At 38.5% G+C, this 72,089-nt stretch overlaps 2 protein-coding genes across 2 annotated transcripts; both read right to left on the bottom strand.

Moving 5' to 3' along the window:
* Nucleotides 1–12,053: 12,053 nt before the first annotated feature.
* LOC113524033 (NACHT, LRR and PYD domains-containing protein 4E-like) lies at nucleotides 12,054–39,522 on the bottom strand. Its single transcript, XM_053236582.1, has 17 exons — nucleotides 39,217–39,522; nucleotides 38,634–38,756; nucleotides 36,195–36,249; nucleotides 35,823–36,027; nucleotides 33,775–35,534; nucleotides 26,049–26,330; nucleotides 24,651–25,037; nucleotides 23,836–24,014; nucleotides 23,578–23,744; nucleotides 23,380–23,525; nucleotides 22,447–23,199; nucleotides 19,945–20,138; nucleotides 18,093–18,266; nucleotides 16,804–16,977; nucleotides 13,755–13,928; nucleotides 12,481–12,654; nucleotides 12,054–12,252 (listed from the first exon to the last, which is right to left on the bottom strand). The coding sequence occupies exons 1-17, from the start codon at nucleotides 39,267–39,269 to the stop codon at nucleotides 12,072–12,074; spliced, it is 5,181 nt and encodes a 1,726-aa protein (XP_053092557.1). The 5' UTR covers nucleotides 39,270–39,522; the 3' UTR covers nucleotides 12,054–12,071.
* A 20,931-nt stretch (nucleotides 39,523–60,453) lies between these two features.
* Nucleotides 60,454–66,351, bottom strand: LOC128318880 (NLR family CARD domain-containing protein 3-like). Its single transcript, XM_053237002.1, has 4 exons — nucleotides 66,093–66,351; nucleotides 63,285–65,628; nucleotides 62,910–63,114; nucleotides 60,454–62,621 (listed from the first exon to the last, which is right to left on the bottom strand). The coding sequence occupies exons 3-4, from the start codon at nucleotides 62,944–62,946 to the stop codon at nucleotides 60,844–60,846; spliced, it is 1,815 nt and encodes a 604-aa protein (XP_053092977.1). The 5' UTR covers nucleotides 62,947–63,114; nucleotides 63,285–65,628; nucleotides 66,093–66,351; the 3' UTR covers nucleotides 60,454–60,843.
* Between the last annotated feature and the right edge of the window lie 5,738 nt (nucleotides 66,352–72,089).

Genomic DNA, 72,089 nt, shown 5'->3' with positions numbered 1-72,089 from the left:
TGACAAAAAATGTCAGGATTTGTTACATGACTTCTATAACTACATGGCCACAGATCAGTGTGTTATTTACACCTTTCAGCCTTTTGAAATAGTTTTAAATCTCGATGAAACAATGTTCATTACAAATACTCTTCATTATTCTCTGAGAGGTAAAAAAGTTGTTTAAAGTTATTTCCAGTTGTAAAAACAAATAATTAAGACTGAATACAATCTACCAACATACCTATAGAAATGACAAATAGTATTAGTATTAGACTAATATTTGCCTGCCTTACACTACTGTCTAAATATTTTGGGATATTTGGTGTAGATTCATGAAATATAATCTCAGTTATATCCATTTCATTCTCAGTTGCCTGGAAGAATACATACTGGCCTCTTTCCAATCTCTAACTGTCCAGTTTGGGGGAGTCTGTGCCCACTGTAGCCTCAGATTCCCCTTCTTGGCTGACAGGAGTGGAACCTGATGTGGTCTTCTCTTGCTGTTGCCCATCCGCCTTCAAGGTTTGACTTGTTAAAAATGTAAGCATTGATACAGCTGTTGTAAACATGCCTAACTGTATCTTACAGATTGTACATCTTATGATGAAGCAGCAGACACTGTAGAGAGATTTACTGGTTTGAATGCTGGGGAAACTGCCTCCACGAGGCAAGCAGAGAGTAACTGTACATCTTTCAAAATTAAACTGAGTCAAATAAATGAAGTTAGCAACAACATATTTAGCTACCATAATGCTAGCATGATTACATGATTACTTAGTTTTGCTTAAATTCTGCTAAAACACAGACAGAAAGCAATACAATCCAATCATGACAAATAATATTAAATTCTAGTTTTATGCCAGAATTGTGCTTTAAAAAAACACATTAGCAAACAAGGAACAGAAGTTTGACAAAAAAAAAAGGGGAAAATGGATTAAATTACGACTATTAATCAATCATCTGTGGAGAATAAAATTCACTGTCATGTTACAACCTGAATGAATCCATGTTGAGCAGAAACACACTAAAAATAGATAAAAATGTGGAGCTAAAAATAAGCTATAAACAGCTACAACACATGGATGTGTATTTGTGTAATCAGTGTGATGAAGTGGTGATATTTCTGTGTGGATTGTAAAATATGTTATTAAAGCCTGAAGTAACTTGTAGCTGAGTGGATAAAAGGATGTGATCAGTCACGGTTATTGTTATGGAACTTCTACATCTGAATATGAATGATTCAGCTCTCAAACTGCTGGAAATGTGGGACGGGTTCTAACGCTTCATCAAAACTGCTTTATCCTGGAAAAGAGGTTTGAGGTGAGACTCCTGTCATACGCCAGTCCTGGTGATGAAATATGACTTAGTGCTGAAAGACAGAGAAGAGCATCAGTGTAAACAAACATCATCAGCATGAACACCAACACACACACACACACACACACAAACATAATAAAACTGACTATATTGTATACTACACAGTGAATATTATTCAATATCATACAGTACAGTAAAGAGACAGTAAGTCAGTAACTCACTGTAGTGTCTCCAGTTTACAGTGTGGATCCTTCAGTAGATCAGAGAGCAGCTTCACTCCTGATTCTCCTGGATTATTATAGTAAAGATTCAGTTCTGTCAGGTGTGATGAGGAGTTTGACCTCAGAGCTGAAGCCAGAGCAGCACAACCTTCATCTGTAATACTGCAGTAACGCATCCTGCAAGAAAGAAAACCTTCTCACACTTAACACACTCAGTTTTAGCATTGAAAACATGAACTACACAAAATCTTTATATACAGTACATTTACTCTCCATCTCACACACAACAGTGAAAATATATCAGGTCAGTATGTAACCCCATTAAAATATAGTGTGTACATGTTCATGCATATACAGTTTTGTTAAAAATGTAGTTCATATACGCACTTGGAAACACACTCGTACACATAACGCAGTTTATAAGTAAGGTTTAGTTCATGAAAGTTGGTGGGGATAAAAACTTTTGTTTCATTCATTTTAAGATAACTTCATTGCGTTGTTTAAAAAGAGAGTGGAAAAGTACAAACCTGGTGAGAGTGGATAAAAGGGGGGTTGCCTAGCAACGTGCATGATTCTGATTGGTTATTTGGATAGGGGTTAATCAGCGAGGAGAACGGGAAAAGGAGGAAGTTTTCTCTCCGTGAAAAAACTAGGATTTGTGAATAACTAATGAACTGTGACTAAGTTAAAACTTGTTAAAACAATAATCTAAGCGTGAGAACTTACTAGTTACGAACTGATTAGAAGGAGGGAGCTGCTGTTTCTACATGAAGTTTGCACACAGTGTATTACCTAGCTGACTAGCCTAGTTACACACAGCTACACACTATTGGCTGCTGTTCGCCTGTTTTCCCCTGGGAGTCGCTGAGGAGAACCAGATGGCACTCTGAGCTACCGGGTAACGCTCAGGGTTCCTCTGGCACCGCTGGATAAACGCCTGTGGACGAGTAACACGGAGCGATGCAGGTGCTAACTTCAGAAACGTCGAGCACGTAAAAGCCCAGAAAGCCGTAAAGACCAGGTACCTTTGCAGTCAGTAGAGTCATTGCTCTTCTTAGAGTGAAGAGGCCATTTCAGTCTGGGCCACACCGCACCCCAGCCACCTCACAGCCCTGCAGCTTTTGTTTTGTTTATGTATTTTCAATTTGCCAGTCTGAGTGAGAGCATGGGCTAAGGATAGCACGCTTGAGTAAATAATTAACTGTTAGCCGGTTTTAAACCAACATTTTGGTTGCTTGGTTTGTTATTAAGTTAATATGATTCGGGATTACTGTATGAGAAAGTAAATATTTTATACAGTGGAGTTATTTTAATTTAGTTTGTCTTCATTTAGCAAGCAAACATTTTGGTTGCTGAATATTCAGTGAATTTGTTGTATGTTATATACTGGCACAAGTATAGATAGCAAAACGAGGCATTTACTTCTACCAGTAAGTTTCCCTCACTGACACTGAAATACAGTAAGCTACAAGTAGGAGTCCAAGAGATCATATTCCTTCATCTACCATAATTTAGGAAACAACAAAGTGAGTTACGAACCCGAAGCTCTGCTCTCGCAGCAACAGGGAGAAAAAAGGGCTACAACTACAATTAAAATTACCACAGATGAAAACTGGATGTTGTTGCATTTATTAAATCTCTCTCTCTCTCTCGCTCTCGCTCTCGCTCTGTGTGTGTGATATCAGATTCTGATAGTGTGTCCAGTGGATCTTTCTGGGATTTAACAAACACAAAAGCTAAAGTAAATCTGATCAAATATTATTAGGTGGCTGTTGTTGTCAACAGTAAATAACAGTTTCTTGATTTGGGAAACACGTTGTTGTTTTGAAACACAGTTAGCTTTTTTACTCAGTCACATTAGAGAGAAGATAGAAAACTTTCCAGAAAGTTCGACAGGACATCTGGTTCAGGAATAAGTTGAATGAAGTTATGTAATTAAAATAAATATGTAAGGAAGGAAGTAAATAAATAAATGTGTTGTAATTTGTGAATGAAAAATGTTTTCTTTTGCAGCAGCCCTGATTTTTTTCACTGTTTTTCAGGGCATAGTGATAGAGTTCACATGAAAAACCCTCTGGTACAGACCACGCCCACTTCCTGTTTAAATCCGAATACAAAAACAGTTTGAGCACTAAACAGATACAGATAATAGTATTGTGTTACACCTCTAGCAGAGACACAAGATCCTCTGGTACAGACCACGCCCACTTGTATCTCTCTCTCTCTCACACACACACACACACACACACACACAATTTCTGTATGCAATATTCAGTGCTAAAGTGATGCTCTTAGACTAGTATATCTAGTTTAGTGTGTGTGTATGTGTGTGTATATGTGTGTACCTCAGTTTCTCCAGTGTACAGTGTGGATGCTCCAGTCCAGCAGAGAGCAGCTTCACTCCTGAATCCTGCAGTTTATTGTAACTCAGGTCCAGTTCTCTCAGACTGGAGGAGTTTGAGCTGAGAACTGAGGACAGAACTCTACAGCTTTCCTCTGTCAGATTACACTCACGCAGCCTGGAAGACAAATGATGAAATGTTTGATTTATTTATCTGAATGTGAAATGAGATGTTTCCATCAGTTGGGAAATAAACCGTCTACCTGAACACAAGATTCTAATGTGACTAACAGCATAGGCACTATTTTCACCAGCACACTAGACACTGTTGCCGCCATTCGATTAAAAAAGGTCAGAGATAAAACACCTGCACCATGGTACAATAGTCATACTCACGCCCTCAAGAGAGCAACCCGTAACCTCGAGCGAAAGTGTAGAAAAACTCAATTAGAAGTTTTTAGAATTGCGTATAAAGACAGTATGTCTAGCTCTAGACAGGCTCTAAAAGCTGCTAGAGCCGAGCATCTGAGCAAACTGATAGCAATAAACCAAAACAATCCCAGATTCTTATTTAGCACAGTGGCTAGACTAACAAAACATCAGATATCTGAAGAGAGTATTCCATTACAGTTTAGTAGTTAGGACTTTATGAATTTCTTCACAGAAAAAATTGATAGTATCAGGAACAAAATACTGGATGTTCAACCTTTGAGAACATCCTGTGATCTAGTCCAGCCTAAAGCTCCACATTTAGTGCTAAAATGCTTTACAGGTATAGGACAGGAAGAGCTTTATAAACTTATCAGCACGGCTAATTCAACAACTTGTTTGTTAGATCCAATCCCAACTAGATTGCTGAAAAAAGTGATACATACAGCTGGAGAGCCTCTTCTCAACATTATTAATTCCTTGTTATATTTAGGTCACGTCCCAAAACCTCTCAGCTTAGCAGTTATTAAGCCTCTTCTTAAGAAACCTAAACTAGACCCTAATGAATTATCAAATTACAGACCAATTTCAATCCTTCCGTTTATATCTAAAATATTAGAAAAGGTTGTGTCTGCTCAATTATGCTCCTTCTTACAGGAAAACAATATCCTCGAAGAATTTTAGTCAGGTTTCAGGCCCCATTGTAGCACAGAAACTGCACTAGTAAAAATCACAAATGACTTGTTTTTAGCTTCGGACCAAGGCTGCATCTCAATATTAGTCTTACTTGATCTTAGTGCTGCATTCGACACTATAGATCATAACATTCTCGTAGATCGCTTACATCACACAGGTATTCAGGGACAGGCATTAAAATGGTTTAGATCCTACCCGTCTGTTCGATACCATTTTGTCGATTTAAATGGAGAACTATCCAGTGTAATGCCAGTGAAATATGGGGTTCCACAAGGATCAGTTTTAGGACCTCTGCTGTTCTCAGTTTACATGCTTCCCTTGGGTAACATCATTAGAAGACATGGGATTAGTTTCCATTGTTATGCTGACGATTCCCAGTTATACATCTCATCAAAACCAGATGAAACAAATAAATTGTCTAGATTAACCGAGTGTGTTAAAGATATAAAATCTGGATGACTGATAATTTTCTATTACTAAATCCTGATAAGAGAGAAATATTACCTATTGGTCCAAAAACCAGTACACAAAAGCTCTTACAATTCAACTTGCATTTAGAAGGATGTTCTATTACTACTAGCTCAATAGTGAAAGACCTGGGCGTAATATTAGACAGCAGCTTGTCTTTTGAAAATCATATTTCTAATAAAACAGCCTTCTTCCACCTTAGAAACATTGCCAAGCTTAGGAACATTTTATCTGTATCTGATGCAGAAAAGCTAGTTGCATTCGTGACCTCCAGACTGGACTATTGTAATGCACTGGTTGTCCTGCATCTTCAGTAAACAAGCTACAGTTAGTCCAGAATGCAGCTGCCAGAGTTCTTACTAGGTCAAGAAAAGATGATCACATAACCCTAATATTATCATCCCTGCACTGGCTACCTGTTAAGTTTAGAATTGATTATAAACTAGCACTACTTACGTACAAGGCTCTAAATGGATTAGCTCCCACGTATCTAGCCAGTTTTCTAACACGTCACAATCCACCACGCTCCTTAATATCTCAATACTCTGGACTTCTGGTAGTTCCCAGAATATCAAAGTCTACAAAAGGGGGTAGAGCATTTTCGTATTTAGCTCCTAAACTTTGGAATAGCCTTCCTGACAGTGTTCGGGGCTCAAACACAGTCTCCCAGTTCAAACGTAGATTAAAGACATATATCTTTAGCCAGGCATACACTTAACACTTAACACACACCATAACCTTGTACTTCAGTACATCTGATTAATTGCAAATTATGACTTAGGGCTTACTAATATTATGAACAGCAGCTATGCTAATTCCTTTCCACCTGTTTCCCTTCTTCTACACATCCCGAGGCACATAGAGATTGTGCCAGCTCCAGTAGACAGAGGCCAACCCTATGAGGATCCTGAGGCATCCAGAGATGGACCTGCTCCAGCCGGTTTCTCCCTCGTGAGGATTTGGGTGTTCAAAGCAACGCTGCCAACCCTATGTGGACTTTGAGGAAGACAACAACCTCCACATTAATATATACATAAATGCAGAAAGGACATTGTTCATATCACACTCTCCCAGTGTCACCCAAATGAGGATGGGTTCCATTTTGAGTCTGGTTCCTCTCAAGGTTTCTTCATCATATCATCTAAGGGAGTTTTTCCTTGCCACAGTTGCCTCAGTCGCCTCAGGCTTGCTCACTAGGGATAGTTTTGTCTAACATCTAGGACTGTTTGCATGTTTTTGTTTCTATTTGCATGCTTTTTGTTTCTTATGTTCTGTAAAGCTGCTTTGAGACAATGTTCATTGTTAAAAGCGCTATACAAATAAAATTGAATTGAATTGAATTAGAGGGTCATCTGGATTATCAAAATGAATATTGAAGTCTCCAACAATTAATGCTTTGTCTAAAGAAACAACCAGGTTAGAGATGAAATCCGCAAATTCATATAGGAATTCCGAATACTGCCCTGGGGTCTGTAAATAATAATTAGTGGAATCACCTGGGTAGACTTATTTTTAGTGGCTACGTATGTTATGTTAGTATAAAGAACTTCAAATGCGTTGAATTTATGACTAGTTTTTTGTGTGACGGCTAGATTATCATTATAAATGACTGCGATGCCTCCTCCTCTGCCAGTTAGATGGGGCTGATGTATGTAACTAACCCGGGAGGACTAGCTTTACTTAATGCTACAAACTCGTTTGTTTTAATCCACGTTTATGTTAAACACAGTACATCAAACTCCTGATCAGTAATGGTTTCATTAACAATAAGCGCTTTAGACACAAAAGATCTAATATTCAATAGTCCTAGCTTCAGTTCAACGGTACTGGCTATGCATTCGGTTTGATTTAATTTTATGTTAATTAGGTTACTAAAACAAACTGTCTGAGTACCTCATGCACTGTCTGACCACCTCATGCACTGGTCAGAAGTCTCCTGCCTCTGCTCTACACACACTTTGCACCCAAGGAGGCTGCTGCAGCATGTAGCAAACATAGACTCTACCATGAGACCTGAATAAAACAAATGACGGACACAATGCCAGCAAAGTACACAAAATCAAGATAAACATGTTTTTATAACAAGAACACATACTTGACATGGCCACAGGTAAGTAAGTACATATATACAACCATATGAAAAGATTCTCGGATGTACAGCCACCTGAGAAACTCATATTTAAAGCTACTTGCAGTGGAAATGAAAAGTCTACACACCCCTGTTAAAATGGCAGGTTTTTGTGGTGTAACAAAATGAAACCAAGATAAATCATATCAGAACTTTTTTCCACCATCAATGTGAAATTACATTTCTGGTGTTTCTGGTGTGATGTGTGTGTGTGTGTGTGTGAGCTGGATTGGTGCAGGTGGTGATAAAAGACTTTTCCTACAGGAGGAGATTGAGTTGGTATCTAGCTTCTCTGCCACTGATAAGCCTCGACCCTGTAGGCTGCCTGTGTGTCCTGTTCATGTGCTCAGGCCTGTGGGAACACGCCAGTGTGACCATGTAGTTATGCTCAGTACATTTTAATTAAGTTTTTTTTTTTTTTTTTTTTTTTTTTTTTTTTTTTTGATACTGCAGTGTTAAATAAAGATATCATTTGTATGTGTATCCATGTCTTTGTGTCCGTTTACTGAAAGATGAACTTGTGTGCCCCTTTCTGGGTGATGGGGTTCATTTCCCTGTATAAGAGGGTGGTGTAGTCACACTGCACGACTAACAGCATTGTCTACATGCCTGAAAAGAAAAGAAAAAGAAAAGACTCCAAAACGCTCCTATATGCCACTTCACCTAAAAGAGTCGTTTGGAAGAATCGACTCCTCCTTCATGAACAGCACATCTCCAGAGTCTACACTGGGATTGGCATTTATAACCTTAACACGCTGGCTTTGCTTCTTTAGTGGTTTCTATTTTTATTAAAATGTATTTCATCCTAATTTTCTGCTCTTCAACTTGTGAAAAACACGTAAAGTACAAAGTATTGAACTACTGATTGATTTGTTCTTTCGTATTCAAATTTTTCTTTCAAATCTCCATATAGGTGTTTAGAAACAGGACTATTTGTCTCGCTCTTCCTCTCTTCTTGCTCCATGTCTTTATGGCACTTATCCAGACTGCATTTCTCTGTACAGCGGCCTGTTTTTACAGAATGCAACCTTAATTTCTAGCTCTACTGCATTCAGTCCTCCTTTTTCTTTTCATCTGAATAAAACTATCCTCGTTGGGACTTCTCTGTTGTTTCCCCAGATAAAATGTACACACATTTTGTTCAACGGATTTGACTTTTATCGTCTGATGGAAAAACAGTGGCTAAGAATAGTCATTTGGATAAAACGAAGGGCTTTATTATTTGAATTCTGCTTTTCTAGTTGAAAGCTTTCCATAAGCAGACTTTATTTCTTTGTTAGACGCAGTTCTTGCTCCTTGTAGTCTTTGGTGGGTTTGAATTTTCTGCAAAAGAGGACTGATTGCAAGGACATAAAGGACAGAGCTTAAAGGATAACCTTGTTTAACACCTCTATGGATCTCAAATTCATCACTCAGCTGACCATTAAAATTTATCTGGACCTTTGATTTGGCCTAGAATAACTTTATAATCACAATGAAGCCTTCAAGAATAGTGAAATGCCTCATCACACACCAGAAGTCTTCTCCTGAAATGAAGTCCAAAGCTTTCTTCTGAACCAGAGCAACAATAAAGACTTCTCTGTCAGAAACATTTGGACTCAGATCTCTTCCACATCCTAGGTTGTCCCACCCTCCTTTTCTAGCGCAAGTTTGCTTTATTTCCAGCATTTTATCCACCGTTTCATTCAGACGATTTGCAATGACGTTGGCAAGGATTTTATAGTCCATATTCACAAAAACTTATTTGCCTCCAGTTGTCCAGATCATATTCATCATCTTTCTTATAGATGAGAGAGATAATCCAGTGCTAAAAAGACTTATTAAATGGAGCTGATTGTATTCTTTCATTATATAAAGAGACTAGCAGATCTGCTATTTCATTAATACACACTTTATACAAGTCGACAGGTAGACCATCGGGCCCTGGGCTTTTCCCATCATTCATCTGTGACACTGCACTTATTATTTCCTTCAATTCATTCTATCTAATTGGGTTAGCTATAGTAGTTTAATATTAGAATTTAGTGTGGGACAAGTCTGTAAAAAACTCGCCATTTACTCCTCATCTGTGCTGGTTTATGATAATCAATATTGGCACTTTTTCAATATTAAATATCTTTTATCTTTCTCATTTCTCTACAGTCTTGCCTAAATGATCTTTAATACCTTTAATATACTTCATTTCTTTACGGCTTTTTAATAGTTTCATGACTTTTTGAATATTTGCTACCTGCTCTGTATCTAGTCCTACCTGTAATTGGACACTTAATACAATTTCATCATTTCTTTATTTTCATTTATCTTTGATTTCACTTTATGGAACTTGTCTTCCTCATCTGAGCTCCTTTTCTGTTTGGTTTGAAGCTCAGTATACTGTGAAACAAGACTGTTCTAAGACTGCTCATTTTTTAAGCTTCAATGAGATAGAATTTCTCAGCTGTTTCCCCCCTCTCCTGTCTCTATAATAAATAAATGTGAATAACTGACCTAAAAAAACTGCACTGGAAAGAAAATAATAAATAAAAAATAGAATAAAGTATAAATATAATAAAATCTATCCAAAAAAGAAAAAGCAGTCGAGTCTCTTTATATGTAAACATTTACAGTTCCAAAATTAAATTTCTTTTCCAAACTCCAATTCCAATCTTTTCTGTTTGTTACAGGATCCGATATCCGATGTGTTTTCTCCGATATCTGATCCATCATTTTGTTTTTGCTGGTATCGGCCCGGTACTGATACTGGGTATGGGATCAGTGCTGTCTCTACTTCAAACCCTGTTTTTCACTCTCTGTAATGAAATATTAGTATTGAGTTGTACAACGCAGTCATACACTCATCTTCTAAATGTATTTCTAATCTGTGGTGTGCTCAGTGTGTGTGGAGTTTACACACCTGTCAGTTTTAACACACAGAAGAAATCTCTCTCACCTGAATCTGCGAGTCTGAATGATGAAGCTCCCAAAGTAGAAATGAACAAACCTTCAGCAGTCCTAATTAAAAAATCTGTACCGTCTCTGAGACATCACCATCATCACCATGACTACTGCAAAATTCTACACTTCTAATTATTTACATTTATTTCAAATTACTTGTATTAAATTTAGGAAATTAAATTTAATTTCTAATGTAAAGGAAATATTAAACTTTACATGATAACTATCACAATTTACCTCATCACTACAGAAACACAGTAAATAACTAAACTTATCCATGTTAATAGGCAGAAATGAGGCTTGATGTCCCACAGTAAACACTATGGAGTCTCATGAGAGTAAATAAATTAAAAACACTCAGCTCTTTCACTTGTTTTATCACCTGAGATTCCTTACACTCATATACATGTTTACTGTAATTAGCTGGTGTGAGATTACAGAATAATGAATCCTGGCATGTTGTGAACTGATCACCAGAGAAGAACATTATTAATCTCTTAACGTCATCATAATGATTATTAGCAGGAAGGAAGGCAGAGTTTTATTTCACGCTTCTGTTCTTCATGAGACTCTCTGTGATGAAAAATCAGTACAATCTGATATCATAACATTTCAGCTGCTTCTACATTCTTCAGCTTCAGGTGTTCATTGTAGTCATGTGTACAGGAAGTGATGTCATGCTCAGTGATGTGAGCTTACATTTTGGAACCAAGACACATATTTTCATGTAGACTCAGATAATGTGTATGTTTTTGTACTGAAATGAGGTACCAGTGCTGGAAGTATTCTGTACTTTTCACCAGAAAATGTCTAGTTACTGTTCATCAAAAACTGTTCAAGTCTGGGACAAGAACCCTGCTGGTCTGGACCCAAGGAACAGGTCAGATAGAAGTGAGGTCAATTTATCACTATAATAACAAATCAAGCAATCACCGGTTACCATGGTTACCATTAAAAACAGAGGTTTGAAAATATTTTTAAAGAAAAAAAAATAAATAAATATCACAACTGTGAAAAATTCATCTGTGCAGAAACAAATGTTAGATAAAAATGTGGAGCTAAAATGAGCTATAAACAGCTACAACACATGGATGTGTATTTGTGTAATCAGTGTGATGATGTGATGATATCTCTGTGTTGTGTGTAGATGCTGAAGGATTTGACTTTGGATTGTAAAATATGTTATTAAAGCCTGAAGTAACTTGTAGCTGAGTGGATAAAAGGATGTGATCAGTCACGGTTATTGTTATGGAACTTCTACATCTGAATATGAATGATTCAGCTCCCAAACTGCTGGAAATGTGGGACGGGTTCTAACGCTTCACCAAAACTGCTTTATCCTGGAAAAGAGGTTTGAGGTGAGACTCCTGTCATACGCCAGTCCTGGTGAGTTAATACAACTCAATGCTATAAGACAGAGAAGAGCATCAGTGTAAACAAACATCAGAATAAACACCAACACACACACAAAAAATAAAACTGACAATATTATATAGAACACAGTGAATATTATTCAGTATCATACAGTACAGTAAAGAGGCAGTAAGTCAGTAACTCACTGTAGTGTCTCCAGTTTACAGTGTGGATCCTTCAGTAGATCAGAGAGCAGCTTCACTCCTGATTCTCCTGGATTATTATATTTCAGATTCAGTTCTTTCAGGTGTGATGAGGAGTTTGATCTCAGAGCTGAAGCCAGAGCAGCACAACCTTCATCTGTAATACTGCAGCCCCACATCCTGCAAGAAAGAAAACCTTCTCACACTTAACACACTCAGTTTTAGCATTGAAAACATGAACTACACAAAATCTTTATATACAGTACATTTACTCTCCATCTCACACACACAACAATGAAAATATATCAGATCACTACAATTACAATTACCACAGATAAAAAACTGGATAATGATACATTTATTGAAAATCTGCTGTGTTTGTGTGTGTGTGTGTGTGTGTGTGTGTACCTCAGTGTCTCCAGTGTACAGTGTGGATTCTCCAGTCCAGCAGAGAGAAGCTTCACTCCTGAATCCTGCAGTTTATTGTGACTCAGGTCCAGTTCTCTCAGACTGGAGGAGTTTGAGCTGAGAACTGAGGACAGAACTCTACAGCTTTCCTCTGTCAGATTACACTTCCACAGCCTTGAAGAGAAATGATGAAATATCAGAACAATGATCTCAAACACACAAACACATCCATAATACGGCTAAAGTTTAACATGTAACAGAAATGTCAGTGTGTTTCTCTCACACACACAAATCAGAGGACAGGACGCCACATCAGCACATTTACAGGAGCAGGGACGTCTTTTTGCACTCCACAATCTCTCAGCTACAATTTATTATAAGACCATTAGGTCATGTACATACACACACGTGAGAGCGAGAAGCCTACAAACAATACACTCTGATCTGTGTTCAAGTTTCTACAACCAGCACTGCAGACATAGATCATTTTATTACATAAAATAAAGAATTATAGAACTGTACACTACCAGTTAATAACATGCCAGTACTAGTCGTAATTTACAGTGAGGTCAATAAGGCAATTTCTCTGATGTTATCTGTCCTCATGGAGCCGCTACCATGTCCAGCTTTATAACAGATTCTGATAGCGTGTCCAGTGAACTTTTCTGATCTTTCTGGAATGTAACAAACACAAAAGCTAAAGTAAATCTGATCAAATATTATTAGGTGGCTGTTGTTGTCAATGGTAATTAACAGTTTCTTGATTTGGGAAAGACACTGTTGTTTTGAAACATAGTTAGGTTTTTTACTCAGTCACATTAGATAGTAGATAGAAAGCTTTCCAGAAAGTTCCACAGGACGTCTGGTTCAGGAGTTTAATAAATTGATATAATTAATAATAATAATAATAAAAAAAAAAAACCTCTGGTACAAACCACGCCCACTTCCTGTTAAAATCTGAATATAAAAACAGTTACGAATATTTTGAGCACTAAACAGATACAGATAATAGCATTGTGTATCATAGAGCATAAGATCTAAACAGCTATAATTACACTCCATAAGTACAGTTTTATTTATTCATGATATAGAATTAATCTAGAAAGTAAATCTGATTCTCGCAAACACATTTCAGTTTCTTACAAACATTTAAATCATATTCTAAAAATTATAGCTACATAAAAAACTCACAATCATTTCTGTATGTAATATTTTCTGACAAAGTGATAATCTGACTTCTGTGTGTGTGTGTGTGTGTGTGTGTGTGTGTATACCTCAGTATCTCCAGTGTACAGTGTGGATTCTCCAGTCCAGCAGAGAGCAGCTTCACTCCTGAATCCTGCAGTTTATTGTTACTCAGGTCCAGTTCTCTCAGACTGGAGGAGTTTGAGCTGAGAACTGAGGACAGAACTCTACAGCTTTCCTCTGTCAGATTACACTCACGCAGCCTGAAAGAGAAATGATGAAATGTTTGATTTATTTATCTGATTGTGAAATGAGGTGTTTCCATCAGTTGGGAAATAAACTGTCTACCTGAACACAGGGTTCTAAAGTCAGGATAAAAATATAAAATGAACAGCCTGTGTATAAACTTGGACTGCTCTTGGACAGATCCATGTGTCTCAGCTCATATGAGACGATGTATTTAACTTTCTGAAACAAGATAATAACAGAGAGGCCACTCTGAACAAACACGTCTCTTTATTTCTAGCAGAGAGTTTTTCATACAGTGTGTTCAGCAGCTCTGGGGAAAGTTCTGCTGGAGAACATTTACACATTTACACACTGTCCTTTACTGCTTCATTACAGTGTGTTCAGTGTGTAGATCAGTGTACATTGTGAACACATTCATTTTCCATTACAAACATTTTCTGGAATATTTTTGCTCCCACAGAACAGTAGAAACAGGTCTATAAAATAGTAACAGCTCCATGAGGACAGATAACATATATTTCATTTGGTGTTCCATAAAGATCTATTTTAGTACACTTGCTTTTCTCCCTCTACATGTTAACTCTTGGTAGACTCGAAAGCATGAAATCAGTTTTCATAGTTATGTAGATGACACACAAATTTATATATCAGTGTCACTGAGTAATCAAGGTCCAATTAACAAACTGATTATATTCTTGAATGAAATATCTGACTGCATGTTACAGAACTTTCTACAGTTAAATCAGGATAAAATGGAGATATTAATTGTAGGAGATAAAAAAAGAATACTTATTGAAAAATGAGCTGGTTATAGGTTAGAAATCTGGGTGTAATAGTCGACTCTGATCTCAGCTTTGTTCCTCATGTAAAGGGTTAATGAAGGGTACATTAAATTTTTAATGGAAAAGAGACACCCCCCCCCCCCCCCCCCCCCCCCCCCCAATTTTAAAATAGGAACATTACCAATGGAGTTATTTATGCACATGTGCATGTGTGTATTAGAACACCGCCACATCAGTAGATGGTGCTTGAGCGCTCCTGTGAAGCACAATAGAGACTAGTTTTCTCCCGGGCGTGATCTCAGAAGTACATTGACGCGCCAAGGGAACGATACTCATTTTGTCTGTCTCTTTATTGTTTCACAGGTAAAGTAATATATACTTTAAACATTTTTCTGTTGATTAACGTGACTTTGTTGACGTGATTGAAAGTGATCACGAAGTGTGTTAAGTGACTGTGCGCGATTCTAATATGTTTTGGAGAAACTAATTTTGCTGAATGCTAAATTGAGGCTGAATTTACTTGAGGTCATAGGTGTAAATGATTAACGCTGCCTTAAGTGCATTTGAGAGTGTACCGTATAATGTTAGTGTATGGCAAAATGTCTGTAATTTTAAACACATTGGCAATGAGTTGTTTGCTATTTAGTGGTACAGCTAACCGTGCACCTGTTGTATTAGCTGTTCAATAGCCATATTGAATGCTATGCATGCACATGCTCAGTGTGTGACACGATGCAAATTACACTGTAAACGTTCTAAATGCAACAGTGGTTGATGTATTTCTCTTGATATGTGTGTTTGTGACACATTTGTGTTTGGTTCTTTTGAGTAACGTGAGACACTTGTTAAGTGAACTAGGAACTTTGGTTTACTCTTTAAGTTTTGTATATGGAATTTGTTGGCGCACATATTCTGCTCTATATGCGTGATAATGTTTTATTATGTGAAATAAGTAAGGTAAATGGATGCATATGTGTATGTGTATGTTGTGTGTATGTATTATCCATATCACGTTATCCCATGTATAGATGTCATGTAACATGAGAAGTGCTCATGGTTACTAATAGGTTCGATCTCAGAAGTAAATTGATGCGCCAAGGGAACGACACTCATTTTGTCTGTCTCTATTGTTTCACAGTTTCACAGGTACACAGTGCTTAACAGGCTGTGTGTCCTTAGTTGCCGACCCAGATATCCCCTAGGTCTGAGGCCGGTAACACTCACATCAATAATATCTCTAAGGTTCGCATAGGTATTATTTGAGAAACATTACAAAATTTTGTCCATTTTTACCTAAAGAAGATGCAGAAAAACTCATCCATGTATTTATTCTAAGTAGATTAGATTAGTGTAATGCTCTCTTTTATGGACTTCCCAAAAACACTATTTATTGATTCCAGTTAGTACAAAATGCAGCTGCTCAGCTTCTAACACAAACTAAAGAGAGACCATATTACTCCTATTGTGCAGGAACTGCACTGGTTACCTGTGATATCCAGAATCGAGTTTAAAGAGCTCTTATTAGTTTTTAAAACTCTTATTTGCATTGCACTTTTGTAATTAGCATAATGCGTGATGGATTTCACCCAAATCATTTTTTAACATCAAGAAATGCTGGCTTCCTTAAGGTGAATTTTAATAAGAAGAAGCTCGGTGAAACTGCTTCACTAAATATATTTAAAAAGGAGCTTACACACATTTATTTACCTTGCCTTTTAATTAGTCTTCTTGATTTTATACATAAAACTGATGTTTGATCTCTTAATGGTCTTTTTAATTCTTTATTTTTAGTTTGATTACATATATTTATTTCTTAATTACATTTTTGGTTTTAATATTCTATTTTTAGGTTGTTTTGCGTTATTATTATTTTATTTTTTTTTTTATCATTTTATTATATCTTTTCTATTGTGAAGCACTTTGTGCTGCTTTTTATGTATGAAAGGTTCTATATGATGTTGTTATGAATGTCAAATCCTAACAATAATAATAATAATAATAATAATAATAATAATAATAATAATAATTATTATTATTATTATTATTATTAGGATTTGACATTCATTAACATACTTAACGTGTGTGTTTGTGTGTTTGATGATCTTACTCCAGTTTCTCCAGTGTACAGTGTGGATTCTCCAGTCCAGCAGAGAGCAGCTTCACTCCTGAATCCTGCAGTTTATTTCTACTCAGGTCTAGTTCTCTCAGACTGGAGGAGTTTGAGCTGAGAACTGAGGACAGAACTCTACAGCTTTCCTCTGTCAGATTACACTCACGCAGCCTGGAAGAGAAATGATGAAATATCAGAACACTGATCTCAAACACACAAACACAGCCATAATACAGCTAAAGTTTAAGATGTAACAGAAATGTCAGAGTGTTTCTCTCACACACAGAAATCAGAGGACAGGACACCACATCAGCACATTTACAAGAGCAGGGACGTCTTTCTGCACTCCACAATCTCTCAGCTACAGTTTATTATAAGACCATTAGGTCATGTACATAACACACACATGTGAGAGTGAGCAGACTACAAACAATACACTCTGATCTGTGTTCAAGTTTCTACAACCAACACTGCAGATATAGTGCATTTTATTACAGAAAATAAAGAATTATAGAACTGTACACCACCATTTAATAACATGCCAGTACTAGTGGTACTTTACAGTGAGGTCAATAAGTCAATTTCTCTGAAGGTATCTGTCCTCATGGAGCCGGTACCATCTCCAGCTTTATAACAGATTCTGATAGCGTGTCCAGTGAACTTTTCTGATCTTTCTGGAATGTAACAAACACAAAAGCTAAAGTAAATCTGATCAAATGTTATTAGGTGGCTGTTGTTGTCAACGGTAAATAACAGCTTCTTGATTTGGGAAAGACGATGTTGTTTTAAAACATAGTTAGATCTTTTACTCAGTCACATTAAATAGAAGATAGAAAGCTTTCCAGAAAATTCCACAGGACGTCTGGTTCAGGAGTTGAATAAATTTATATAATAATAAAAATAAATAAAAAAAAAACTCTGGTGCAGACCATGCCCAATTCCTGTTTAAATCCTAATACAAACACAGTTATGAATATTTTGAACACTAAATATGAATATTTTGAGCACTAGATACAGATAATAGCATTGTGTATAACACCTCTGGCAGAGACTTAAGATTTAAACTGTAATAATTACAATTCATAAGTACAGTTGTTATTTATTCATGATATAAAATTAATCTAGAAAGTAAATCTGATTCTCACAAACACATTTCAGTTTCTTAGAAACATATTCTAAAATTTACAGCTACATTAAAAACACACAATCATTTCTGTATGTAATATTTTCTGGTAAAGTGATAATCTGTCCTCTTTGTGTATGTATGCGTGTGTGTGTGTGTGTACCTCAGTATCTCCAGTGCACAGTGTGGATTCTCCAGTTCAGCAGAGAGCAGCTTCACTCCTGAATCCTGCAGTTTGTTGTAACTCAGGTCCAGTTCTCTCAGACTGGAGGAGTTTGAGCTGAGAACTGAGGAGAGAACTCTACAGCTTTCCTCTGTCAGATTACACTCACGCAGCCTGAAAGAGAAATGATGAAATGTTTGATTTATTTATCTGATTGTGAAATGAGGTGTTTCCATCAGTTGGGAAATAAACTGTCTACCTGAACACAAGGTTCTAATGTCAGGATAAAAATATAAAATGAACAGCCTGTGTATAAACTTGGACTGCTCTTGGACAGATCCATGTGTCTCAGCTCATATGAGACGATGTATTTAACTTTCTGAAACAAGATAATAACAGAGAGGCCACTCTGAACAAACACGTCTCTTTATTTCTAGCAGAGAGTTTTTCATACAGTGTGTTCAGCAGCTCTGGGGAAAGTTCTGCTGGAGAACATTTACACATTTACACACTATCCTTTACTGCTTCATTACAGTGTGTTCAGTGTGTAGATCAGTGTACATTGTGCACACATTTACTTTCCATTACAAACATTTTCTGGAATATTTTTGCTCCCACAGAACAATAGAAACAAGTCTAGAAAATAGTAACAGCTCCATGAGGACAGATAACATATATTTCATTTGGTGTTCCATAAAGATCTATTTTAGTACACTTGCTTTTCTCCCTCTACATGTTAACTCTTGGTAGACTCGAAAGCATGAAATCAGTTTTCATAGTTATGTAGATGACACACAAATTTATATATCAGTGTCACTGAGTAATCAAGATCCAATTAACAAACTGATTATATTCTTGAATGAAATATCTGACTGCATGTTAGAGAACTTTCTACAGTTAAATCAGGATAAAATGGAGATATTAACTGTAGAAGATAAAAAAGAATACTTATTGAAAAATGAGCTGGTTATAGGTTAGAAATCTGGGTGTAATAGTCGACTCTGATCTCAGCTTTGTTCCTCACATCAATAATATCTCTAAGGTTCGCATTGTATTATTTGAGAAACATTACAAAATTTTGTCCATTTTTACCTAAAGAAGATGCAGAAAAACTCATCCATGTATTTATTCTAAGTAGATTAGATTACTGTAATGCTCTCTTTTATGGACTTCCCAAAAACACTATTTATTGATTCCAGTTAGTACAAAATGCAGCTGCTCAGCTTCTAACACAAACTAAAGAGAGACCATATTACTCCTATTGTGCAGGAACTGCACTGGTTACCTGTGACATCCAGAATCGATTTTAAAGTACTCTTATTAGTTTAAACTCTTATTTGCATTGCACTTTTGTATTTAGCAGAATGCCTGATGGATTTCACCCAAATCATTTTTTTAACATCAACAAATGCTGGCTTCCTTAAGGTGAATTTTAATAAGAAGAAGCTCGGTGAAACTGCTTCACTAAATATATTTAAAAAGGAGCTTACACACATTTATTTACCTTGCCTTTTAATTAGTCTTCTTGATTTTATACATAAAACTGACTTTTGATCTCTTAATGGTCTTTTTAATACTTTATTTTCTGTTTGATTACATATATTTATTTCTTAATGACTTTGAAGGTTTTAATATTTTATTTTTAGGTTGTTTTGCGTTATTATTGTTTTATTGTTTTCATTTTATTATATTTTTCCCATTGTGAAGCACTTTGAGCTGCATTTTATGTATGAAAGGTGCTATATGATATTATTATTAGTATTATTATTATTATTATTATTATTATTATTATTATTATGATTTGACATTCATTAATATACTTAATGTGTGTGTGTGTGTTTGATGATCTTACCCCAGTTTCTCCAGTGTACAGTGTGGATTCTCCAGTCCAGCAGAGAGCAGCTTCACTCCTGAATTCTGCAGTTTATTTCTACTCAGGTCCAGTTCTCTCAGATGGGAGGAGTTTGAGCTGAGAACTGAGGACAGAACTCTACAGCTTTCCTCTGTCAGATTACACTCACACAGCCTGGAAGAGAAATAATGAAATATCAGAACACTGATCTCAAACACACAAACACAGCCATAATACAGCTAAAGTTTAACATGTAACAGAAATGTCAGTGTGTTTCTCTCACACACAGAAATCAGAGGACAGGACATCACATCAGCACAGTTACAGGAGCGGGGACGTCTTTCTGCACTCCACAATCTCTCAGCTACAATTTATTATAAGACCATTAGGTCATGTACATAACACACACATGTGAGAGCGAGCAGCCTACAAACAATACACTCTGATCTGTGTTCAAGTTTCTACAACCAACACTGCAGATATAGTGCATTTTATTACAGAAAATAAAGAATTATAGAACTGTACCCTACCAGTTAATAACATGCAGGGCAGCTCATATGAGTGTAATAGCAGGGCTAAGCCCTCTGTCTTTCAAAGATACGAATGAAACAAAAAACAAATGAAAACAAAAAAAGAAGAGGATTGTTTTGAATTTTTTTTTGTGATCAAATTTTTATTATTTATTCATTCACTCTGAATAAGCACATCAACATCACAATAACATAACAGCTCGTGTCAGTGTACTAGCAGGGCTACGTCCTCTGATTTTCAAAGATAAGAAAAAAAAATCCAAGTCATCTTATTTGCAGTTAACAAATATTTTAAAGAGGATTGGTTTGGACTTTTTGTGATCAAATTTTTATTTGTTTATTCATTCGCTCTGAACAAGCACATCAACATCATAAAACCAGGAAATACAGGGCAGTATACAAGAATGACAGAAACGTGGCCACATTAAGACAGGAAAAATCAACTACTTGTATGAAGACTGACATAATCTGCTACACACAAAAACAACAAACACACACAAGCTCTGAGTCTACTGTTTGGAAAATAAAGAGATACAAGTCATACAGATTTTATAGGAGAATTTCCAGGGCATCAGGTGCCTTACGCCAGTGAGTAATGTTAAAGTGACCGTAGCCCCTGCCGTGTGGCCCTGATGAAAGCCAACGCTCTCTATCCCCCCTCACGCGTCATCGTGAAAACCTATTCCATCCCAGCAAACTCTAGGATATGTAACCAGGAGAATCTATCACTCCTAAATACGTGGTTTTAGGTATGGTGCACCACGAAGCGTTCACGGGGAGAAGAGACCTGTCCCCATTTAACTTTGTACATAACGACGTAGAATACCTGGCTCTCTGTCAGGATGGTAGACAGATCCCCGCCAAGGCTTTCCAGCCCCAATTCAACAACAGACAATCCGTCAGAGAGTTTTACAACATGTTCATGGCTACTGGGAGACATCTGAAAGACTTACCTCTGAGTATTACCCTCAGCAAATTTAAAGAAGGATACGCCCTGTTCGCTTTTAATCTCAACCCAGCCAACGACAATGATGCGTTGTCAGTCGTATCGAGCGGTAATTTGAGACTGGAGATGAGATTCAGAGTGCCTTTAGCAAATACCACTACTCTTATCGTCTATGCTTGTTACAATTCTATTCTAGAGATTGACTCTAAAAGACAGGTGTTGGTGGATTATTACTAAACATGGATAATTTTCAGTCTTTTGCAGCATCTTCCAAGGAACGTATTTCGTGGCGTGTGGGCTTCCGACCACCTACCCTCTCTGAATCTGTCCTTTAGACCTCCCGCCTACTTCGTGGTCAACACGCACTCTGCCCCCCCGCAATAATCGCTTTTATTTTTAACCCACATTTTTTCACAAAGTCATACACCATAAGATCGTTTTTTATCAAGTCCTCCTCATTGTACAAAGACAATACTTGGTCAAAAGATAAGCCTCTGGCTCGGTGGTAAAGATAATAGACGCAGTGATGACCGCATACGGTAGACATAGACTGTTGTAACTGAGGGCTGTGGTACTTGATGTTTTCAGAGCGTTTTTACAAAAACTGCAGGATGGTCGAAGGGTAATGCGCAAAGTCCGGGGGAAATCCGTAAGAGTCAAAAAATGTGGCTTCACCCTCCTTTTCCAGGGTTAATGCTAGCCAATGCTATCCGGGCATGTGGGCAGGGTGCGTGTTGACCACGAAGTAGGCGGGAGGTCTAAAGGAAGGATTCAGAGAGGGTAGTTGGTCGGAAGCCCACACTTGAATTGGGGCTGGAAAGCCTTGGCGGGGATCTGTCTACCATCCTGACAGAGAGCCAGGTATTCTACGTCGTTATGTACAAAGTTAAATGGGGACAGGTCTCTTCTCCCCATGAACGCTTCGTGGTGCACCATACCTAAAACCACGTACTCAGGAGTGGTTCAGAGAAATAGATTCTCCTGGTTACATATCCTAGAGTTTGCTGGGATGGAACAGGTTTTCACGATGACGCGTGAGAGGGGATATAGCGCGTTGGCTTTCATCAGGGCCGCCGCGTGCCCTAACCGCACGGCATGGGCTATGGTCACTTTTTTCACAAAGAGAGACGCTCCCAGCACGTTCAGTCGGAATCCCGAGTCGCGCACTCCCACGAGACAGAAAGCGTCGCCGGCGCGTGTCAGTTTGATCGTCATGTTGACTGAGTTCAGCAAAAGTCTCTCGCAGAAAAATATGTCCCCGTGGAGAGGGCCGAGCAGGTGCACTTCTCTAGAATTAGCGCTGAATTCGGCTCTCTTGTTTAATCCTCTGTTAGGACCGTTGGCGACCGCTACAGAGTCCATGGCTCCTGCAGTGTCTTTGTAAAAAAGACCGGCGGTGAATTGACTCCTGAGGGTATCCGGTGAAAAGTTGAGCAGAGTCTCGATCATGGCACGGTAGGGATGTGTGGCGCTTGATTGCGAGATTAGACGATCCCCCAGAATGACGTCGCATTGACTGAATATCGTATTCAGAGGGTAATTGATGAGCCCTACCGCGGCCTCGTCGGCCAGGTCCGTACTATCGGCATTGGTATGCAGCATGGTGTCATTCAGATTGAGATACTTTTCCCCATCTCCGGGGATGAAAAACTCGATGGGCCCCGTGTCCGTGATGGCAGACACGAGGGAGATTTCGGTGTATATTATATCTTTGATCGAAAGCTGTGTCATAGGTGCAGAAAATAGATCCAGCTCGCGCAGCGTGCACTCGAGGGATTTCTGATGCAAGAGCGCCATGTTTTTTTGTTTGAATTTCCCCTACGTCGGTTAAAATATATCGGAGCTCTGGGAGGGTTTCCTCTTCGGGCGACCGCTTCTGCCGACTGTTTTCTTCTTCTCACCCCTCCAACGTTTATTAGAACTCGACGAGAGGCGCTCCCCCGGAGGTCGTCTCCTCACCCTTCGCGACAAAACCACGATGCCCCCTGACCCCTCTTGTTTTTTCCGATCGTCGAAGCTCGACATTTTCCCCACGACTCTACCGACCGCATCCGTAGCGATACGGGTGGCGGACATTTTAAGATGGGATTTGGCAATGTCAAACCCTTTTTTCAGCAGGGGAGAAATGAAACAGTTTTGAGAATATCGAGCCGATACCGCGGCCATACATTACAGGGGCTCCGTAAAATCCTCCTAAATCGCCTCCGGCCTGATTTTCGTAGTAACGGACGAATCTGTGAGGGTCTTCCATTGCTAGTACCCGAGCCATTTTATTTTTTAATTCGTTCTCCGACGCCCTCGAACGTAACTTCGTCCTCTCTGGCCTGAGATTGAATGACAGTCGCGTTAAAGGATGGATTTTATATAGATTCATACACCGTATGTTTTCGGTCTAAAGTGAAGCGTCACGATGACCTTCCCGTAAGTGAATTCTCTTGGTTCTGATCCGTTTTTATCTCGACCTTTATGTTCTCGATGTGCCACTCGCTCACGGGTAAATAATACGGCAGATCGAAGCGTAAGGTTACTACGTCCCCATACACGCCGCGCACGTCGACCACCCTCATCAGCGGGGCATAAGCGTCGCCTATCAACTGAGGGCGAACCGCATCGCAGTAACAGAATATGTGATAAAATCCCGCTCGTAGATCAGCGGGGTAATCGGCCAGCTTCCTGTCGAATTCTATCCATTCTCCCGGTCTCACACCCATAATGTAAGGAAATCGAATTTCCTCAGATAATTGTTGCAGGACAGGTAAATGTTGGAGTTGATTTTTCTAAACGAAGCCTCCATCTCCATTTTGAACTGTCCCAGGTTAGTGAAAACCCCCGTCGGGAATTTGTGATGACGCACCTTGCTCTTTGTCTCCGGGGTTTCTGGTTTAAACTTATATTCATAGTATGCTCATTCTTCGGGTACAGTATACCACGTATGAGGATAGGAAATCTCTGTCAAGACGACCTCCCATTCCCCTTCCAGATCGATATGCTGGGCCAGATCCACGCGGTAACTGGAGATTTTGTTATCTTTAAAAATATCGAGGCTGGCGTTGGATGGCAGGGTGATGTAAAAACCCTCGTGCTTCGGCCCATACATGACTGGGAAATGATGAACCCTCACGGACGTCGTCCGTTTTTTATACATTTTTTAAATCACTCTCTCTGATCCAGCTGTTGAATTTCTCAGGCCAGTTTTTCCACCGTACAAAGACCTGATTTTTGCCCCTGACCGTACGCCTCTTCAGAATCTCCTCCACGTGGTAGACTTTGCCCCCGTCCGTTTTTACTTTTTGCAACTCGGCCTCGTAGAAGGTGCTTCGGACCGGTTCTCCGTTGTAATCTTTCAGTCTGTACACCGGAGGGTCGCGAGGGAGGCGTTCGGCCACCGAAAAAAGCTTGTCTGTAAAACTCTGTTCGTATTTTTTATCAAACACCCCTCTTAATTTCGATATCCTGACGAGATCCCCCGTCTCAAAACCCATCTTCAATCTAGCCTTCCGGACTGGCGGCTTACCATACAGGTTCTGAAACACTCGATCGAAGTTCTCCAAGGTCACCTGAGCCGGCGCCATTTTAATGCTGCTGTGATAACTGTTATTGTAGCTTTTCACCAAGTCCTGCAGCACGTCGAGGTATCGCAAGGTGTTTTTAGCTGTGAAATATCTCCACATTCGACCTTTTAAAGTACGATTAAATCTTTCGACCATCGAGGCTTTGAGTTCGCTGTATTTGGAAAAATGCATTTCATCAAACCTTCAAAAGCCTTGTTAAAAAATTCTTTTCCGGCGTCGGTCTGTAACTTTACAGGTGTCTGGCTTTCGGAGAAAACGGATTCTAGAGCCTTTACCACCTCCGTGGATGTTTTTCTTTTGAGAGTTCTGACGTAAGCTTTCTTGGAAAATACATCTATGACCGTTAATAAATAATTGTACCCGTCGTTATAATCTGATAAAGCAATAATGTTGTAAGCTTGGGCAGCTTATTTTCATGTCTTCGGGTATTGTTAATAAAGACATAAGAACTGATGGCTCTGCGTTACTACAACTTTTTATTCAATTTTTTATTATACACACAGAGAAAGGCGTGAGTCTTTATTCAGACTTTTTATTCAACTTTTTTTTATACACACACACACACACACACACACAAACGTTATTAATGTTTTATCATAAACAAAGTTTGAACCAAGATTGAATGGCCCAGAGTACCACATAGTAGCTGCATAAACACACTGAATAACTGAATATATAATAGTATAGAATAAAATCAAACACACTCGTTCAAAACCTATATACAAATACGTGTCAGCAATAAAATCAAATATATATAATAGCTAGCAGCACAGCAAAAAAAACACACTGAATAATCAAATATATAATAGTATAGAATAAAATATAAGAGGTAGCTGCAAAAAACACACTGAATAAATGCATATATGATGGCATGGAATAAAATCAGGTTAACGGGAATATTGGCAGTCCATGACCAGCTTTATGAAACGCTCTATTCTCTCCTCGTCAGGTTTGATTTCATCGTACATTCGGTAGATGCGCTCGTAGATCGATCCTCCTGATCTATACCCCAGCAAAAGAATCTCTGTTGCCGGCCTAATTACGTCGCCCTCGCACGTCTCGTAAAATCCGTAGCTCTCCATATATGTCCTGAACGTCCATCCCCACAGGATCCTCGCCAGTGTGCTCCGAGACGACGGTCTCCTCGCGACCTGAGACGACAGGTTCCTCGGAGCGAGGGAGTGAAAGCTGTTGCGAGAACTCAGGGGTCGGGGGAGGGGTCGGCGGCAAAGGAACGGCGTAACTCTCCTCCGGAGATGAAGGATGGTCGGACATTCTGTCTTCTTCTTCTTCTTCTTCTTCTATCCCCCTCAACACGATCCGGGTAGGCCTGATTCTCTTGAGCACGTGTTCACAGCAGTTTTCCATATTTCTCTTTCTCTCTCTCTCTTTCGCTCTTCTCCTCTCTCGGTCGTGTCTTCTTTTATACCATAAAACGAAGTAGAGGCCCTGTAGAACCAGCACCCTGTGCCTGAGGCTCTAGTCATCCAGATAGCCATAAACCTGACTTTTCGCTCTGAAACCTCCGGGGTGCTGGGAAAAGTCTCCGGGAGAGAGGCCCTCCCGTTCCCTCTCCATTTTCCTTCATCCTTGTCAAAATTCTCAAGGACAACCTTCTTTAACACACCCCAGTCGTTAGAGGATAATGAGGCTAGACACGTCGAGACCCCCGGTCTCTCTTCACACTTCACCTGATATAGCTGCAATTCCCCGGTTTCGTATCTAAAAACATAACCCCATCGTCCACCCTGTCCGCAGAAATTCAGAGGCCATTCCTCGCTCAACGGACCCGCCAGTGGTGCTTGAGTGCGGAGAAGATACACACTGGTTTTCCACGGGCCGTCTTTGTCAGAATCTTGAAAAATCAAAATAATAGTCTCACTGATAATAGAACACCCGTGATGGGCCATTAATCCTCTTTTCGCATATAACAGGGATACTGTTTATATTTCAAAAATAAATAAATGAAATATTAATAAAAGATCCGAAATCGCACAACCGCCTGAAATCCGACCTCGTGTGCTGGACCCCAGACCGGGGGGGTGAGGGGGGTGAGAGAGAAAGGGGGTTGAAGCGCGTGAACGGACCCCCGCACGGAACACAGATGCGCTTGAACGGACCCACAAAAATTAGGGAGGGGGATCGGGGCAGGACATCTGGAAAAAAGAAGAATCTCATCGGTTGAAAGGGGGGCAGGACTTTCCGCCACGGTGCGCTCTGATTGGATAAAAAGGGGAGGGACTTCGTGACGTGGCGCACTCTGATTGGACGATAGAACTGTCAAAATGCAGTTTGATGAAAGGGGGTTAGTACTCTTTTTTGTCAAGTATTCTTGGAGTTCGTAGCCATAGTCTCTTAAAAGTGCTGAGCCATTATAGGACTGTGAGGAAAATTGGTTGGATGGGTTAAAACAACAATTTAGTGGGCTTGGGCTCGGAACAAATTATCTAAGCGGCCATCATATTCAGCTGGTCAAGTGACTCCCCCTTTTTGGATGTTTTTTAAACCGAGTGCAACAGCACTTATTGTCATTTTAAGACCATTTTATGCCACTGATATAATGATAATATAATAGCATAATAATGCAAGTACACCCCTTCAAAGAGCAATGAACTTTTCATTCTTAAGAATATACAGACACTGGAATTGGAATGCCAAAAAATGTCGCTAAATAAATGAAACATAAATAAAATAAAACCATACAGCCAAAATAATAAATAGAATGAACTGTAATATAATATTGTGAATTCTTTATGCTTTAGTTATTCACTGTCTGTGTTTCGGTGTGCTACCTAGCGCCTTACTTAAGCTCAAGTTCACTTGTGCATTCGTGTCATTTTGTGCACAAGCAAGTTGTAATATTACGTTTATGTTGTGTATATGTCTGATTAATCTCATATGTGTATAGAATGTATTTGGGTGAGTTAATTAACCCGCTAGTTAAGCGCTTCAGTTTACAGGTGTTCATTCACTGTTCAGCTCATGCAGTTTAAGTGGCTCAATCCCTAACATTATTCACCATGACTGGATTATTTGAAACACTAGAACTATTTTTTCTAGATTTTTTTCTTCAAGAAACATTGTTAGTGAATTGTTAATATTTTGAGCATCATTTTTTCAACAGTATGTTTTAATTAAAATTGGTGCTAGTACTTGCTTAAATTCAAATGCACACAGGTTTTGCATTTGAGTGTGGATTTTTATCTTAAATTTGACAAATATTTTAAATAAAATAAGTAAAATTTTAATTTGACAGCCCTAGAGGAGACGAGAGGACAGAAGCAGTGAATGGCTAAAATGTTGGCAACATTCATTCTTATGTAAAAAAAAAACACGTAAACAAAATGGGCAATATCGAGATCAGCAAAAATCGAAGTCATGTTCATATATCGTACAATAAGTTGAATACGTAATTATCGTGACAGGCCTACCAGCGGTCATAAGAAAAACAAACAGATTGGTATGAAGGGTGAAGTCTAACGAGCCCAGTGCTGTAGATTCAGGGTGATGCAAGGTGATTACACAGAGTGAAATGTAATTTGGGCTATAATCTTTTATGTCAGATTACAAAAATATCTCAGTCTAGTATGTGTGTGTGTCTGTGTGTGTATACCTCAGTATCTCCAGTGTACAGTGTGGATTCTCCAGTCCAGCAGAGAGCAGCTTCACTCCTGAATCCTGCAGTTTATTGTCACTCAGGTTCAGTTCTCTCAGACTGGAGGAGTTTGAGCTGAGAACTGAGGACAGAACTCTACAGCTTTCCTCTGTCAGATTACACTTCCACAGACTGGAAGAGAAACAATGAAATATCAGAACACTGATCTCAAACACACAAACACAGCCATAATACAGCTAAAGTTGAACATGTAACAGAAATGTCAGTGTGTTTCTCTCACACACACAAATCAGAGGACAGGACACCACATCAGCACATTTACAGGAGCAGGGACGTCTTTCTGCACTCCACAATCTCTCAGCTACAATTTATTATAAGACCATTAGGTCATGTACATACACACATGTGAGAGCGAACAGCCTACAAACAATACACTCTGATCTGTGTTCTACAAGCAAGTTTCTACAAGCAACACTGCAGATATAGTGCATTTTATTACAGAAAATAAATAATTATAGAACTGTACATTACCAGTTAATAACATGCCAATACTAGTCAGTGAGTTATATGTTGAATTTCACAGAGACAGTAAAAGAGACAGTTGGTGTGTGTTGTTCTTTGTACTCATACAGTTACAAATCTTTCACCTTGAGACCTCCAATTTTATTTCTTTATTAATTTTTTTTTAGAATTTTTTGTGTATTATCATTTCAGGCGTTACTTGAATGACAATTACATTGTGTTTGGGCATCCCGGGCTCCCTACACAGCATCTCATAATGAGTTCACCCATCCCCAGTACCCCAGGGGGGCAATCCCACCACGAGCCACAAGGCTAGGCCAAAAGATTTGCTTAATGAGCCTTAAGGCATCAATCAACTTGCGTACTTAAACAGGGAAAAAAAAATTTGAGCGATAGGCTAATAATAATTAAATATCATGGTAACAATGTTAACAATGGTAGGCACAACAGCAGCCTCCGTAACAATAATAATAATATTGATATCATCAATAATAATTAAGGAGGTGAACAAACACATGAAAAAATAAAGTTAAAGGAGAAAGAAGAAGAAAAGTAATTATAATAAATAAAGTAACTAAAAAATATTTTTTAGACAATAAAAAAAGTAAATAATAAGGGAGGTATGTGGCATCAGTCTGTATTTACTTTATGTTTGAAATGGTTTAGGAATGGTTTCCAGTTTTATTCGAAGGGCAGCATACAGTTTTTTTTTTTAGCTCATGATAGCCGAAAGTTTTTGTATGACTGACAACCAAAATTTTTGGACTGGTTGACATGCCTAATTTGCATGTAAATAATTATCTGTGACACCCATGGTACATTGTGAGCAGATGTCAGTATCTACTAATCCCATTTTGTATTTTTTATATTGTGTAATATATATTCTATGAATGATTTTGTATTGGATGAGCTGTAAGTTAGTGTTTGTTATCATCGTGAATGTATTTTTACACGTCTGTCCAGATAGTGAATGTGGGAGAGGTAGAAAGATCACGGTTCGATTTAACTTTAGGGACATATATGGTGCTATCTGTTTTGACTAGTAGGTTGTATAATTTAGAAATTATTTTTTTCTGAGCTTTAAATTGGATTATGTCATCTAATATCTTGGGGGGATTAAATGTATTATCTGTTATGTCGATTTTACTTCTAATAATTGATTTAATTTGTATATATTGAAAAAAACTGCTGGTTCCCAAATTTGTATTTCTGGGGTAAATCTTTGAATGACAGGAAGTGATTATTGTGGAAGAGATGATGATGATGATGATGATGATGATGTGTACTTCCTTTCTGTTCCCATGTGTGTCTTTATTTTGACAAATGGGGTATATTTACATGGTGTTAGAGTAGAATTGGTGATTCTCAAAGCTTTCCACCAGGCTGTCAGAGTTGTAGAGATAACTATGTTTTTAAAACAGGTGTGGTTCTTGAGCGAAGTGTTGAGAAATGACAAATCTGCAAGTGTGAGTTTTTTACAGTATGTTTGTTCCAGTTGTGTCTATGAGATGTTGTTATTGCTTTGATGAATCCATTTGACTAAATATTGCAGTTGATTTGATAGATAATAATACAAAAAAATTGGTTCTTCTAAACCTCCATGAGATTTATTTTTTTGGAATATAGAATATTTAATTTTTGCTGTTTTATTCCTCCTGTAAAAATGGGAGACTGAAGAATTAAGCGATTGAAACCATTTTTCTGTAGGCATAACAGGGAGCATTGAGAAGAGAATTCATCTGAGGGAGAATTTTCATGTTGATAGTTGCTATTTGTCCTATTAATGAAAGAGGAAGATTCAGCCAGTGTCTAAGGTAATCAGCTATTGTTTTAAGCAGTGGAGTGAAGTTAAGCGAGAACAGCTCTGACAGCCTGGAGGAGATGTTAATGCCTAAATACTTAATATTTCCAACACAAAGTGGAAGAAATGAATCCTGAGCTGCAGAATTCCAAGCCTCACTGGAGAGCGGAAGTATGGTAGTGTATCTGTCTGATAATTCTTTAATCTTCTGTTCCAGCTGAGTTTCTAATTCCAATTGTTTTTTTTCTTCTTATATGATGAATATGATATTATTCCCCTGATTACTACTTTTGCTGTTTCCCATAATACTGATGCTGTAGTCTATGGGGAGTCGTTCACTTCCATAAAGGATGTCCACCCTCTTCGTATTAATGTAATAAATTCTGCATCTTTGAGTAGTGAAATATTGAGGCACCATTTAAGAGAAGGTTTTGTGTACAGTTCTGTTCTCTTCCTTTGCTTTTTACAAGTTCTTTCTGTTTAAATTGTTCAAATTTGGCAACAATGGGTCTGGGTCCTTTGTGGATTCTTGTACCGAGGCAGTGGACTCGATGGAATGTTATATTATCCATAACGTCCGGTGGGAGTTTTAGCTGTGTTTTCATGAAGTCTTTAACCAGTGTCTCTGGGTCATCGAATGAATTTTCTGGTACACCTGTAAAGATCAAATAATCCTGCATGGTTCATGTTTGTAAGTCCAACACAGTTTCCTTCATTAGTTTATTTTCTTTTTTTACCTTTCCAATTTGTTCAGTTAATGATTCGACAGTTGATTGTAGTTCAGTGTAGCTTTGTCTATGGTAGCAATGTGGTTACGTGCATACACCGATCAGCCATAACATTATGACCACCTGCCTAATATTGTGTTGGTCCCCCTTTTGCTGCCAAAACAACCCTGACCCGTCGAAGCATGGACTCCACTAGATCCCTGAAGGTGTGGTCACTTGCTGCCTAATATATCTCAACCCTTGACAGGTGCTATTGTAACGAGATAATCAATATTATTCACTTCACCTGTCAGTGGTCATAATGTTATGGCTGATCGGTGTATTCCAACCTTGCGTGGAGTTCTTTGAGTTCTTCGTTTACGGATGTCAGTAAGTTGAGTTTCTCATTATTACCTGCCAGGAGTCTTACCTCTTTTTTTATTTGTGGTGTGTCAGCTTTGGAATCCATATTGTGCTGTTTGTAGTAGTAGTAGTCGATAAATGCTTCCAAGATCGTTAAGTCTGCCACTGTACAAAATCCTTTATCTATATTCAAACTGCTCAGGGCTTGTTGTTATGCAATTGCGTTTAGATTTACTTTTTTTGGCCCTTTTTTAATTTCTAGATTAATAGGGGTAAGTCCATTCAGGTGTTACCAGCAGGGCTGGTTGTATTTTCACATCTGGGGTCTTGCATTACTCACAGCACCTTGTGCTCTCCCCCCTCTGATTTTACACAGACACTGATTCAGGTGTTTGGTGTGGACCCGAGTACAGGTGGAGTGTTCGCATACAGATCCATACTAAAGAAAAAGCTTAATCTGTCCAAACCAAACAAGGTAGGTGTGAAAGTGTACTTATTTTCTCTCACGTGTGTCCATCAGTGCAGATAGGGCTGTGCGATTGTCATGTAAAGATGGCTCAGACAGATGCAAATACAGTTAGGCAGTGTTTAATGGAGAGAACAGCAAACAAATCCAAAACACAGGACAATACTCAGATCCAGTGACAGGCAGAGGTCAGGCAATCAGCAAACAGTATATCAGAGGTAAGACAACAGGCACAAACAGAAGACAGGCACAAAATCAGCAACATAATAATAAGGCAGGGAAAAAGGCTTGGTATAGTCACAAACAGTAGGGACTGGATCATATACTTCTCAATTAGTGAAAGTTCTGAAAGTCTTTAAATACTGTGAGTGAGTAATGAGATAATTGAGTTCAGGTGTGTGTGACCAGAACGATGGTGATTGTGAATGTAGCGAAGTGTGTGTTTTCTGGAAAATGGAGTCCGTGGAGGCCATTTTTGTTGGCCACAATGCAGAATGGGAAGTGGAGTTTACTGTCTGGGTTGATCTGACAGCAATATGGTGATACATATCATAAGACGAGAAAAAAGAATAATGAATAATGTCTATTGATAGAGGTCTATAGATTTCTATGTCCTCTATATTGCCAATGTCACAAAAGCTACTTTTTAGCAGCTGATTTACATCATTAAGGTCAGAACTAGGAGCTAGTAGTGGTGTGCTGTGACAAAAACAAGCATGGAGGAGTGTGACAGAGCGAAACTCCCCACAACACTCCGACACAGAACAGGCATCAGCACAAAAAGGAGGTGCTACTGTCAACTGGACTCCTGAAACTTGAAGTTGAATAGAATGATTTAATATGTACTTTTTAGATATTGCATTCATATTGTTTCAATTTTTACAGTGTTATGTTTTTCTTATTCTGATTTGTGAAAGTTCGGTTCAATGTCATTTTGAAATCAAAGGAGAAAAGAAAAAGTGCCTATGATCTATTCAAAAACTGAATTCATTCATCACTGCTTTTTGTGAATTCTGTGTTTAGTTCACAGAATTCACAAAAAGCAGTTTGTGAATAGATCATTTTTACAACAATTTTAGAGAAAACAAAATATTTTGTGATAAGATTTTTTTCCATATCACCCAGCCCTAAGCGCAGACATAACACGATAGTGTAAAAAGTGAAACAATTTTCTGTAAAAGTACCAGAGGTTTAAAATTGATTAGAGTGACTATTAGCAAGCATTAATCCAAACAGTGCAGTTCAGTGTTACACTAAAATAACAAACCATGCAGTAATACATTTATGAATAAAAATACTCACTCAGCTTTTCTGGAGGCTTTGACCACTGGCAGCAGCCTCAGAAGACATTCCTCTGATGGGTCATATTTTCTCAAATCAAACTCCTCCAGCTGTTGTTCTGAGGTCAGTAACACAAACACCAGAGCTGACCACTGAGCAGGAGAGAGACTGGTTCCACGGAAACAATTGTAACCTCCTCTGTTCAGGTAAGTTTGTATTTCCTGCACTAGAGAATGATCATTCAGTTCATTCAGACAGTGGAACAGATTGATGGATTTCTCTGGAGATGGATTCTTCCTGATCTTCTCCTTGATGTACTTGACTGTTTCCTGGTTGCTATCAGAGCTGCTTCTTGTCTGTGGCATTAAACCTTGTAAGAGAGTCTGATTGGACTCCAGGGAGAGACCCAGAAGGAAGCGGAGGAACAGGTCCAGGTGTCCATTCTCACTCTGTAAGGCCTTGTCCACTGCACTCCTGAGGAAATCAGACATGTTTGACTTTCTGAAAAGATCAGACAGATCAGTGATTTGTTGTTCTGTTACATTTCTGCTGATGAAGGAGAGAAATGCATATAAAGCAGCCAGAAACTCCTGAACACTCAGATGTACAAAGCTGAACACCTTCCCCAGGTGAAGCCCAAACTCCTCTCTGAAGATTTGGGTACACACTCCTGAGTACACTGACACTTCTCTGACATCAATGCCACACTCTCTCAGGTCTTCCTCATAGAAGATCAAGTTTCCTTTCTCCAGCTGGTGGAAAGCCAGTTTTCCCAGTGCCAGGATACTCTCTCTGGTCTGCTGAGGATCAGGGTCACATTTCTGATGGTACTTTTGCTCCTTGTGTTTGATCTGGAAGATAAGGAAGTGTGTGAACATTTGAGTCAGAGTCTTGGGGATCTCTCCACTCTCTGCTTCACCCAACATTCTCTCTAGAACAGTGGCTGAAATCCAGCAGAAGACTGGGATGTGGCACATGATGTAGAGGCTTCTTGAAGACTTCATGTGTGTGATGATTTTATTGGCCAGGCTCTGATCATTGATCCTCTTACTGAAGTACTCCTCTTTCTGAGGATCACTGAACCCTCGTACCTCTGTTACCTGGTCTACACACTCAGGAGGGATCTGATTGGCTGCTCCTGGTCGAGAGGTTATCCAGAGGAGAGCAGAGGGAAGCAGATTCCCCTTGATGAGGTTTGTCAGCAGCACATCCACTGAGGCTGACTCTGTCACATCACACAATCTTTCATTGCTCTGGAAATTTAGAGGAAGTCGACACTCATCCAGACCATCAAAGATCAACACCACTTTGTAGGAGTCTATTAATTGCAGTTTTCTCATTTCTGGGAAAAAGTGATGAAGAAGATTCATCAGACTGAGATTTTGCTGCTTCATCAAATTTAGCTCTCTAAAGGGAAATGGAAACATGAAGAAGACGTCCTGATTTGCTTTTCCTTCAGCCCAGTCCAGAATGAACTTCTGCACAGAGACTGTTTTTCCAATTCCAGCAACTCCTTTAGTCAGCACAGTTCTGATGGACTTGTCTTTAATGAGGTCATTACATTTGATGGGTGTCTCCTGTGTTGCTGGTCTCCTGGACGCTGTCTCAATCCGTCTCACCTCATGTTCATTGTTGACTTCTCCACTCCAACCCTTTGTTATGTAGAGCTCTGTGTAGATCTCATTCAGAAGTGCTGAGCTTCCATGCTGTGAGATTCCTTCATTAATTCTTTTACACTTCTCTCTCAGGTTGGATTTCAACTTTGCCTGATACACAGAGGCGAGTTCTAATAAATAAAGTAATAACATGTTTTAATGCAAAATCACTGAGCACAATATGAAATGTAAAATTCTTTCAAATGCTGCTGTTCATTCCTGATTCATGTACTAAATATTACTGAAGGAACAGGACCATTGTACAGAGTAACCACAAGCTGGACCACGAACAGAACAGAAAAGCACCAGATGTACATGATACTAAAATCAAACTTAAAACTAAAAGTGTTAATATCTAAAACAATTTCCTCTCTCTAAAGTGAACCTGATGGAATAAAGCCATGACTCAGAGCTCTTACTGGTGTGCAGTGTATTAGCGAGATCTGTGTGGTTCATGTTCTTCAGGACGTGCAGTGTGATCTTCAGCGCTCCCTCTCTGACACTGTGCAGATCCTCCTCATCCTCCACCTCCCTCTCAGTGCATGCTGGGTAATCTGGACTCAGGACTTTCCTAAACCTCTTCAGCTCATTCTTTATCAGAGTGATGACTTTGTGTTCCAGCTCCTGGTTAGAAACACACAGTAACAGGTCTACATATTATAATGTTACACAGTGAGAGATGCTTTTATTTTATGAAAAGAAGAAAAGTCTCTTTCTATTACCAAAGTTACAACTGTCTGATCACCCATAATGCTGCTGCACCTCGATTAAACAACACAAGTCACACACACCTTGAATATGGACTCCACCTGATTTCTGCTGATGTTTGATTTCCTCTTTTTTGGTCTGTGAACAAACAAAACACCTCATGTAATATGGATTATATGTATTCATAGCTGCACAACACACACTAATAAATACAAAGATGAAGATATTTAAAGGTGCCTGAGGTAAGATAAGTACATTTTTTAAAGTTCAGATGTCTAACAGTTAATTATGTGGTTCGACATTTATGATTTTGACTCCTTAAGCCCGCCCCCAATTCCCGCCCATGTTCACAAAGCCCCACCCCCAGGATCTATGGTGGCCTGTAGAGTAAAATTCAGCTAGAGTACCAACAATCAAATTAACTTCATCTACCATTAGCAAGGATTAGCATTAGCATGACATCACTTTCTAGTAATGAAGAAGGCAATTTATTTATTAAGAGCATTGCTTTACTTCGTTATTTAGATCTAGGTGATAAAAATCCCTAACTACAGAATAATGATGATAAAATAACAGAATAGTGGAGAAATGCATAATAATGAACAGTGGAGTAGTAAGAATAATAATACACAGCATAAATGTAAAACACTGCAGAATAATAAGGAACTGATCTATGGAGCTCTCTCTCTATACAACAAGTGACTTTAATTAATTATGCTTTATAATTTACCCAGCACACAGCTCTTATACAGAAGTAGGTGATAAAGTGAAAATCTTCCTCCAACTGACTAGCTCACTTTTCAGTTTTTCTTTTTTGATTTTGTTCCATTCAAGGCCTCAACGCTGGACAACACTGGAGCACAGCTGTGTTTCTCTTTTATAGCTAAAACACTTTCACTAGCTGTTAACAACAGTGACTAGCATGACTATAGGCTAGTTTATATACATCAATGAGCTTCAGAGCTTCATGTCTTCATGTCTCCAGGTGGCTGATATCAGGATTTTAGCATGAAAGCCAAGTTATAGCACTAGAAATAAGCAAAAGTCATCAAATATTGATTTCTGAGAATTGTCAAAAGTGCATTTATTGCACCTTCGTTCATTTATAACGAGTGATTTCTCAGTGATTTTTCAGCTAAACCTATTGCTATTAGCATTGTTATCATAGCTATATATTATCTAACATTACAATATCAAGGTGGTTAATCCAAAACATTTACTTATTCATTATCCATGATAAAACTCTATCTACTGGATTTGTTATGTAAAGCAGGCCACTGAAACAGTTCAAAGCTTACAGATTGTGTTTACAGACTCGTCCAGGAGCAACATCACTAATTCCCTGTCCAGCTTCATTCCTTCATCATTAACAAAATACTCCATCTTGGAGAAGCACTGCTAGTGTTTATTACTGTTACTGCATTTCTTTTTATTTTATATTGTTTTTCCCTGAAGCACAGTGTGATTTTTGCTAACACATGAATTATCTGGCTGTACTGGGAGCTTACTAGGATTGCCACCTGTCCCTTATAATACGGGATTGAAAAGTAAATATTGTGTCTCTTATTGAGTCAATAAGGGGACATGGTTTCATGCATACACTAAGTCTACACAGAGGTGAGAAAAACAAACTAGTGACTAAAATTAAACCACTTTCACAAGAAATTGTGTACAAGCTCAAAATCAGTGTTATGGGGCAGGGAATGATGGGAACACGCTATGTGAGAACGCATCATTGCAAACATGTGGTTGCGGTACTGTACAGTTTACTGTGGAGTATGCAGCAGGTGATAATCATGTCCGATTGGCTAAAGAACAGAAGACAGAGGAATCACTCAGTTCCTTTTTTATGTTGTTGTTTAATAAATGTTTGTTATGTAAAATAATCAGGTTCTTAGGCTAACATCAGGATCAGTGTAATATTGGGCTATATAACTAGGCCTAATCAGTTTAGTGCAAATTAGCCTAATCATGCTGATAATATCTCATCTATTCTCAGATTTTATACTGAAGATTAAAATGATTAGATAGTTTTAATTTTATCATTTATAAATGTTTTACTTTACATTCTATAAATTTATCACTTTACAATTTAAAAAGACTAAATAAATAATCTTTTCCTCATTGAAGGTGGAAACCCTAGAGCTTACAGGTTTTGGCGATGTTTTTTTCCTCACCAAAGAACAAAAAAATAAATACAAAGGCAGATATTTAACACTATCCTCTTAACACATATTTATAAACAAATATTTGAATGAATGAATGATTAAAATAGTTAAATTGTCATTAATTTCCCAGATGTAAATGTTCTTCTGTAGCACCACAGAGCCTCCAGCTCAGGGACTGCAGGCTGAACTGAACTCTTAAAACACTTTTCCTCACTGCCAGTCCGAGAGCTGCAGCACTGCACAGTTTAGTGTTTTACTGCTTCAACACCTGATAAAGCTCATGAAGGGCTTCATAATGAGACGAGTGAGTTTGATCAGGTGGAACACTGCTGTAAAACACCTCACTATACTGACCTCACATCAGTAGAACTGTCTCTGTCTCTGTCTCTGAAGTATAGTGGATCTTTCATTGACGCGTCACTCTTCATGGACACACAGCTGGGTTCTGGTGAGTCTGATCTCTTTCTCTTCATCCTTCTAGAATTACAACAGAAATATCAGCAATAATTAATACTCTGCTGTCTCAGCACTGTTAAACAATGTGTTCATCATTAAACACCAATAATTCCATCTTTTTAATTCAGCTACAGTCTGCACACTTATTCAAACAGGAGACTCGCCTCATACCTCAGGAATTACTCTGATGTCAGGAGTCCCAATCACAGCTAACTGACTCAGCTGGGTCTTAAAGCCTGTAGAGTTCACTGACTCAAAGCTATGCTGCTCTTATGCTACACATTACACAGTCCTTTTTACTCTTCTCTCAGTGAATGATTTCTCTAAACTGTTCTTACATCAGATCAGTGATATATTCACTGCTATTAAACACCTTAAAGCAGAGTTTAGTTCCTCTGTTAACTAGTGAGTGTTTAGAGATACAGATCTGTTCCCATGAGACGGTGTGTATTTATTGCTGGTGAATGGAAAAGTAACTCACCTCTCGTCTTTCTTTAAGTCCTGTTTTCCAGACACACTCATGTTGGAGGTCATGTCTCCTTCTCCAGATTACAGCAGGACACACGTTTACTTCACTCCAACATCGGTGTGTTAAATCAAACCCTGTATCAGCACAGAGTTCACTTACAGGAAATAGTCACGGTATCAAGTCCTAAAACAACCTGTGTACATTAAACCTTCAGTACAAACCCACAAAACTCTTCTGCATCTAGTGTCACTTCACTGTGTTTATATATTATAGCTTTAGATTTAGATACTCACTGTGTTTATATATTATAGCTTTAGATTTAGATACTCACTGTGTTTTTACTCCTGAAATGGTTTATTTTCCCCTCGACACAAAATGGAGCTTCTCAGTTTCACCTTCACTGACACTGTCTAACTGGTTTAACTGGTTTTTACTGCAGAGGGGGAGGGGCAGTGACGTAGACAGGTAATAAATACTCTCACACACACATTCTAAGACGCTTAACATGGTCATTTTTCTCTCTCTTTCTATCTACTGCTCAGACAGCGGCACCGTCATCCAAGTGGAAGGACAATATTTTTACTTTAAGTGTTTTCTCTCTCATAGAAACCCCTTATAAAGAAACGCTTAATGGGACTCAATGCATTAATACAGTGATATTGGAGGATCAAATTCAGTATACAGACTATTGATGATGCATACTATATACAGGGAAATCCGTCTCTCACTGTCTCTCATTGTCATAAACACACGGGGAAACGCTACTGTTTTACATTAAGCTTTCTCTCACAACCGGAAGTGACGACCTGAACACAGATTTGGTTTCTTACATCATGATGATGTTTGAGAAACGTGAACTTGGAATTCCTGTACACATATTTCAAAGATTATTTTAGAGAAAAAAAAATATCTGTTTCAAAGATGTTTGTGCTTGAATAACTCCGTATTGCAATCTTTTGAACTGCACATAACTGTCATCTGTAGGTGTGTATAACACACTGTCCACTTCCAAAACCGGCATTTGTGCAGCGGGGCAGGAATAAGGCTAAACAGTGTGTGTGTGTGTGTTTGGTTACCTCACCTCAGCCTTGTTGCCGTCTGGCAAAGTTGTTTAAATAATATGTGATCAAGAACTAAGACTGACAAATAAAACTAATGTAGACACTGTAAAAAAAAGTGGACCAATGGAAATGTGATAATATCCTTCAGAGAAGATGGTGCTGATGGAGTGGGTATTTTCTCTAAAGATCAAGTCGAAATGATTATGTCCAGGGAAATGATTCCAGGAAGATTACTGAGAGCTGATTTTTAGTGTGGACACTCCACCTGATAGAGCTGGAAAGATGAGGATTTTTCACAAGTTGTATGAAGTTTTAAATGTCGGCTTCAGTATCATACAGCTACACATGAGAAAGATACATTTCCAAACCCAAATGTAATGATTTCTAGAGAAGGGAAACTTCTACACAATGTATGTGATCCATGTGAACTTAAGGACACCTTTAGAGAAACATTTCCTCATGACTTTGGCTTTACACGGATTGACACTAAAACAAGAAGTAGAACAGATCAAATACATGCCTCTAATATGATAAAAGTTTTATACTATAAAACAGAATATTGAGATGAATCAGATCATTTAGCCGTTTCAGTGAGAATAAACTTAAACATAAACGAGCAGAGAGCTTACTGCAAACTCAATACAACATTCTTACACACAAACAAGCTGTTCATGAATTAACCAAAGAAGTCAAACAAATTAAACACTTAAAGGTTTTAATGAGATCAAGCACTGAAATGTGAGATATTTTCAAAAAACAAATACAAAAATATTTATAAGAAAATATCAACACGAACATGGGGGTATTTTAAACATAAGCATCGTACACTAACTGAGAGTGAGCAGTGTATTAAAAACATAAACACAAAAGATATTTCTGAAAACATTTGTGATGTGATGTGGTTAATAAGTGTAGGCAGGTTAGCAGTACAGTGTGGAGTTAAATGGAGCTGTTTTAGAAATTACAGGTAAGATAAAGGCAATATATCCATACATTAAATAATTATCATAAAGGGAAAAAAGGGAGGGGAGGGGGCAGTAGCATTCACTAACATTTCTCTAATATTTCTCTAATATTTCTTCCCCCTCTCTTGGGCTATCTACTACAAGTGTAGACTTACAAACACCGCCATAAAATACTTAATAACAGAATAGTGATTGTGGGAAATTGCAGTTCCTGGGTTTGGCCACACGAGGGCAGTCGCCTCAAACAGCGCTGTGTGTTGTTGTAGATGGATCTTGACTGCCATCGTGTGGCCAGGTTTAGGAAGTGCACGTTTCAAACTTCACCCAGAGGCCTTATATAACATGATGCTCTGATGGCTGATGATGATTTTAGTGCATTTGATTCCTGATCGTCTTTCTAAAACCTCATTCCTGATCCCAAAACGGTGACAGAGGCTGTAGGAATAACATGAACATATGGGCAAACTAGTAAGAATTTATATTTCTCTATATCGCTGTATATAGTTTTGTTAGTTTGTGCGTTTGTATGTCTTTCCCTTCTGTCTGTTTTCATGCGCTTTCTCTCTCTCTCTCTCTCTCTACCACACACAATCACACACACACACACACACACACACACAGAGGCAGCGTCACAAACGGGGGTGGGAGGGGTGTAGAGTAGAATAGAACGGTGGGCGGACGCTGGAATTTGACGGCGTGTTTGTGATTGGTTCTTCTGCCACAACGGTCTCAGCCAATCACAGAGCGGCTGTGTTGCTCTATCACGGAGAGAGTAGCGCTTGTTATTTCGGAGTTGTTCTTAAACCAGATCTGAGCAGCAAAATGAGTGGTCGCGGAGATTAAGACTGAAATCCATCATTGGAAAGCTGCTGAATTATAAACTTAGGATTCAAATAAGCAAGACCTTCATATGATGTAAACTGATGTTTTTAGCTGCCATTTTCCCTCCCGACAATAAATGCGGAATGAAATGAAACAAGCTTTGCGTTGGCTTTATCTGGGGCAATAACAGGGAAGTAACGAACCGGGAGCTTTTCTACAAACCTACAGCTTCTGCTGGACTTGGGGCCATCGACATAGGGCTTCAATTAAAGGATCCTTCTGTCCAAATATCACACAAGCTATAAAAAGAAGAGCAGATTGGATAGGGGACATAAGAACATGGCAGAAAAAAGCAGGCAGAGCCAGACACTAACTCCTTCTTACAAATTAATATACGGCCATTTTAAACACAAATATAAACACTTACAAATAGACTGGGACAAATTAGCTAACAAATCCATATCTGAGGAAATAAACGAGGATGAATATGGGGAGGTTTTTAGGCAATGGATCAGAAATATGAAGAGCAAAGGCATGTGTGAAAATGGGCGTGACGTCATGGGGCTGGTCAGTGGGGTAGAGTCGCAGTTAGAGTCGCAGTTAGATGTGAGGTGAAATGGAGCTGTTTTGGAACAAAGAAAAAATGTCCTGTTCATGATTGTGATGAGGATGAGACAATAGACGATTGGAAAATGTTACTGATGATCTTACTAATAAAATGAAGTGACTATAACTTGTTTTGAATAAGTTTGTTGACCTTACTGAGTGTAACTAAGCAATGACAACTTTTTAAACTTTGTTTTATTAAACGCAACAGATTCAATTAACCTCTTCTTAAAATAATGAGGATTTTGAAAAGTTGTGGGGGTCATGCGCAGTTCTACCTGTAGGTGGAGTCGATTTGGAAGCTGAGGGGAAAAGCATATTGTTTGTCCTAGTTTTTAATTGCTTAATTGGTTAATTGGTCAATTTACATTAATCAACCGTGTAACAGTTAGCGTTACACAGTGACATTGGATGTGGTGGGATTATAATCAAATTGCTGGATTGTGTTGATGGAAATTAGCAGTTTAACATTTGCTAGAATCCGTGTATCCTCCGTTTATTCCATATGGGAGAAAAAACAGAAAAAATGAAAATTTTAAAGCTCTATTTTAACCATGAAACTACTTTACCTCGCCAACATTAGCGAAGGTGACCGGCATATTTCTGTTGTTTATTAGGACTGTGATTGGGACACACCCCACATTTCTGACCGTGATACCTGAAGACAGCCAGGATTCTCCACAAGCACTGCATCTGGAGGCTTCGCACAGAGCAATTATTCTAGAAGGAGCCATAGCGATGGATGATCCTGAAAATCTTCCACATGCCATGTGCCTGTTTTTGGGCTGATATATGCACTAAATCTGCTCGTGTGGCCAAACCCAGGAACTGCAATTTCCCACAATCACTATTCTGTTATTGAGTATTTTATGGAGGTGTTTATAAGTCTACACTTGTAGTAGTTAGCCGGGGGAGAGTGGAGAGAACTGTTAGAGAAATATTAGAGAAATGTTAGTGAATGCTCCCGCCTCCTCCCCTCCCTTTTTCCCTTTATGTTTTACTGTAATAAGGTATATATTGGCTTTATCTGTGTAATCTTCTTCCCTAGTTGTGGAGATTGTCGAGTGAAATAGCTGAGGCCACGTACGGAACATATGAAGTTCCACTGAAGCAGTGATGAGACTGAACATGACTTTTGGTGCTCATGATTGAATATGGCAGTTTTATTAGGAACCCTAAACATTAGAGAAGGAAATATTGAATGTGAAGTGTAGTAGTGCTAGTGCTTGTGAATAGACTCTCAGTTTAGATAGTGACCCTGAACAAAACTAACATGCAGTGCTTTATTAGGGTGCTGATGAAGTTGGAGTTGAACTGGTAAGAAAGCTATTCTAGAGAGGCCTCATTAGACTCCCGAGGATGTTCAATTAGAAGCTGCCCCAAACTCCCCTGATTCCAGCCATCAGCTGGAATGAAGCAAAGCGGCCTGCACGAGCTGAGGCGGGGGTTGTAGAGAAAGCAGATAAAACACTGCCATGTGTTAGATAAGGGCTGGGAAACTGGGCTTTACACACAGGATTTAGAGGACACAGCTTTGGAGTTAGTTTGATTACAGGTTGCAGTGATCAAGTCACTGAAAATAAGAAGAGGAACTGATAATAATAATAATAATAATAATAATAATAATAATAATACAGAAAGACTAGAGTAAAGAATGCAGGTTGATGAATAATATAAATCTAAAGGGTGTTGTGTGCAGCGCTGTGTGTTGTTGTGGATGGATCTTGACTTCTATATTATTTGTGTTCTGGTTTTCCACGTTTCAATTTCAGATGTAATTTCTTGTTCCTTTATTTGCCAGTTGCATATCTGTCAACATTGGGATTTGAAAATAAGGGAACTCCAACTGCGAATGTACAACCCCTGGCAAAAATTATGGAATCACCACACTTAGAGGATATTCACCCAGCTTTTTTACTTTATAGCAAACAAACAAATCACAGATACGATACAAAAAAGGTTTTGTTCAATAGCTTAACATTCTGGCTTTGTGAAACATACATCAAAAAAATTCACTGATATTTTTTTTTAATTAATGGCATGTCATTTTCCAAATCAAGTAGAGGAAAAAATTATGGAATCATCAACAAAAAAACACAATTAGTACTTTGTTGATCCTCCTCTGGCTTTTATGACAGCCTGAATTCTTTGAGGCATAGACTTCACTAATGAAAAACAATATTCCCCATCAATCTGGTTCCAACTTTCTCGAATAGCAGTTGAAAGATCAGCTTTGCAGGATGGAGCCTTATCATAGACCAGTTTTTTTAATTTCCACCATAAATTTTCAATTGGATTGAGATCCGGACTGTTTGCTGGCCATGTCATTGAGTTGATATGCCTTTCCTGAAGAAAAGCTTTAACACTGTTTGCTCTGTGGCAAGATGCATTGTCATCCTGAAAAATTACTTGATCATAACCAAACATATTTTCTATGGATGGAATGAGAAAAGTGTCCAAAATTTCACTGTACAACTGTGCATTGACTGCTGAGGTAATGACTGCCATCTCCCCTGGTCCTTTACCTGACATGCAACCCCATATCATAAATGAGTTGGGAAATCTGATTGTTTTCTTCAGGCAGTCATCTTCATATGTTTCGTTAGAACGGCACCAGACAAAGGTTCCAGCATCATCTCCTTGGCCAATGCAGATTCATGATTCATCACTGAATTTCACTTTCATCCAATCATCCACACTCCATGATTGCTTCTCCTTAGCCCACTGTAACCTTGTTTTCTTCTGTTTTGGTGTTAGTGCTGGTTTTTGTTTGGCTTTTCTATATGTAAATCCCATTTCATTCAGCCGGTTTCTTACAGTTCTTTCACAAACATTGACTCTTGTTTCCGCCCATTTGTTTTTCATTTGTTTTGTTGTGCATTTTCTATTTTCAAGGCATATTGCTTTGAGTTTTCTATCCTGATGCTTTGACGTCTTCCTTAGTCTGCCTGTATGTTTACCTTTTATAACCTTCCCATTAAGTTTATACTTGCACCAAATTTTAGACACAGCTGACTGGGAGCAACCAACTTCTTTGGCCACACTCCATGTTGAAATTCCTTGTTGAAGGAGTTTTATAATCCTATCCATTGTTTCAACTGACAATTCTCTTGTTGGAGCCATGTTTCCTTTCAATTAGCCAAGTCCAACAGCCCGTTAAGTTCCCTTTTAACTGCTGATTTATTAGCATTTTATTTAGACTTGTCCCGGTATTTGTTTTAGAAATGGAAATTAAAAGATGATTCCATAATTTTTTCCTCAACATTGAGGGATTCCATAATTTTTTCCTCTACTTAATGTGGAAAAAGACATGCCATTAATTAAAAAAAATGTCATTGAATTTTTTGATGTATGTTTCACAAAGCCAGAATGTTAAGCTATTGAACAAAACCTTTTTTTGTGTCATATCTGTGATTCGTTTGTTTGCTATAAAGTATACAAGCTGGGTGAACATCCTCTAAGTGTGGTGATTCCATAATTTTTGCCAGGGGTTGTAGCAAACATATCAATTATACCCAGTGGAATTTTTTTTAATAGAAAGATTAAAAATACGGGAAAATATTTAAACGGGATGATAGCGGGATAAAATGGTAAAATACGGGAGAATCCCGGGAAAAACGGTAGGGTTGACAGTTACGGCCAGTTGTGTTCAGGACACTTGTTATTCCATCCAGTTCCTTTTGGTTCTTTATAAAAACGGTTCTCTGGTCCGCATAAGCAGATGTGTTTATTTCTTTGTGTGTGGAGGTTCGTCCTCCTTGTTCTCTTGAATGGGGTTGAATGTTGTGTAGAAGAGGACTGATTGCAATCACGTAAAGAGCTGCAGCTGCACTTTCCCTCCTCTGTGTTCTTCAAACTCAGCTCTCTAATCACCACTGACCTTTATCTCAACTTCTCATTTCTTGTAGAAGAACTTTAGCATCGTGGATTTATTTAAAGCACCTGTTTGTAGAACTTCATTGTATATAGAGCTGCTAGTAAATCTGCTCTTTCACTAATACACACTTTGTAAAACTGACTGTAAGCCATCAGGTCCCGGGCTTTTCCCATCATTCAGTTGTGACTCTGCTGGAATTCTTTCATCAGTGTTAATTGGGTTACCTAGTGGTGTTAAATTAGGCTCTTTTCTGCTGACACGTGATTGGCTGATTGGATAATGAGATGAATGAGCGGGTGTTCCTAATAAAGTGACCGGTGAGTGTAGTGTACAGCATGTTAATGGCAGTAAAACGCTGTTACTGTGGAGTAGATCCGTACTGAACTTGTCTCCATGTCAATAATGGCTTTTCTGGGCTCATCTCCTGGAGGATTTCATTTATCTGGAGAAAATCTGCAGATTCACAGCACATGTAATCTGCTCCACTTCTGTAAACCATTCAAACACTGCAACTCTTTCTTTTCTACGCTTACAAGCTGATGGACATTTTTCCAGATGTTTCCTGCACTAACTGAGCTTCATAGTGTTTCTCTTAAAGCCTTGTTGATGCTGATGTTGGTGGTGATTTAGGCCTGTAGGAAGCTCCAGCTGAAACGCAGCTCTCACTGTCTCCACAGCCAACTGCGTGTTGAGCCACCAAGCGCTTGCAAAATGCCTGTAGCCTGTGTTTTACTCTTCAACCTTTCCAACATGTATTCTGCCTTCCAAGAGGAGGATGAGCAGGAGGAAGAAGAGGCTCATTGTTGAAGCCATTTTTTGTTGTAGTTATATATTTGTCCATTGGGTGGCACTCTGGTAGAATACCCATGGTATATCAGGGCAATTGGATGATGAGATAACAGATGTGTGTATTGATAGTGGGGAAGCACACAGCTTTTGACCGTTTTAGGTCGTGCTTTATTATGTTAAACAGGCTTTTTGGATTATGTGTTGGACCGTGTTGAACAGTATGCTGTATCTACAAGGTATGGAGTTTTGTGTGGACTTTTTGTGAACTAAACAAAATCACACCACAGGAAGCTAATTGAAGCAATGTTTATTCATTGAAGCACAATAAAGAAAGCGACTATTTGCATTTTACATCTGTTTGCATAGACTCTAATTTTCTACGCGTCAACTACTTGCTCACTCCTATTACCAATACCAGCAGTTTAATGGAAGGCTGCTACAGAAAGTCCAAAACTGTGCTTCACTAAGTAGCGAGCATGGAAGCTTCGTCGTGGAAATGTGACGGTAATTATGGATTGTTCCTGTTGGATCCATGTGGAAAAGTTTGTTGCTGGGACATCGCTTGATTCATCGTTGGAGTAAAAGTCAACGCATTTGTTTCGATGGACAGAAGGACGCCGTTCATTTGGATAAAGATTACGTGTTGCTGCACGTGAGGACATCATTTTGTCACACGTCTTTGGATTTAATCATTGGCTTCATTTGACTTGGTGGATTTGTTTTGGATTATATTTCTTCCCGTTTGGAGGATTTGTTGTGGGATTTACTCTGCACGCTCGTCTTGTCAGGCCTGGTCGATGGACTGGATTATAGGTATGTTTGTTGTTGCAACATTAAAATGGCCATTTAAAATTACGTGTGCACACAACTGGGTTTAAAGCGTAATTCCAATGCATTGGTTGCTGAATAGACATTGCTTATGTATATGAAGTGTATGTTTGTTCACAATTGTTTGCAGAATGGAAGATGAAAAGTGTATGAATGCTGAAGGGTTTACTGAGTCAACTCAAAGCTTGCCAAATGTTGAGTCTGTAAAAGGGAAAAGAACTGTTAACACCCAAAGCTTTATTGGAAAAGGTTGATGCTTTGCAAAACTTAAGAAAGGCAAAGTTTAAAAAGGCTCAGAAACTAATAGAGGCTGGTAACAGGTTAATGTGTGATGCCAAAGAATATGAACCTGAGATTTGCAAGATCTTTGAAGACTTTAAAGTAGTGTGTACAGAGGCTAAAGAGGCCCATGAGTCATTATTGGTTTTGTTACCTGTCCAGGAAGTTGAAAAACATGAAATATGGTTCAAAGCAAATATGCTACCAATCAATGAGTTCACTGAACGTGTAAATAAGTGGTTATCAGACACATTGCCAAGTCACAAAATTTCTGAAGTGGATGATATAAATAATGACGTGGGTCCTGGAGACAGCAGCAGCAAACATAGCTCACGCAGTGGTAGAAGTGGATCTGTTTCATCAGCGCATGTACAGGCGATGGCGGAGAAAGCTGCACTTATGGCACACATTGCTGCATTAAAAGCCAAACATGCTATTGAAGCTCAGGAGGAGGAATTAAGACGGAAAAAGGAACAGTTGCAATTGGATGCTGAAATAGCAGCTTCTACTGCAAAGATTGCTGTGTTACAAGCTTCTGATAATCAAAGCAAATGTTCACATAATGGATGTTCAAGTTCAAAGGGAAAACAGAGTGATCAAAGAAAGATCAATGTGAGTCATAACCTTAATTCTGATCCTACGTGGCCCAGGGGTTTGAATCCTACTGCAAATGAATATGTGCCATTGAATTCAATGTCGACAAATACAGCTGGAGTAGTTGGTGCTACTGCATCACATGCTATATCAGATCAGAACCAACGAAACAATGTTACCTCTCAGTGTGATCCCTTGCTGGATGTTTTGAAAAGACGGGAGGAATTAACAACATATCTCATTCAGCAGCAAGAACATCCTCATATTTTACCTAAACGAGAGATTCCGATCTTTAATGGAGATCCATTGCAATACATTCCCTTCATCTGAACATTTGAACACGGCATTGAAGAAAAAACTACCAATGAAATAGATTGTTTGTATTTCCTCGAGCAGTTTACAAGTGGACAGCCAAAGGACTTGGTACAAAGTTGTCAGCACTTACCCCCTGCCAGAGGCTATGCATTGGCCAAAAGATTATTAAAGGAACATTTTGGTAATGAATTCCAGGTATCTACTACCTATTTGGAGAAGGTGTTAAAGAGGCCTGCCTTAAAGTCTGAGGATGTACAAGGATTACAGGCTTATGCTTTGTTCTTACGTGCCTGTTGTAATACTGTGGGTGCGCTTTCTTACATGCAAGAACTCAACATGCCCAGCAATATGAAAATTATTGTAACAAAGTTACCCTATAAGCTAAGAGAGCAATGGAGAGCAAAGGCTTGCGAAATTATGGAATCTAGTAAAGGCAGAGCAAAGTTCTCACATATTGTGGAGTTTGTTGAGTGACAGGTCAAGGTGGTATCTGATCCTGTGTTTGGAGATATCCAAGATAAACAAAGCACAAGTAAATCTAAAACACAAGTGCACAAAACAGTTAGAGGAAGCAGTTTTGCCACCAATGTTGCTACTTCATTTTCAGATAAGAAAACTAGTGATGTGCAGCCACAGCAAGAACATCGTTTTGTGTCCAAGTCTACTGGAACTTGTTTGTTCTGTGCAAATGTTACCGGCCTCAGACCTAGGGGATATCTGGGTCGGCAACTAAGGACACACAGCCCGTTAAGCACTGTGTACCTGTGAAACTGTGAAACAATAAAGAGACAGACAAAATGAGTGTCGTTCCCTTGGCGCGTCAATTTACTTCCGAGATCGAACCTATTAGTAACCGTGAGCACTTCTCATGTTACATGACATCTGTACATGGGATAATGTGATATGGATAATACATGCACACAACATACATGTATACATATGCATCCATTTACCTTACTTATTTCACATAAAAAAACATTGAGTTACATATCACGCATATAGAGCAGAATATGCACGCTAACAAATTCCATATACAAAACGTAAAGAATAAACCAACGTTCCAAGTTCACTTAACAAGTGTCTCACGTTACTCAAAAGAACCAAACACAAATGTGTCACAAACACACATATCAAGAGAAATACATCAACCACTGTTGCATTTAGAACGTTTACAGTGTAATTTGCATCGTGTCACACATTGAGCATGTGCATGCATAGCATTCAATATGGCTACTGAACAGCTAATACAACAGGTGCACGGTTAGCTGTACCACTAAATAGCAAACAACTCATTGCCAATGTGTTTAAAATTACAGACATTTTGCCATACACTAACATTATACGGTACACTCTCAAATGCACTTAAGGCAGCGTTAATCATTTACACCTATGACCTCAAGTAAATTCAGCCTCAATTTAGCATTCAGCAAAATTAGATTCTCCAAAACATATTAGAATCGCGTACAGTCACTTAACACACTTCGTGATCACTTTCAATTACTTCAACAAAGTCACATTAATCAACAGAAAAATGTTTAAAGTATATATTACTTTACCTGTGAAACAATAAAGAGACAGACAAAATGAGTGTTGTTCCCTTGGCGCGTCAATTTACTTCTGAGATCACGCCCGGGAGAAAACTAGTCTCTATTGTGCTTCACAGGAGCGCTCAAGCGCCATCTACTGATGTGGCGGTGTTCTAATACACACATGCACATGTGCATAAATAACTCCATTGGTAATGTTCCTATTTTAAAATTAGGGGGGGGGGGGTGTCTCTTTTCCATTAAAAATTTAATGTACCATTCATTAACCCTTTACACAAATCAACATCCATTGGAAAGATGTTTTGCTTTAAAGAAAAAGACTCAACGAGACAAACTTGAATTTGAAAGTCAAGGGAAATTGTTTTGGTTGCTTAAAGGTAGGACATTTGAGTAAAGAATGTGAAAGTTGCTTGATCTGTCAAGTTTGTGGTGCCACACATCCAATTATCCTGCACATATATCACAAGGAAGTTAGTGTGACGGAATCAGAAGAAAAACGCAAATTAATGTCTGCTAAAACTTGTGGTCACACAGGGGCCGACAAAGAGAGGAGTTTAATGCCAATCATACCGGTTCAAGTGAAAGCTATTAAAGGTAACAAGGTGATTCAGACATATGCTTTTCTTGACCCAGGAAGCTCAGCTACTTTTTGTTCAGAACATTTGATGGAAGAGCTGAACATGAGTGGAAAAAGGGTCAATATATTTCTTCGGACCATGGGTCAAGAACAGTCTGTTTCTTGTAACGTTATTGGTGGACTTGAAATCAGTGGTATCAACAGCAATCATTTTTTCCCCACTTCCAGATGTATATACACAAAAGAAGATGCCTGTTAGTTCAGGAGACATCATTACTCAAGAGAAGTTATGCAAGTGGTCCTACCTGGACAAGGTTAAGATACCATACATTCAAACAGAAGTTGATTTGCTGATTGGAAATAATGCGTCCAACTTGATTGAACCATATGAAGTAATAAACAGTCATGGTAATGGGCCACTCGCCATCAAAACCCTATTGGGATGGGTTGTCAGTGGGACTATGGAGGACAACAGTGACCACAAGAATGAAAATGGGCATTCTGCTGTTACTATTAACAGAATTTCTGTCGTTAAACTGGAGGAGATGCTTAACAATCAGTTCAATCATGAATCATTTCAGCGAAAGGACTGCTGATAAAAGGGAAATGTCAAGGGCAGATCTTCGGTTCATGAACATAATGAACAGCTCAGTCATTCTTCAAGATGGACACTACAGCCTAAAATTGCCATTCAGGACTGATGATGTTACGCTACCTGACAACTTTTGTGTTGCTAAACAGCGACTTAATAACTTGAAATGGAAATTGGAAAAAGAGCCAAGACTTTCATGAGAAATACACAAGTTTTCTTACTGATGTTGTACATAAAGGTTATGCGGAGATGGTGCCAGTTCACCAACTAGAGCGTGTAGATGGCAAAGTCTGGTACATTCCACATCATGGGGTGTTTCATCCTAAGAAGGGATCACTAAGAGTTGTGTTTGACTGTGCAGCAACATATAAAGGTACGTCATTTAATAGTCAACTGTTGCAAGGCCCTAATCTAACCAATCTTCTGGTAGGTGTACTGATGAGATTCAGACAAGAACCAGTAGCCTTCATGGCGGACATCGAAGCGATGTTCCACCAAGTCAAAGTGGCCAAGGAAGATGTGGACTTTCTACGATTCTTATGGTGGCCTGGTGGAGAAATAACTAAAGAGCCCATTATATTTAGGATGACAGTTCATCTCTTCGGGGCTGCATCTTCTCCTAGCTGTGCTTGTTATGACTTAAGACAGACAGCGAAAGACAATCAGGCAGACTTTCCAGCGGAAGTAATTGAAACCATCAATAATAACTTCTACGTAGTTGATTGCTTGAAGAGCGTCTCTTCAGAGGAAGATGCCATCTCTGTTGTTAAATATCTCGCTGCGCTTTGTCAGAAAGGAGGCTTTCGTCTTTTGAAATGGATCAGCAACAGCCATAAAGTGTTGCAGTCAATTCCTGAAAAATATCGTGCTAAGGAGATACAGCAGTTAGACCTGGATAGAGACAAATTGCCCATCGAGAGAGCTTTAGGTCTCCAGTGGAATGTGGAAACTGATACCTTTCAATTTAAGATTTCTGTGAGAGATCGACTATGCACAAGAAGGGGCGTTCTATCTGTCGTAAGCTCTGTGTACGATCCTATGGGATTTCTAGCACTGCTTATTCTGCCTGCTAAAGTGCTTATGCAAGAGTTGTGCAGACAAAATTTGGGCTGGGATGAGGTTATCCCATTAGTCTTCCAGAAGCAACGGGCACACTGGATATCTGAATTGCACGGAGTTGTAGAGTTCAATGTGAACAGATGTTTTAAACACATGGATTTCAGACTGCCCACTCATGCTTGTTTACATCACTTTGCTGATGCATCCGAAAGTGGATATGGCACGGTTTCATACCTCAAGTTGCAGAACAGTTTAAACATGGTACAAGTGGCTTTCCTACTTGGCAAGTCTAGAGTAACACCATTAAAACCAGTGACTATACCTCGCTTGGAGCTAACAGCGGCTGTATTGGCAGTTAAAGTTGACATCATGCTGAAAAAGGAGTTGCAACTTCCTTTGGAAGATTCAGTCTTTTGGACTGACAGCACGACTTTTCTGAATTATATCAGAAACGAGGACAAATGCTTTCACACATTTGTCGCTAATAGAGTGTCTTACATAAGAGATGCTACACAACTTCAGCAGTGGAGGTATGTCCCCACTAAAGAAAATCCAGCAGACGATGCATCTCGTGGGCTAAAGATGTAACATTTTTTTGAGCAGTAAGCGATGGATAGATGGTCCTAGCTTTCTCTGGGAACCGAGTGATATGCCGTTTTCTGTAAAAGAGCAGGTCTTGACAGATGATGACCCGGAAGTTAAAGGGGAATTGAAAGTAAATGTTGTCGCCTTGCAGAGTGGACAGAATGCCACTAGTTGACTAATTAACTACTACTCTGAATAGAAAAGACTAAAGATTGCAGTTGCCTGGTACTTGAAGCTGCAGAAGATTCTGATGGAGCTGAGCCGCAAAAGAAAGGAGATCTCAGCTTCAAAACAGATTAACAATGTTACTGTAGATTCAAAATTACAGGAGCTTAAGGCATCTCTAGGTGAACAAAGGTTGACTGTGGAAGATCTATCCAAGGCTGAGATTGGTATCCTTCGTTTTAGTCAACAGGAACAATTTCAAAACGAAATTGCAGAGCTCAAGGATGGAAGTGTTGGAGTAAAGCGAAACAGTACTGTATACAGTTTGGATCCTGTATTACATAATGGATTGTTATTGGTGGGAGGAAGACTTGGTAAATCAGCAATGCCCATTGAAACTAAACATCCCATCTTGTTGTCTAAGGATCAGCATGTTTCATATCTCATACTTCGAGACATCCATGAGCAGTTAGGTCACGGTGGCAGAAACCTAATGCTTTCCAAAATGCGGCACAAGTATTGGATTACAAATGCTAATTCTGTGGCAAGAAAAATTATCTCCAAGTGTGTCATCTGTAGACGTTATAAAGGAAAATTGGGTGAACAAAAAATGGCAGACCTTCCATTGGAAAGGATCACCACTGACCTACCTCCTTTTACCAATGTAGGAGCGGACTTTTTTGGGCCCATTGAAGTAAAAAGAGCCAGGAGTAAAGTAAAACGCTATGGAGTGATATTTACTTGTTTGGCAAGCAGAGCAGTCCATTTGAAAATGGTGTATTCATTAGATACGTACTCATGCATAAATGCCTTGCGTAGGTTTGTTTGTCATCGTGGACAAGTTTCTCTTATGAGGTCGGATAATGGGACTAATTTTATTGGTGCTGAGCGGGAGTTAAAGGATGCTCTCTCAGCATTGGACAACAAGAAGATTCAGAGAGCCTTACTTCATAAGGAAGTTCAATGGTGCTTCAATCCCCCCACAGGCTCCCATTATGGAGGGATATGGGAGTGTATAATTCGAACGGTGAGACAAATTCTTTGTTCAGTTCTTCGACAACAAACACTGGACGATGAAGCATTGCAAACAATCTTGTGCGAAGCAGAAGCCATTTTGAATGACCGTCCTATTTCCAAACTATCCAGTGACCCTAGTGATCTAGAAGCTCTCACTCCAAATCACATCCTGCTTATGAGAGGGAATCCTGCATTGCCACCTGGTTTATTTGAAAGATCTGACCTGTATGCCAAAAGGAGATGGAAACAAGTGCAATACATTGCCGATCTTTTTTGGAAAAGATGGGTAAGAGAATACCTACCCTTGTTGCAAAATCGACAAAAGTGGAACAAAGAATGTAGAAACTTCACTTCTGGAGACATTGTTGATCCTTCAGCACCACGAGGCTCATGGATACTCAGAAGAGTTTTGGAGACCTACTCAGACAACAAAGGTTTAGTACGTTCAGTAAAGGTACAAACCAAAAGTAGTGTCTTAGAACGTCCAATTAATAAGTTTTGCCTTCTGTTAGAAGCAGACTAAGTTGGGGTATTTAGAAATTAAATTTACTGCTTCCTGTCCAAAGATACAGTGTTAGTTATGGCTTCATTTTTTTAATTATTATTATTATTATTTTTTTCTGAGTTTGTAATTATGTTTTCCTGCTATAAGCAATTATGGGACCGGTGTGTTGAAGCCATTTTTTGTTGTAGTTATATATTTGTCCATTGGGTGGCACTCTGGTAGAATACCCATGGTACATCAGGACAATTGGATAACGAGACAACAGGTGTGTGTATTGGTAGTGGGGAAGCACACAGCTTTTGACCGTTTTAGGTCGTGCTTTATTATGTTAAACAGGCTTTTTGGATTATGTGTTGGACCGTGTTGAACAGTATGCTGTATCTACAAGGTATGGAGTTTTGTGTGGACTTTTTGTGAACTAAACAAAATCACACCACAGGAAGCTAATTGAAGCAATGTTTATTCATTGAAGCACAATAAAGAAAGAGACTATTTGCATTTTACATCTGTTTGCATAGACTCTAATTTTCTACGCGTCAACTACTTGCTCACTCCTATTACCAATACCAGCAGTTTAATGGAAAGCTGCTACAACTAGCACGTCTACCGTACGGATATTTACTCATTCATGCACTATTTATCATTCACACAATCTCTGTCTAAAATGATTTTATTATTCATTCTTAAAAAAGAAACATGTAGAACTGTAACAGAGTTCCAATACATCTTTTCTAACACCGGCTAGTTAGACCTAGCCAGAACAAGCTAGCTATATAGCTAAGAACAATCACCAAATCAGCACATAGTTTTCAACAAAACTTCAAAAACACCAAAACACTCCTCATGCTTGAATGTTGGTAAGTGATGTGTGTGTTTTTTTTTTTTTAAGCACATACCTGATATAATTTAATTGGTAATTAGTTCAGACAGCTAATTCCTGTCTTTTCAGTTCAAGTGTAACAAAACCTAAGCTAGCCTACTTAAACCCAGCCAGATACTAGCAAGCTAATTTAGCTAGTTAGCTCCCAGTCTTGTTTAGCTAACAGGAAAATGTTTTTAGTAGACTCTGATAACCAGAAGATCTCATATGGAATTATAAATGTTTTATAGAAATAGCTAGAACATATTCGACCGCTAGTCTTTTGAGTCTGCTAGTCTTTACACTTTAATATTCTGTTATTTCTGGCCTCCATTTTAGGTTCTTCAGCATTTTTCTGGTTTAACTGTGTAATTCTGTTGTAGGTTTATTACAACATATTTTTATTTCCACATTCATATATTGCTGAATTTTAACAGAATATAAAAAAAAAACAGATTTTGTTGTTATCTTTTTGAGAAATTGTTAAAGATGTACTTCAGTTGTGTTTCTCTATATAAACAATATTCTAAAAATTGTCATGTGACTATAGGGTAAAAAAATTGTACTGAAATTTTTAAAGTTTTAAATAAAGTAGTAAAAGCATTTTTCTGCTAAAAATATTTCCTTTTTGTATAAAAAAGGGCCACTTTGCTCCCAGCATGAACATTTAAGTATCTGATTACAGTAGGTCTTTAGAGTTTGGACAATATAATTATATTCATGAACTGACCCAGGCCAATTGCCTTAATGCTGGTAGTCAGGGACTGATCACAGGTCAGGTAACAGGGGAAAAGCTCTTATGGGGCTCTATATTCATGTTCACTTTGTTACTAATAGTGTTGTGTGTGTAGTCACACACACAAACGCACACACAAAACTAGCTAGCTAGGTTCATTTGGCTGGGAAATAAATCACTAGAATGAACAGAATGCAGTCTGGTTATGATCAGAAACGTGTTTTATTGATGGGTAAAAGTAAATGCATGTCTGACTGACACATGCTTTGTTTGAAGCTAACATTACCACATTATTTACTGGACATCAGCCACCACCAGCACACTCACAGCATCACACACTGCTCTATGGTCACAATTAATGCAGGCAGTGGATCAAACCACTGTGAGGCATATGGGGGTGTGTTCACTCTGAACAGCTGAGACTCTCACTGTCACCATGGTTACGAGAAGATTCTTCATGAACAGTCATAAAGTCCAGCTCAGAGATCACGAGTCGTGACACAACATTGAAGTTTCTCAGTGTGGTGGAACACGGGTTAGTCCTGGTAGTGGTCCATGCTAAGTGTAATTACAGTACAGTCCTCAAACACCTGAACTGTTGTGTTTCAGTCACAGTCACTGTTTATTTGGTACTACACATAGTGTAAATGACATACACACAACACACATAAATAAAAAATATATAATAAATAAAAAAATATTAAATCAATATTACAACTGTGAATCAATCATCTTTGGAGAAACAAATGTTTCACTGTCATGGAACAACAAACTGAATAAAACTGTTGCGCAGAAACACACTCTGAATAAGTAGATAAAAAATGTGGAGGTAAAAATAAGCTATAAACAGCTACAACACATGGATGTGTATTTGTGTAATCAGTGTGATGATGTGATGATATCTCTGTGTTGTGTGTAGACGCTGAAGGATTTGACTTTGGATTGTAAAATATGTTATTAAAGCCTGAAGTAACTTGTAGCTGAGTGGATAAAAGGATGTGATCAGTCCCGGTTATTGTTATGGAACCTCTACATCTGAATATGAATGATTCAGCTCCCAAACTGCTGGAAATGTGGGACGGGTTCTAACGCTTCACCAAAACTGCTTTATCCTGGAAAAGAGGTTTGAGATGAGACTCCTGTCATATGCCAGTCCTGGTGAGTTTATCATACTTAATGCTGAAAGACAGAGAAGAGCAGCAGTGTAAACAAACATCATCAGTATAAACACACACACACACATAGTAAAAGTGACAATATTATATAGTACACAGTGAATATTTTTCAGTATCATACAATACAGTACAGTAAAGAGACAGTAAGTCAGTAACTCACTGTAGTGTCTCCAGTTTACAGTGTGGATCCTTCAGTAGATCAGAGAGCAGCTTCACTCCTGATTCTCCTGGATTATTATAGTACAGATTCAGTTCTCTCAGGTGTGATGAGGAGTTTGACCTCAGAGCTGAAGCCAGAGCAGCACAACCTTCATCTGTAATACTGCAGCGCCACATCCTGCAAGAAAGAAAACCTTCTCACACTTAACACACTCAGTTTTAGCATTGAAAACATGAACTACACAAAATCTCTATATACAGTACATTTACTCTCCATCTCACACACAACAATGAAATTATATCAGATCACTACAATTACAATTACCACAGATGAAAACTGGATGTTGCTGTGTTTATTAAAACTCTCTCTCTTTCTGTGTGTGAGTGTGTGTACCTCAGTATCTCCAGTGTACAGTGTGGATTCTCCAGTCCAGCAGAGAGCAGCTTCACTCCTGAATCCTGCAGTTTATTCTCACTCAGGTCCAGTTCTCTCAGACTGGAGGAGTTTGAGCTGAGAACTGAGGAGAGAACTCTACAGCTTTCCTCTGTCAGATTACACTCACGCAGCCTGGAAGAGAAATGATGAAATGTCAGAACACTGATCTCAAACACACAAACACAGCCATAATACAGCTAAAGTTGAACATGTAACAGAAATGTCAGTGCGAGCGAGCAGCCTACAAACAATACACATTGATCTGTGTTCAAGTTTCTACAACCAACACTGCAGATATAGTGCATTTTATTACAGAAAATAAAGAATTATAGAACTGTACACTACCAGTTAATAACATGCCAGTACTAGTCGTACTTTGCAGTGAGGTCAATAAGGCAATTTCTCTGATGTTATCTGTCCTCATGGAGCCGGTACCATGTCCAGCTTTATAACAGATTCTGATAGCGTGTCCAGTGAACTTTTCTGATCTTTTTGGAATGTAACAAACACAAAAGCTAAAGTAAATCTGATCAAATATTATTATGTGGCTGTTGTTGTCAACTGTAAATAACAGTTTCTTGATTTGGGAAAGACGTTGTTGTTCTGAAACATAGTTAGCTTTTTTACTCAGTCACATTAGATAGAAGATAGAAAACTTTCCAGAAAGTTCCACAGGACATCTGGTTCAGGAGTTGAATAAAGTTACATAATAAAAAACCGGCCAACCAAACAAACAAATAAATGAATAAATAAATAAATTACAATAAATGTGTTATAATTTGTGAATGAAAAATGTTTTCTTTTTCAGCGGCCCTGATTTTTTTCTTCCTGTTTAAATCTGAATACGAAAACAGTTAAAAATATTTTGAGCACTTAACAGATACAGATACAGATAATAGCATTGTGTTACACCTCTAGCAGGGACACAAGATCTAAACAGCTATAATTACAATTCATAAGTACAGTTTTTATTTATTCATATTATATAATTAATCTAGAAAGTAAATCTGATTCTCACAAACACATTTCAGCTTCTTACAAATATTTAAATCATATTCTAAAATTTACAGCTACATAAAACACACATGCAATCATTTCTGTATGTATTTTTTTTCTGGTAAAATGATAATGTGACCTCTGTATGCATGTGTGTGTGTGTATACCTCAGTATCTCCAGTGTACAGTGTGGATTCTCCAGTCCAGCAGAGAGCAGCTTCACTCCTGAATCCTGTAGTTTATTCTCACTCAGGTCCAGTTCTCTCAGGCTGGAGGAGTTTGAGCTGATAACTGAGGACAGAACTCTACAGCTTTCATCCGTCAGATTACACCCACACAGCCTGGAAGAGAAATGATCAAATATCAGAGCACTGATCTCAAACACAAACACAGCCACAATACAGCTAAAGTTGAACATGTAACAGAAATGTCAGTGTGTTTCTCTCACACACACAAATCAGAGGACAGGACACCACATCAGCACATTTACAGGAGCAGGGACGTCTTTCTGCACTCCACAATCTCTCAGCTACAATTTATTATAAGACCATTAGGTCATGTACATAACACACACATGTGAGAGCGAGCAGCCTACAAACAATACACTCTGATCTGTGTTCAAGTTTCTACAACCAACACTGCAGATATAGTGCATTTTATTACAGAAAATAAAGAATTATAGAACTGTACACTATCAGTTAATAACATGCCAGTACTAGTGGTACTTTACAGTGAGTTATATGTTGAATTTCACAGAGACGGTATAGTAGTTGGTGTGTACCGTTACAAATCTGTCACCTCAGGACCTTAGATTTTACACAGACACTAGTTCAGTTGTTTGGTGTGGACCCCAGAACAGGTGGAGTCACATACGTCCAAAGAGATCCAAACTAAAGAGAAAGTTTAATCGGTCCAAACCAGCCCAGGTAGATGTGAAAGCGTCCTTATCCTCTCTCACGTGTCCCGCAGTGTGGACATAATGTGTTAGTGTAAAAAGTGAAAGAATATTCTGTAAAAGATCTTCTCCAAACAGTGTGGTTCAGTGTTACAATAAAATAACAAACCATGCAGTAATACATTTATGAATAAAAATACTCACTCAGCTTTTCTGGAGGCTTTGACCACTGGCAGCAGCCTCAGAAGACATTCTTCTGATTGGTCATATTTATTCAATGAAAACTCATCCAGCTCCTGTTCTGAGTTCAGTAACACAAACACCAGAGCTGACCACTGAGCAGGAGAGAGACTGCTTCCACTGAGACACCTGTAATCTTCTCTGTTCAGGTAAGTTTGTACTTCCTGCACTAGAGAATGATCATTCAGTTCATTCAGACAGTGGAACAGACTGATGGATTTCTCTGGTGATGGATTCTCCCTGATCTTCTCCTTGATGTACTTGACTGTTTCCTGTTCGCTGTGAAAGCTGCTTCCTCTCTGTGGTATTAAGCCTCGTAAAAGAGTCTGATTGGACTCCAGTGAGAGACCCAGAAGGAAGCGGAGGAACAGGTCCAGGTGTCCATTCTCACTCTGTAAGGCCTTGTCCACTGCAGTCCTGAGGAAATCAGACATGTTTGACTTTCTGGAAAGTTCAGACAGATCAGTGATTTGTTGTTCTGGTACATTTCTGCTGATGAAGGACAGAAATGCATATAAAGCAGCCAAAAACTCCTGAACACTCAGATGTACAAAGCTGAACACCTTCCCCAGGTGAAGCCCAAACTCCTCTCTGAAGATTTGGGTACACACTCCTGAGTACACTGACACTTCTCTGACATCAATGCCACACTCACTCAGGTCTTCCTCATAGAAGATCAGGTTTCCTTTCTCCAGCTGGTGGAAAGCCAGTTTCCCCAGTGCCAGGATACTCTCTCTGGTCTGCTGAGGATCAGGGTCACATTTCTGATGGTACTTTTGGTCCTTGTGTTTGATCTGAAAGATCAGGAAGTGTGTGAACATTTGAGTCAGAGTCTTGGGGATCTCTCCACTCTCTGCTTCACCCAACATTCTCTCTAGAACATTGGCTGAAATCCAGCAGAAGACTGGGATGTGGCACATGATGTAGAGGCTTCTTGAAGACTTCATGTGTGTGATGATTTTATTGGCCAGGCTCTGATCACTGATCCTCTTCCTGAAGTACTCCTCTTTCTGAGGATCACTGAACCCTCGTACCTCTGTTACCTGGTCTACACTCTCAGGAGGGATCTGATTGGCTGCTCCTGGTCGAGAGGTTATCCAGAGGAGAGCAGAGGGAAGCAGATTCCCCTTGATGAGGTTTGTGAGCAGCATATCCACTGAGGCTGACTCTGTCACATCACACAATCTCTCATTGTTCTGGAAATTTAGAGGAAGTCGACACTCATCCAGACCATCAAAGATCAACACCACTTTGTAGGATTCACAATCTATTAATTGTAGTTTTCTCATTTCTGGGAAAAAGTGATGAAGAAGATTCATCAGAGTGAGATTTTCCTGCTTCATCAAATTCAGCTCTCTAAAGGGAAGTGGAAACATGAAGAAGACGTCCTGATTTGCTTTTCCTTCAGCCCAGTCCAGAATGAACTTCTGCGCAGAGACTGTTTTTCCAATTCCAGCAACACCTTTAGTCAGCACAGTTCTGATGGACTTGTCTTTAAAGAGGTCATTACATTTGATGGGTGTCTCCTGTGTTGCTGGTCTCCTGGACGCTGTCTCAATCTGTCTCACCTCATGTTCATTATTGACGTCTCCACTCCAACCCTCTGTGATGTAGAGCTCTGTGTAGATCTCATTCAGAAGTGCTGAGCTTCCATGCTGTGAGATTCCTTCATTAATTCTTTTAAACTTCTCTCTCAGGTTGGATTTCAACTTTGCCTGATACACAAAGGCCACAGACTCTAATAAACAAAGTAATAACATGTTTTAATGCAAAATCACTGAGCACAATATAAAATGTAAAATTCTTTCAAATGCTGCTGTTCATTCCTGATTCATGTACTAAATATTACTGAAGGAACAGGACCATTGTACAGAGTAACCACAAGCTGGATCACGAACAGAACAGAAAAGCACCAGATGTACATGATACTAAAATCAAACTTACAACTAAAAGTGTTAATATCTAAAACAATTTCCTCTCTCTAAAGTGAACCTGATGGAATAAAGCCACGACTCAGAGCTCTTACTGTTGTGCAGTGTGTTAGCGAGATCTGTGTGGTTCATGTTCTTCAGGACGTGCAGTGTGATCTTCAGCGCTCCCTCTCTGACACTGTGCAGATCCTCCTCATCCTCCACCTCCCTCTCAGTGCATGCTGGGTAATCTGGACTCACGAGCTTCCTAAACCTCTTCAGCTCATTCTTTATCAGAGTGATGACTTTGTGTTCCAGCTCCTGGTTAGAAACACACAGTAACAGATCTAAATATTATAATGTTAAACAGTGAGAGATGCCTTTATTTTATGAAAAGGAAAAAAAAAACCTCTGTCTATTACCACAGTTACAACTGTCTGATTACCCATAATTCTGCTGCACATCGATAAAACAACACAAGTCACACACACCTTGAATATGGACTCCAACTGATTTCTGCTGATCTTTGATTTCTTATTTTGTGGTCTGTGAACAAACAAAACACATCATGTAATATGGACTATATGATGATAATAATGATGATAGAATAACAGAATAGTGGGGAAATGCATAATAACGAGCAGTTGAGTAGTAAGAATAATAATACACAGCATAAATATAAGACACTGCAGAAAGTGAAAAGCTTCCTCCAACTGACTAGCTCGTTTTTCATTCATTCTTTTTTGATTTTGTTCCACTCAACGCCTCAATGCTGGACAACGCTGGAGCTCATTTGTGGTTATCTTTTACAGCTAAAACACCTTCACGAGCTGTTAACAACAGTGACTAGCATGACTATTCTCAAAGAATTTTCTTAATCAAAGTATGATTTAAGTATGATTATCATATAATCCATCAAGTATAATCAAGAGTTAAAATACTTAGAAATCATAAAAGATTTAGTGCATTTAGAGAGTGACTTTATGATTTTACAAGGATATTTCTGTGTATGTGAAACAAGAAACCTAAAACAAACTGGTGTGACCTTGCAGGTGGACTGTGCTTTTGGGAAAAACAATAAGCACACAGTTCTCATTCATAAATTGTATCTTCTTCAGTCCAGATGTGCTCTGTCATATCTCACGGGAAGGTGTTTTTCTCTCTATCAGACTACTGAAGTGCATTGTTGAGGTTGTGATGAATGTTAACTTTTTTTAAAAAATAAACTGACTGATCTCTCGCCATGGTTAAAACTAAGATAGAGGGTAAACTAAGCAGGTGTGTGATTAAAAGAAAAAAAGAGAAGACTTCACTTAATAAGATCATTGTTCTAGAAGTGTATAAAAGCATGAGCCACGACTGTGTAAATCAGATGATCATCTCTGCTTTGTTGGTTCATTCAATAAAGTCTCATATTTGGCATCCAAAACCCTTTGTCTTTGGAAAGTTATTTTTGTTATTCTCATCTGAAAAGTTTTGCCACGACACTATAGGCTAGTTTATATACAGGATGGCTGAGAGAATTATTGTCTAAATCATGTTACACAGGTACTCTGCTTGTTACATCAGTTAGCTTCAGAGCTTCGTGGCTCCAGTGTCCCAGGTGGCTGAGATTAGGATTTTAGTGTGTTTGCACAGTTTACTGCAAATTAGCCTGATAATGTCCCATCTATTCTTTTATACTGAGGACTAAAATGATTAGATAGTTTTAATTGGTCATTTATAAATATATTACTTTACATTCTATACAATGGTCACTTTACAATTTAAAAAGAATAAATTACTAACCATACAGTCTATTCAATATATTTTAATCCATAGATATAATATATTTAAAAAGTATTTTACTTAAAACAGGGTCACCATATCCTTTTTCTATTCAATAATCCACACAGTGTTAAATCATCATTCTTCTATCAGTAAAAACACAATTGTAAATCTGTAGAATCAGGAAAATGGTTTAACGATATGTGCCAGTGAAAGTCTCAGATAGACAGACAACCTGAAAACATATTGCCTATTTATTTATGTATTTATTTGTTTGTTTGTTTGTTGGGAGGATGTCCTTCATTTTTCCTCCTTGAAGGTGGTGACACTAGAGCTTACAGTCTTTGGCGATGTTTCTTTCTTCTCTGGAGGAAAGCTGAGATGGGGGATGAGTGAAGGGACTTTGGGGAGTGTCTATAAGATAACCGACACGAGGCCTGACCAAACACTACTGGTCTGGAAGGCAGATTTCCAGACGAGTTTTATTTTTTCAGCCACATAGTACACTTGTGCTGAGGCCATGACCATAGCTTTTTTTCATGTTCTACAAATTTCTAGGTGATGTGTACATGGAAAAATAAATTATTGCACCTTTAACACTCTCCTCTTAACACAATACACTGATTTCAGGATTTCCTAACTAACACTAACATATTTAGAAACAAAAGTTTGAATGAAAGAATGAATGAATAAAATATTTATGTTGTCATTAATTTCCCAGGTGTAAATGTTCCTCTGTAGCACCACAGACCCTCCAGCTCAGGGACTGCAGGCTGAACTGAACTCTTAAAGCACTTTTCCTCACTGCCAGTCCGAGAGCTGCAGCACTGCACAGTTTAGTGTTGTACTGGTTCAACACCTGATAAAGCTCATGAAGGGCTTCATAATGAGACGAGTGAGTTTGATCAGGTGGAACATTGCCGTAAAACACCTCACTATACAGACCTCACATCAGTAGAACTGTCTCTGTCTCTGTCTCTGAACTTAACCGGAGGATCCATTGACGCGTCACTCTTCATGGACATACAGCTGGGTTCTGGTGAGTCTGATCTCTTTCTCTTCATCATTCTAGAATTACAACAGAAATATCAGCAATAATTAATACTCTGTTGTCTCAGCACTGTTAAACAATGTGTTCATCATTAAACACCAAGAATTCCATCTTTTTAATTCAGCTACAGTCTGCACACTTATTCAAACAGGAGACTCGCCTCATACCTCAGGAATTACTCTGATGTCAGGAGTCCCAATCACAGCTAACTGATTCAGCTGGGTCTTAAAGCCTGTAGAGTTCACTGACTGCTCAAAGCTATGCTGCTCTTATGCTACACATTACACAGTCCTTTTTACTCTTCTCTCAGTGAATGATTTCTCTAAACTGTTCTTACATCAGATCAGTGATATATTCACTGCTATTAAACACCTTAAAAGCAAAGTTTAGTTCCTCTGTTAACTAGTGAGTGTTTAGAGATACAGATCTGTTCCCATGAGACGGTGTGTATTTACTGCTGGTGAATGGAAAAGTAACTCACCTCTCGTCTTTCTTTAAGTCCTGTTTTCCAGACACACTCATGTTGGAGGTCATGTCTCCTTCTCCAGATTACAGCAGGACACACGTTTACTTCACTCCAACATCGGTGTGTTAAATCAAACCCTGTATCAGCACAGAGTTCACTTACAGGAAATAGTCACGGTATCAAGTCCTAAAACAACCTGTGTACATTAAACCTTCAGTACAAACCCACAAAACTCTTCTGCATCTAGTGTCACTTCAGTGTGTTTATATATTATAGCTTTAGATTTAGAGACTCACTGTGTTTTTACTCCTGAAATGGTTTCTGAAATAGAGCTGCTGTGGTTTACTTTCACTTTCACGGTCTCAATGCGTCCTTCCCTCGATCCCAACGCGCATGCGTTAACGGTGTACAGCGGGACTCAATCCTCTGCGCATGCGCAAAAACGTCACGAAACTTAAAAGCTACGGTTTTATATTAAAAGTGGGCCCAGTGTCTTTATGGATCTTTATTCCCAGTTACGTGCTTCTCAGTTTGTTGCCTTGATTTGCTTCTGATGTGTAATTATATAACTGATAAATGACCAGCAACATTATCTGCTTTTCACAGGCAGCTTCTTCTGACTTGGTCTCTGATACACAAGCACAGTTTTCCACCTCACAAGGATTTCATTTGGAATAACTGTAATATTCTTCATAAGAGTAAATCAGTATTTTGTCAGACTTGATAAAAGGTTTGATAAAAATATTCTGTTAGTCAGTCAGTTAATTAATTCTCCAGGGATGTTGGTCTCATATAAGGGATTTCTAGCTCATTTCCAGTCTCCCATTTCCCCAAAAGATATTCCTGTTACTAAACTCTGACCTGCTGTGGTTCTTGGTGCTGTTCCTATCAGAGTTAATCCACTTTTAAAGAGCTCTATGGAGTCATAATTCCTCTCCTTGCTGTTGCACATCCATACACAGAGTGGTTGGGTGAATTTGTTTCTCTTTCTCATCCGAACCCTGTGTTAGAAATAGAGGAAGATTAGTAGATTAATATATTCATGTCTTATTGGAGCCTTGAGCTCTACTGTATAAATATCTTATAAGAAGCGAGGTTAAAGAGGTATGCTGGAGGTTAATTCATCACTTTTACCAAGTCAGGTTGCAGCTAAAGAAGAGGGATTCTGACCTGGATCCTGTTTGCTCTTTTTATGCTCGTGCTGAAGAAGAGAAAATCCCATCTGTTTTGCTGATGCATACAGTGTTATTCTGGAAGGTCTGTGTTTCTTCTGCTAAATCATTTCTTTATTGTTTTCTAAAATAATATCTTTATTGTACATAGATGTTTTATTTCAATTAAATAATTTTGACAAAGTATATGTAAGTATATATTAGTGTTTATTTTTACTTGGACAGATTTTTTTAATACAAAAGTGTACATTTTTAAAACAAAAGTCCATTTGAGTAATGAATACCAAATACTTCATTTGTCCAGTTTGCTTTCTCTCTGCATCAAAATAATCCTACAGCCGTCGTCAATGAAATTATTCTGATTAAACCCCAAATAAAGACCAACATGCATTCATACATTTAATTTATTAAATCATTTCATTGTTTGAACCATTATTATTATTATTATTATTATTATTATTATTATTATTATTATTGTTGTTCTTGTTGTTGTTATCAGAATATTTTTTTTTTAATTTCTGCCATATACTTTGACATGTATTAGGAATTTTTCTTGGTGTTTGGTCACAACACGATACATTCAACTCAGTTTACACACACACACACACATCTGTAGCGTCACCACCGGCACCTACCCGCCAGAGGGAGCCCTCGCCCGAGTTTTGACACCACCCACGAGAAACACTTCCGGGGTTCTTTCAGATATTTAAACAGAGCGTTCACTACACTAGGACGCGAAGTATTGTTTTTGGGACATTACCAAGCCTTTTCTCTCTGCCATAGTGTTTTGCTGTCTTTTGTGCTCGACCCTGTTCACGTTTACGGTTTTCTGCCTTTGCCTTGTGTTTTTGGATTTGTTCGCCTCGCTGCCTATTAGTGTGTAAACCCCTCAGATAGAGCTGGTGAAATGAGAATATTTTATAAATTATAGGAAGTGTTAAATGTGGGGTATAATATTATTTTATGTGGAGATTTCAATCCCATTACACGTGAAAAGGATAAATTCCCCAATACAAACACATCAACATCCAGAGAAGGGAAACTACTCCAAAAGGTTTGTGAAACACATGAACTGAAAGAGTCTTTTAGACAGAAATTCCCTCAGGACATTGATTTCACCGTTTCGACTCAAAAATAATAATAAGAAGAGACAGAATGTGCAGCTCTAAACCATCCGAGTAGCACATTACAGACCTGATCACTCAGTAGCCTCGGATCACTGATCTGTGAAAGTGAAGCTAATGATGGAGTCACACGGCAAGAGAAGCTTCTGGAAACTAAATCCCACATGTTTACTACATAAAGAAACTATAGACCAACTGGCAAAAGAAATTCAACCATTAAAACTATTAAAAGATTTAATAAAATGTGGGAAGTTTAAAAAAAACACATAATAACCTTCTTTAAAGGAAAATGTAAGTCACTTAACAAAGCAAAGAAGGACTAGCACAGCAAACTTCTCTCAGAATCTGCTGAACTTCAGTCTAAACAGAATAGAAATGTGGAGGAAGATGATTGTGTGTAGAAAATGAAATGGGAGTTAACAAAGCTAAAGGAGGATTTCTTCTGAAACGTTCAGTTGCAAGCTGGCCTGGACACGACCTCCACCGGAAAGCCACAGAATGGTATTAAAGACTGAGAAACCGCAGGGAAAAGAGGAGCATAAAGGCCGTCAGAGAGAATGATGGAAATATAATCGAGGATGAGGAAGAGAAAAGAGAAAGAACTCTACAGAAATGCCAAGATGCCACATGGAGAAGAAATGCAATGCCAAAGAGAATTTCAGATTTTCTATCTCCATGGCCAACTTTAAAAACTAGTGGCATGCAGCATTGAGGAGAGCCAATAGATGGAAAAGAAACGCTAGAAGCAATAGTGCAGTTAAAGGAGGGGAAAAGTCCGGGAGCTGATGGGCTTCCAGCTGAGTTTTCCAAAGCTGCAGTTAAACACATTGCACATCTCCTAACTGACTTCTACAACCAAGCCATAAAGGGAGGGATTTGAAATGAATCTCTGTAGCAGTGTGTTATGACACTAAGATTTAAGAAAGGTGAGCCATATGAGCTGGAGAACTGGAGGCAGATAAGTCTCATGAATATCGATTCTAAAATACTCGCTAAAATCCTCATCAACCGCATGAATCACGCATTAAACTAAAGAATGGAAAGAGAGCAGACTTGTGCAATTAAAGGAAGATAGATGTGGGACAATCCTGCAAAAAGAAGAGATTTTAAAGACACTAAGCAATGCCATCTCCCAGCTGAGACGCTTTTTAAACTAATCTTAAATGAACTAAAAAGACAAAGGACAATGGAGCGAAGATCTAAAAATAAATCTCCATGGTCTTTATTAAAAATATGATCTCTGTAAATATTTAAGGGAAATAACTATGTAGATATAATCATATGATTGGACTATGTTGTAAATAGTTATTTTTGTATATTTAAAAGTTTGTAATGTTGAAGAATTACTGCAACAAATTGTGAAATATTTAAACTGTGTAAATGTTCAAGAGTTATTGTAACAATTGCGAATGTTGAAGATTTATTGTAATAAATTGTGAATTATTCAATAAAGTTTGATTTAAAAACGCAGGACCGGCATTTTAATTTTATTTATTTATTCATTCATTCACTCGTTTATTTAATTATATAGTGTTTTTAACAATGGACTTTTTGTCACAAACCAGTTGTTACAGATATCCGGATATAAAAAGTAAATATAAACCTTTTTTTAACATTTCCATGTCAAGTGCTGAGAGGCATGAAGATATGTTCTTAAAAAAGGGATAGAAAATAAAATTTAAAATACTACCACTACTACTACTACTACTACTACTACTAATAATAATAATAATAGTAAAGAGTAGAGAAGAGGCGTGTGTTGGAGTTGTTATGGCAGAATAATCCAGTGCACAGTAATAAGGCTGATGAGCTCTGTGTCTGTGGGAAGGACACAAGGCCTACCGGCTGTTTGAGGCGGCGCTGCGTGTTGTGCTGGATGGAGCTTGACTGCCCTCGTGTGGCCAAACCCAGGAACTGCAATTTCCCACAATCACTATTCTGTTATGAAGTATTTTATGGAGGTGTTTATAAGTTTACACTTGTAGTAGTTAGCCAAGAGAGGGGGAAGAAATATTAGAGAAATATTAGAGACATGTTAGTGAATGCTCCCGCCTCCTCTACTCCCTTTTTCCCCTTTATGATAATTATTTAATGGAATAATGGATATATTGCCTTTATCTCTGTAAATCTGTAATCTCTAAAACAGCTCCATTTAACTCCACACTGTACTGCTAACCTGCCTACACTTATTAACCACATCACGTCACAAATGTTTTCAGAAATATCTTTCGTGTTTATGTTTGTAATTCACTGCTCACTGTCAGTTAGTGTAAGATGTTTATGTTTAAAATAACCCCTATGTTCATGTTCGTATTTTCTTATAAATACTTTTATATTTGTTTTTTGAAAATATCCCACATTTCAGTGCTTGATCTCATTAAAACCTTTAAGTGTTTAATTTGTTTGACTTCTTTGGTTAATTCATGAACAGCTTGTTTGTGTGTAAGACATGTTGTATTGAGTTTGCAGTAAGCTCTCTGCTCGTTTATGTTTAAGTTTATTCTCACTGAAACGGCTAAATGATCTGATTCATCTCAATACTCTGGTTTATAGTATAATACTTTTATCATATTAGAGACATGTATTTGATCTGTTCTACTTCTTGTTTTAGTGTCAATCCGTGTAAAGCCAAAGTCATGAGGAAATGTTTCTCTAAAGGTGTCGTTAAGTTCACATGGATCACATACATTCTGTAGAAGTTTCCCTTCTCTAGAAATCAGTTTGGAAATGTATCTTTCTCATGTATAGCTGTATTGAAATCACCCCACAAAATGATACTGAAGCCGACATTTAAAACTTCATACAACTTGTCAAAACTCCTCATCTTTCCAGCTCTATCAGGTGGAGTGTCCACACTGACAATCAGCTCTCAGTAATCTTCCTGGAATCATTTCCCTGGACATAATCATTTCTACTTGATCTTTAGAGAAAATACCCACTCCATCAGCACCATCTTCTCTGATAGAGATTATCACATTTCCTTTGGTCCACTTTTTTTTCACATTGTCTACATCAGTTTTACTTGTCAGTCTTAGTTCTTGATCACATTATATAGACAACTTCCCTGAGATCTGGTTGAAGATAGCATTCATCGCTGTTTAGCCTTATTTTTTAAAGATTTTTTTTTTCTCTAAAATAATCTATGAAATATGTGTATAGGAATTCCAGTTTCACATTTCTCAGACATCATGATGATGAAAGAAATCAAATCTGTGTTCAGGTTGTCACCTCCGGTTGTGAGAGAAAGCTTAATGTAAAAACAGTAGTGTTTCCCCCTGTGTTTATGACCATCTCAGTGTGAGACACATTTCCCTGTATATAATATGCATCATCAATAAGCTGTATACTGAATTTAATCCTTCAATATCACTGTATTAATGCATTAAGCCACGTTAAGTGTTTCTTTATAACGGGTTTCTGTGGGAGAGAGAAAACGCTTAAAGTAAAAATATTGACCTTCCACTTGGATGATGGTGCTGCTGTCTGAGCAGTAGATAGTGTTTATGACAAGAGAAATGTGAGAGAAAAATGCTTTTCCCTGGTCGGTGTTTTAGTACATTAGACCATGATAAGCGCTTTAGAATGTCCCTGAGAGAGTGTGTGTGTGTGTGTGTGTGTGTGTGCAGGTGAGTGTTTATTACCTGTCTGCGTCACTGCCCTTCCCCCTCTGCAGAATAAACCAGATAAACCAGTTAAACCAGTTAGACAGTGTCAGT

This window comes from Pangasianodon hypophthalmus, chromosome 9 (assembly GCF_027358585.1).
Source record: "Pangasianodon hypophthalmus isolate fPanHyp1 chromosome 9, fPanHyp1.pri, whole genome shotgun sequence".
NCBI classification, from domain to species: Eukaryota; Metazoa; Chordata; class Actinopteri; order Siluriformes; family Pangasiidae; genus Pangasianodon; species Pangasianodon hypophthalmus.
This window is presented reverse-complemented; position numbering and strand designations above follow the sequence as displayed.

Coding starts and splice junctions, on each gene's coding strand:
- LOC128318880 (XM_053237002.1), bottom strand. CDS start 62,946: ATGAACCACACAGATCTCGCTAACACACTGCACAACA. Junction 62,622..62,909: donor CGCTAACACACTGCACAACA/GTAAGAGCTCTG, acceptor TTTGTTTATTAG/AGTCTGTGGCCTTTGTGTAT.
- LOC113524033 (XM_053236582.1), bottom strand. CDS start 39,269: ATGACCTCCAACATGAGTGTGTCTGGAAAACAGGACTTAAAGAAAGAC. Junction 23,200..23,379: donor TCGTGGTTTTGTCGCGAAGG/GTGAGGAGACGA, acceptor CTCTTGCATCAG/AAATCCCTCGAGTGCACGCT. Junction 18,267..19,944: donor TGTACACTGGAGAAACTGGG/GTAAGATCATCA, acceptor TTTCTCTTTCAG/GCTGCGTGAGTGTAATCTGA.